Source organism: Salmo salar, chromosome 07 (genome assembly GCF_965601325.2).
Source record: "Salmo salar chromosome 07, fSalSal1, whole genome shotgun sequence".
NCBI classification, from domain to species: Eukaryota; Metazoa; Chordata; class Actinopteri; order Salmoniformes; family Salmonidae; genus Salmo; species Salmo salar.
The window spans coordinates 29,797,282-29,855,000 of record NC_138297.1 but is presented as its reverse complement, the minus strand read 5'-3'; the positions used below and the strand labels follow the sequence as shown (position 1 = coordinate 29,855,000).

General features: G+C 43.3%; 1 protein-coding gene across 2 annotated transcripts; it reads left to right on the top strand.

The window, feature by feature from the left end:
* The first annotated feature begins 19,315 nt into the window (after positions 1-19,315).
* Positions 19,316-56,982, top strand: casq1b (calsequestrin 1b). 2 transcript variants are annotated; one of them, NM_001139682.1, is made up of 12 exons: positions 19,324-19,839; positions 47,946-47,978; positions 49,711-49,804; positions 51,020-51,120; positions 51,496-51,607; positions 51,908-51,981; positions 52,275-52,405; positions 52,668-52,713; positions 52,917-52,971; positions 53,151-53,251; positions 55,747-55,821; positions 56,039-56,982. In NM_001139682.1, exons 1-12 carry the CDS (start codon positions 19,603-19,605, stop codon positions 56,315-56,317), a joined length of 1,338 nt encoding a protein of 445 aa, NP_001133154.1. In that variant the 5' UTR covers positions 19,324-19,602; the 3' UTR covers positions 56,318-56,982. The 2 variants fall into 2 exon arrangements, with proteins under 2 accessions (XP_082833306.1, NP_001133154.1); XM_082977180.1 differs by lacking the exon at positions 47,946-47,978 and having other exon boundaries at positions 19,316-19,839.
* Positions 56,983-57,719: the final 737 nt, after the last annotated feature.

Here is a 57,719-nt window from a genome sequence, read left to right as displayed (position 1 = left end):
GAGGGGCAGAATGACTCTGCATTTTCATTGTTTCTCTTTTCTGTCTACTCTTCCCCCTCCCACTTCTCTTACAACAAGCGTTCCTTTCATCGACAACACAGCCAGTGTCCAGGGATAGAACAGAATAGTTTTTATTTAATAATTTTTTACTTGTACCCCTTTTTCCTGATATCCAATTGGTAGTTACAGTCTTGTCCCATCGCTGCAACTCCCCTACATGACTCGGGAGAGGCGAGAGCAATGCGTCCTCCAAAACCCGACCCTGCCAAGCCGCACTGCTTCTTGACACACTGCTCGCTTAATCCGGAAGCCAGTCGCACTAATGTGTCGGAGGAAACACCGTCCAGCTGGTGACCGAGGTCAGCTTGCAGGGACCCGGCCCACCACAAGGAGTCGCTAGAGTGCGGTGGGACAACGAAATCCCGACCGGCCAAACCCTCCCCTAACCCAGACGATGCTGGGCCAATTGTGCGCCGTCTCATGGGTCTCCCAGTCATGGCCAGCTGTGACACAGCCTGGAATCAAACCCAGGTCTGTAGTGACGCCTCAAGCACTGCAATGCAGTGCCTTACCCCGCTGCGCCACTCGGGAGGCCCTAATAAGAATCTTGAAATAGCACAACAGAGCATGACAAATTAATGAGTGTATGTTGCAGCACCGCAGAGGTTTTGATTTCTGTACAGGCTATTGTTAAAAAAGAGGATAGTCTGGAACAGTGCTGAAGTTGTCTGTCAACTGTAAAAATGTAGAGCAACAGAACCAGTTACAACTGAAGTATCTGATCATCAATGAATTCGAGAAAAATACATTTGTTTTTTTAACACATTAGCCGTATAACATCAGGTAGGCATATGCACTTGTAACTATTTTTAATTCCTGGAAACTATCATTTTCTAATTTATTCTATTTTATTCGATGATATTGTTGTTAGAAAATAGATTTGCGTGTAGGGCATGGAAATATAAGCGCATCTCCTAGGCTAAATGAACAAACTAGGCATGCATAGCTCACCACATGATCTTCAAACCAAAGACTGGACAAACTCGTGTTTCTAAAACGGAATTCTAAGGCACTGTAGAATGACTGTATAGCCTAATAAGGAAGTTTTTGTTTCATTATTATTTAAGTTTCATTTTATACAGCCTAAATGCAAAGTGTATCGGCATGTTGTTGAAGTGCTGGTGTTGATGTGTTGTTGAAAAGTTGAGCGCTCCTGCCTGCCAATAGTGTGTCACAAATGCTTCACAATTAATTTCTTAAATGGCAGGGTATAGCCTGTTCCTGACTGATTTAGAGTTAGTATGTTGTTGAAATGTTGTGCATTTTTTGTCTCCTCGGCTATAGAAGGTTGTAGCGCAGCCTTTGAATGTTATAGCGTCAAACCAAAGATATCCCATACCCATTGGAGTCACGTCTTTCCCCTGCATTTTACAGCTTGTTTCTAGCATTGCAGCCTAAAGCATCGCTATAGATCACTTTATATAATCTTCACCTAACAAGTGGTAGGCCTATGCTTTTACCCATTTTCTTTAACAAAATAAACAATACCCTCACACACCCCCTCAATTCAGAAAACAGTGAGCTGACATTCCCTTTTTATCTACAGTATGTGGGGTATAGAGAGGAGGTAGTCATTCAAAAATCATGTTAAACACTATTATTGCACACAGAGTGAGTCCATGCAACTTATTATGTGACTTGTTAAGCAGATTTTTACTCCTGAACTTATTTAGGCTTGCCATAACAAAGGGGTTGAATACTTATTGACTCAAGACATTTCAGCATTTCATTTTTAATTAATTTGTAAAAATTTCTAAAAACATTCCACTTTGACATTATGGGGTATTGTGTCTAGATTGATGAGGAAAACCCCCAATTTAATACATTTTAAATAAGGCTATAACTTACCAAAATGTGGAAAAAGTCAAGGGGTCAGGAATACTTTCCGAAGGTACTGTATCTATTGTAGGCTAGCCTATATTATTTTAGCCATGCTTTGGAGGTGTATAAAACCCCCTCCATGATGTAGGCTACATGTGTCCATGCCCATCATGAAACGAGAGATGAGAACCTCGGTGAATACTGGTAAACCTCGTATTTAGAAGTTATTTTCCTGTAACAATTGCTTGTTTCCAGTATCACATTTTTAAAACCCAAATGCCGCTTTAGGCTACCCGTATCCTAGGCCTACTATAATGAAGGCTGGTTCAACAGCAATGTGTTATCTTTTTTTTCTTGCCTATTTTATGATGTTATACAATTTTACATATACATTTATTGTTGTTGTTGAAAAAAACTAACAGATTGCTTGTTTTTCATAGAATTTTATTAAAACTAAACTTAGAATGATTCACACTATCCTGGTTTTATGGTGAGAACGTCCTTGGTGCGTATGCAGTGTCACTTCTAGAGAAATGTGAATGTGGTGGTTCTAATATGTACAGTATATAAAACATTGAATTTGGGAGCAGTATAACTGTGAGTGGACATTCTCCCGTTCTCTTTATATTAGATATTATTCCAGCTATTGTGAAAAGTTTGGATGTCCGTAAAACCCTGCATAGTCTATGTTGTTTTAATATTATATGCACATAGGGAGCAATTATGGTGCCTGTAACTGTATTTAGACATAGCCTAGTTGTTGTTTTGTTTAGAAATTGATTCGAATGATCTCTTTTTAGGCCTGAATTTGATCTTGCTTATTGACAATGTTTGGCATGTCCATGCTCAGCCATAATGACATTTACAGTAGGCCTAGCCCCAATATCAGTGTGAATGCTTTGTATATATTTCCACATTAAAGCTATGCAATTAATTAGACCAATTTTAGGTTTGTTAATCGATTACAAATTACATGACCCTCCCCTGGACTAAATAAAAAAATAGTAAACCCTCCCCCTGACTGAAAACATTGACCCTCCACCATTTTCCTCTGGGTAACAATTGTGCACATTTTGACCACTCCCTTATTGCAATTGGTTATTCCCCATCATTTACAACAATAGCTACAGTTGAAGTCGGAAGTTCACATACACCTTAGCCAAATACATTTAAACTCAGTTTTTCACAATTCCTGACAGTTAATCCTAGTAAGAATTCCCTGTCTTAGGTCAGTTAGGATCACCACTTTATTTTATGAATGTGAAATGTCAGAATAATAGTAGAGAGAATTATTTATTTCAGCTTTTATTTCTTTCATCACATTCCCAGTGGGTCAGAAGTTTACATACACTCAATTAGTATTTGGTAGCATTGTCTTTAAATTGTTTAACTTGGGTAAAACGTTTCGAGTAGCCTTCCACAAGCTTCCCACAATAAGTTGGGTGAATTTTGTCCCATTCCTCCTGACAGAGCTGGTGTAACTGAGTCAGGTTTGTAGGCTCGCACACGCTTTTTCAGTTCTGCCCACAAATTTTCTAAAGAATTGAGGTCAGGGCTTTGTGATGGCCACTCCAATAACTTGACTTTGTTGTCCTTAAGCCATTTTCCCACAACTTTGGAAGTATGCTTGGGGTCATTGTCCATTTGGAAGACCCATTTGCGACCAAGCCTTAACTTCCTGACTGATGTCTTGAGATGTTGCTTCAATATATCCACATAATTTTCCTGCCTCATGATGCCATCTATTTTTTGTGAAGTGCACCAGTCCCTCTTGCAGCAAAGTAACGCCACAACATGATGCTGCCACCCCTGTGCTTCACGGTTGGGATGGTGCTCTTCGGCTTGCAAGTGTTGGCTCCACTTTTCTGGGCTCCGTTATTTACTTAACAAATAAGGAATACTTAAAATGTGCATAAATAAAATTAAGATATTTTAATTAGAATACAGCCGTAGACAGAAGTCAAAGATCAACATACAACTGATGTCTCTCCTGAGTTCTGCCCCGAACAAAAGAAAGACAGCATCTTATATCCCCGGGATCACACCTTATCCTATATCAAACCCTGCATGAAGAAGAAGTTGTTCTTAACACAAGGTTTCTGAGAACCTGTCTCAGCAGTATGCAAATCTGCCCTTGTTTCAGAGAAAAACAGACGCTGTCTTTCTGTGTCTCGCTATCACCCTCAGTCCCTTTTCTCACCTTTTCTCACAGACGCGGGGCTGTGGGTTTTGGCAGAGACACAGACAGAGGCCTCAATATTCAGCTATACAGTGAGCATAAGTACAATGGCATGTAAGCAAATTAATAACAACATAATCAATGGTGGGGGTCTTTAGAAGACTTTAACTTTAACTTTAACCCAACACAAGCCTCCCCCTTTTTCCTCCATACATAACAAGTTCATTATGGCCAAACAGTTCTATTTTTGTTTCATCAGACCAGAGGACATTTCTTCAAAAAGTTCGATCTTTGTCCCCATGTGTAGTTGCAAACCGTAGTCTGGCTTTTTTATGGCGGTTTGGAGCAGTGGCTTCTTCCTTGCTGAGCGGCCTTTAAGAATATGTGGATATAGGACTCGTTTTACTGTGGATATAGATACTTTTCCTCCAGGATCTTCACAAGGTCCTTTGCTGTTGTTCTGGGATTGATTTGCACCAAAATACGTTCATCTCTAGGACACAGAACACGTCTCCTTCCTGAGCGGTATGACGGCTGCGTGGTCCCATGGCGTTTATACTTGCATACTATTGTTTGTACAGATGAACATGGTACCTTCAGGCGTTTGGAAATTGCTCCCAAGGATGAACCAGACTTGTGGAGGATTACATTATATTTTCTCAGGTCTTGGCTGATTTTTTGGGATTTTCCCATGATGTCAAGCAAAGAGGCAATGAGTTTGAAGGTAGGCCTTGAAATACATCCACAGGTACACCTCCAATTGACTCAAATGATGTCAATTAGCCTATCAGAAGCTTCTAAAGCCATGACATCATGTTCTGGAATTTTCCAAGCTGTTTAAAGGCGCAGTCAACTTAGTGTATGTAAACTTCTGACCCACTGGAATTGTGAAACAGTGAATTATAAATGAAATAATCTGTCTGTAAACAATTGTCGGAAAAATTACTTGTGTCATGCACAAAGTAGATGGCCTAACCGACTCTTAGTTTGTTAAGAAGAAATTTGTGGAGTGATTGAAAACCGAGTTTTAATGACTCCAACCTAAGTGTATGTAAACTTCCGACTTCAACTGTATGTTTTGGGTCGACATTTAGAAAGTTCACATAGAAAAATAGATGCAACAATTCTATTTAACCATCTTGTGTCGATGAAAACAGCTGGAAATAATGATGTCACATCTATAAAAATAAACAGAATCAGCAAAAACCTAGTGTCGAATAAAATGTTTGTGGTTGAAGTGTTTCGATTACCCATTCAGACTAACTGCTCATTAATAAATTGGCAACAGCCTGTATACCCTCCCACCTGTCTGTTTCATGTCACAGGTAGCCCACGAAAGCCAGCATGGATAGAATGCAATAATTGACTAATATTTGCCATATTCTAATACTTCTCATGTGCCAACATATCGCCAAGGTCCGTGCCATGGTGAAACTTGCACTCCTGAAGGTCTGAAATAATTGGATGGTGAAACTTGCCAGCCAACCAGAAAAGGCGAAGCAATTCAGGCATTCTTGAAAGTCAGGAAACATTCTTTCCTGCAAAAAACCCCCCCAAACAATTATAGTTGAAAAAATGGTAATTTTCAAGACAGTCATTTAGAATGAAATGTGGAGCTTTATAGTTAGGCGGTGACATAACGTGCCCCACGTATCTTCAAAATGATTTGGCAATCATCATTTTTCAAAAAACACTTGTCATCATCATTTGTTGCAGTAAGAAATAAATCCACCCCTGTCGAACGGATAAAAATGTTGGCGATCTTTAGGAAATGTATCCTATATCTGCGGTTCCATTACACATGTCGCAATTTTGCGACATTGCTTTTGTCGAATAAACCTGGGTCAATGGAAACCTGCCTAATGTCACTGAGCGTCATCAATATCTTTCCTTTGCCGTACCTCAAACTGTCATGATGACCTGCTGAGATGAACTTTTATGAGTTGATTTCACTCCTGGCTCAGAGTTTGTCTGGGCAGTGTCTTAACATCATCCTTAAACTTACTCTGAGCTGGGATTTGTTTTCTTAAAACAGATTATATCAGCATTCCTAAGACGTTTTCTGAGATGCTTTGTGGATACGGGCCCTGGTCTAACGTCACTGTCTCAAATGGAACCCTATTCCCTATGTAGGGTACTTCTTTTGACCTGGGGCTCGCAAGGCTTTGGTAAAAAAATATTTCACTTCATAGGAAATAGGGTGCTATTTGGGAGACAACCCAGGTCTAAGGTCTGAGTGTGACACTAATTAGTATCCATTACCAGCAGCTCGTTAATGATGCCCCTCCCCCGGGGTAGTCAATTTTCTTCTACTACTTCTATGAGTTGGTAAACAAACTGAAAGAGTGCATACTGCCACCTGTAATCTGTTTTTTGAACAGGTATAAAGCCAAGGTTGGCGATTTACTGCCACCTGCACTTATGGAATTATGGGATCCTTCCTTAACCCATAGGAAGTCGCACCCAGTTGACTACTTCAAAATGGTGAAAGTCCTCAGTGGAGCTGCCAATGCTAAAACTGGCTTTTGGGCACGTCAGTTCTCTATACATCTCTATGGGTTTACCTCATTAATTTAGATGGGGTTCACGTTAGGGACAGAAGGCAGAAACTGAGGTTTTGTTTGAAACTGCTAGTGAGTCGGGTGAAGCTAATAGCACAGAAAGTGAGAATGAGTCGGTTATAGTGACGAAGAAAAAGGGAAACAACAGAATTAAAGCTATGTTGGAAAATAGGAAAGCACTAGACTCGTTTTTAGTCGAAGTCAGGGTTTTGGATCAATGCCACTTAGGAAATCTGTTTAACGTCTCCCAGAAAATCTGGAATGTGTTGGAGGAAAGTGTGGAGTCGGTGAGAGTCACAAGAAGTGGTCTTATTTGGATTTTTTTGTGCGTCTGCGGAGCAGAAGAAGCGTGTTTTAAGACAAAAAGATATCGGAGTGAAATGTTTCCTGCATGGATTTTCGTAGCAGGGCGCCTATCAAGGTTCTTATTTCTGGGGTGGCGCAAGAAATAAAGGCAAAGGCTATAACTGAAGACATTGATGGAGTGGTTGGTGCTTATTATCTGTGCATAGTCACTTTAACTCTACCTACATGTACATATTACCTCAATTACCTCGACTAACCTGTGCCCCCGCACATTGACTCTGTACCGGTACCCCCTGTATATAGCCTCGCTATTGTAATTTTACTTCTGCTCTTTAATTATTTAAATTTTTTTCACTTAACACTTATTTTTCTTAAAACTGCATTGTTGGTTAAGGGTTTGTAATAAGCATGTCACTGTAAGGTCTACACCTGTTGTATTTGGCACATGTGACAAATAACATTTGATTTGATTGGCACGTCGACTGACTTGTATGGTGGACGGCGAACATGAGCCTGAATTCTTGGAGTGCCCTGTTAGTGTGAGGGAGAATAAGGTGGCAAGGGTAAGTAGTGTCCAGCGTGTCTCCTATCTGGAGGCGGTGAGAAGATTGAAAGGAACGAGTGGTGGGGACGAAAGGGGAAGGGGGATACCTAGTCAGTTGTACAACTGAATGCCTTGAACTGAAATATGTCTTCCGCATTTAACCCTCTGAATCAGAGAGGTGCGGGGGGTTTCCTTAATCGACATCCACGTCTAAGCAATGGTAGTGGAGCCGCCACGACCAGTGAAGGTTTCTCATCAACCGAGAGATAGTGAAATGCTACATGTTAAAAAGGTGGACTTTGTATTATTATTGTAATGGTCATAAACTGTACAGCACAAGCGGAGAACAAGTCTAAGAAAATTGGAATCATTGTGAATGCTGCTGAACGTTTTTTGGGTCTTCGTGATTTCACAGCCGAGGCCGTGCAAGAAATCCTGTCGCTGAATGTACCCCCATCACAGGCCACTAAGACTGTGTAGGGATGTATTTTGGAGTGGACTCCGATTGAAGTGTGATGGGTTTTCTTAGTTGACGTGTTTTATTTTGTATGATGTCATTTTTCCCCTTTCCTGAAATGTTTTCATTTTTTCCCGATATTGCCCCATTAACATTGGATGCCAAACGCCGTTAAACCCCATCAAAGAAGAAAAAGATTAATTTAGATGCCAAAAAGGCTGCCGTGTTTCGTGTTGGTGGAGGGAGAAGATACAAAATAGCTGCAGTTTCAGTTTGGCACAGGCAGAGGGAGAAGATCCAAAATGGCTGCAGTTTCAGTGAGGTGCAGAGAAAAAACTTAATGGTGGGTTGCAAAACTAGAACCAGTTAAATGGATGTTCTGTTTCTTTGTGATTTGTTTTATTGACTTTGTAACAATATACAAAAACAAATGACAATACAAATGCATGTTACAGTATCTTTTGAGTGTGAAATGGCTGCTTTGAGTTCATTCGAGGTTGACTAGAATAGAGGAAAGTATTGACATTTGAGGAACTGAAGTGACTGGCTGATTGGACAAAGATATTTTCCACAGAAAGTGGCCTCTGAACTTCTCTTTGGTTAAAGAACCCTCTGCCTCAAATCTGGCTCTTTAGTGTGTGTGTGTGTGTGTGTGTGTGTGTGTGTGTGTGTGTGTGTGTGTGTGTGTGTGTGTGTGTGTGTGTGTGTGTGTGTGTGTGTGTGTGTCTTTAGTGGGTTTGACATAGTTACATTGACTGAGGCAAATGTATTTCATTCAAGGACGACACACACACACACACCTCCACCAATCATCAACACCAACTGTTCAATTGGAGCCTTGATTTTTTTCATTCTGTCAGGTTCTGCAGTTACCAAGCAACATGTTGTCCCCGAGTCCCAACTGTCAAAGAATCTTTCCATTTTACAGTTACTTTGTTCCAAATGGCAACCTATTCCCTATGGGCCCTGGTCAAACGTAGTGTACACTAGAGTTCCATTTAGGATGCAAACAGTGACTAACACTTCATCCTGAAATATGCAATATAATGTAAATATGTGTCAGACCTGGGTACAAATACTTTTTGAACTCTTTCAAATACTTTGAGCGTTTTGGTTTAGTCTGCCTGGAGTGCCAGATGAGCAGGATTTTCAGTTCGAGGGCTATTGGTCCATTAAAGCTCAGTCAAGCACAGATAAAGTATTTGAAACACTTTCAGATAGTATTAACCCAGGTCTAATAGAAGGCTTCTACAAGGATAGTGATTTTGATAGTAATACAAGGCAGTCAAAATCGTCTGTATTCCATCACACGCACTTCCCTTTTCAAAATCTCTGTAGAATGACAACGTAACTGTCACGTCCTGACCAGTAAAGGGGTCATTTGTCATTGTAGTATGGTCAGGGCGTGGCAGGGGGTGTTGTTTCTGTGTGTTTTGGGGTTTGTTTGTTTCCAGGGGATATGTTCTAGTTTTCTTTTTCTATGTTCATTTTCTATGTGTGGCCGAGTATGGTTTCCAATCAGAGGCAGGTGTCCTTCGTTGTCTCTGATTGGAAGCCATACTTAGGCAGCCTGTTTTTTCCTTTGGGTTTGTGGGTGGTTGTTTCCTGTAAAGTCTGAGAACCTTACGGAACTGTTGATTGTCGGTTTGTTATTTTTGTTTAAGTGTTCACGTTATTACGATAATAAAAGAAGATGAGCACTATACCCGCTGCGCTTTGGTCCCCTTTCATCGACACTTATGACAGTAACGCTCCACAGGCTGTGGTGCGTGCGCATGTGCGTCTGCGTGTGCGTGCGTGTGTGTCTGTGGCTGTCTTACACACTTTTCTGCCCTTTCTGGTTGCCTGGACACCAGTGCAAAAGGCTGGCACAGGTTTCCCGAACCCGTTTGGTGAGCTCAGAGGAGAATGAGACACACAAACACACACACACATACACTGCTTAGCAACGTTTAGGCTAGCATACGGACCGTGGGCGAGCCACGGAGGGGGAGTAGGCACTAAGGCCATTACTGTTCCAGCAGGGTGTTTATTTGTGAGTGCGTGTTTGTGTGCGCGCTTGCGTGTTTGGTATGTTGTAGTCTGTGTTCCTGTTTGCTTTTAGAGCAGGTTATGGAGGTCTGATTAGGGGCTGTGGTGGGATAAGGAGAGGGTATGAGGGTTTAATGATCTGATGGATCTGAGATTCAAGCTGACATCAATACGGACTGTTCTGAAAGGTGTGTGTCTTATTTTGTGTCTATGTGTGTGAGCATGCAGAGCATTTATGAGCTTGCGTGTGTGCAAATGTGTGTGTATGGATATGTGTGTGTGTGTGTGTGTGTGTGTGTGTGCGAATATACAGTATATGTGTGCCCATGCAGAATATGCGTGCGTGTGCACGCACGTGTTTGTGTGCACTATACACAGTCGCAGCGAGTCTTTCAGTGTGTCTCTACTGAGTGCAATTACTGCGATACATAGCAAGCCAGAGAGATGATTTATATTTTCTTCATAATCATTTTTTATTCTCTCATAGAATCAAAACGGCAATGTCTGTCTAAAACACATTTTACGGATTTTCCCTCATTTTCTGTTTCTTACCCTCGCCCTCTTTCTCTCTCTCCCGTTCTCTTTCTCATCATCTCTCTTTCCCTCTTAATCTCCCTGCCTCTCTCTTTGTCTCCCTTTGTCACTCTCTCTCTGTATTCCTGCCTCGCTCTCTTTTTCTCTCATTTTCACCACTTCCCTCCCTCCCTCCGCTAGCACTCATTAGCACTATAAGTCGAAGTGTCACATTCCCAGTTCCCACCATGCATCTGGTCTTAAGGAGGTGACAGGATGTACAGTACACGCATCATACTGTGCATTTCACAAGGCTTGATTTAGAAGAACAGAGTACATGTATTCACTTATTTAAGGATAAATAATTTTAGTTCACCTTGCATTGTTTTGGTATCAGAGGTTATTGCTTTGCTTATATTTTATCTTCCACTTTATTTACCTTGTATACCTCCAAAATTGGTGACATGACTATCACATTTGTGTAAACAGTGCCATCTCCTCTGTCTTCATTTGTTTGACAGCAAACACAATTTACAATGACCACAGCAGCTTACCATGTGACAGACTAGGAGAACCAGACTAGGTGGGAGCGAAGGAAACTGTGTGCTAGCTTAGACAGCTAGCCCTACGGCGTACTCCAGGGCACAGCAGGCTGGTGCGACACCTTGTGCTAATTAGCTAACTAGCAAGCTAGCACACTGTGTCGGTAGCATACAGTGTCGCCCCTGCCTACCGCCTGCTGTATACCAGAGTAGCTAGAGGTAGGTGGAGGCAACACCGGTAGACAGTGTCCCTGGCATTGCCTGTCAGGCACAGTTTTCTCGGGTACACAACAGGCAGGGGCGACACTGTGTGCTAGCTAACTAGCAAGCGGTGTTGCTCCACTAATGGGATGCTCTAGGGAACGCCCCGAATTGCGGGCTGCAGTTGCATACTGTTGGACATTTTGGGCGACTTGACCAAATTAACACAGTCATGCAATCGCCATAGACAAAAATTGGCAGTAGAATGGCCTTACTGAAGAGCTCAGTGACTTTCAACGTGGCACTGTTATAGGATGTCACCTTTCCAACAAGTCAGTTCGTCAAATTTCTGCACCGGTCATCTGTAAGTGCTGTTATTTTGAAGTGGAAACGTTGAGGAGCAACAACGGCTCAGCCGCGAATTGGTAGGCCACACAAGCTCACAGAACGGAAGGCCAAGTGCTGAAGTGCATAGCGTGTAAAAAGCATCTTTCCTCAGTTGCAACACTCAACATTCTCTGGAGTGATGAATCACGCTTTACCATCTGGCATTCTGACGGATGAATCTGAGTTTGGCGGATGCCAGGAGAACGCAACCTGCCCCAATGCATAGTGCCAACTGTAAAGTTTGGTGGGGGAGGAATAATGGTCTGAGGGTTGTTTTCATGGTTTGGGCTAGGCCCCTTAGTTACAGTGAAGGGAAATCTTAACTCTACAGCATACAATGACATTCTAGGGACGATTCTGATTTTCCAACTTTGTGGCAACAGTTTGGGGAAGGCCCTTTTCTGTTTCAGCATGACAATGCCCCCATTCACAAAGCGAGGTCCATACAGAAATGGTTTGTCGAGATCGGTGTGGAAGAACTTGACTGGCCTGCACAGAGCCCTGACCTCAACCCCATCGAACACCTTTGGGATGAATTGGAACGCCGACTGCGAGCCAGGCCTAATCGCCCAACATCAGTGCCCGACCTCACTAATGTTCTTGTGGCTGAATGGAAGCATCTCCCCGCAGAAATATTCCAACATCTAGTAGAAAACCTTCACAGAAGAGTGGACACTGTTATAGCAGCAAAGGGGGGACCAATTCCATATTAATGCCCATGATTTTAGAAAGAGAGGTTCAACGAGCAGGTGTCCACATTATTTCGGTCATGTAGTGTATTTCACAGCAGTTTCGATGGTACAATGATTCTCTACACTATACATTTCTTGTTTTGTCACATAAACTGAAATTCAGTGAATAATTGCAATTTTAGCAACCAGGGAATGGTGGAGTGATTTCTGCATATTGCACCTTCAAGATGCACTGAATGCCATAATATTATGCTATTAAGTGCCTGTATATGCAAAGCAACTGACTTATAATCATAGTGATTGAGATGTTTCAACATGTGTGGTGCCATTACTGCTATGGCCAGAGGAGGGTGCTGTTTTCCACTGAGGTACACTACGGTCGTCATTTCCTAGGGGTGATTGTCCTAGTACACACACACACACACACACACACACACACACACACACACACACACACACACACACCACACACACACACACACACACACACACACACACGCAGGATTGGTTGTTGACCATCAAATATACACACACACACACACACACACACACACACACACACACACACACACACACACACACACACACACACACACACACACACACACACACACCACACACACCCTCTCTCGCTCTCACACACCACTAATAAAATATAAGTTATTCCAATCTTCATTTAACTTCCCCATATACTGTACCTACCAACCCCTCAGCCCCTGTCTGCCTGGCATCTAAATAGGCACAAACTGTATGAGCCAGCATATGACATGGAGGAGGAGAGGATCAGGTTGCAAACTGTTATTAATAACTCTCCTCTCCTTTTCTACTTGGTAAACTAAAATCTGACATGCTCTCTCTCTCTCTTTAGCTCTCTCTCCTCTCTAGCTCTCTCTCTCTCTCTCTCTGGCTCTAGCGCTCTCTCTCTTTAGCTCTCGCTCCTCTCTAGATATCTCTCTCTCTAGCTCTCTCTCCTGTCTATCTCTCTCTCTCTCTCTCTCTCTCTCTCTCTCTCTCTCTCTTGCTCTAACTCTGTCTCTAGCACTCTCTCCTTCTCTCTAGCTCACTCTCCTTCTCTCTAGCTCGCTCTGGCTCTAGTGCTTTCTCTCGCTCTAGCTTCCTCTCTCTATCTCGCTGTCTCCAAGATCCCCTAAATATACACTGCTCAAAAAAATAAAGGGAACACTTAAACAACACAATGTAACTCCAAGTCAATCACACTTCTGTGAAATCAAACTGTCCACTTAGGAAGCAACACTGCTTGACAATAAATTTCACATGCTGTTGTGCAAATGGAATAGACAACAGGTGGAAATTATAGGCAATAAGCAAGACACCCCCAATAAAGGAGTGGTTCGGCAGGTGGTGACCACAGACCACTTCTCAGTTCCTATGCTTCCTGGCTGATGTTTTGGTCACTTTTGAATGCTGGCGGTGCTTTCACTCTAGTGGTAGCATGAGACGGAGTCTACAACCCACACAAGTGGCTCAGGTAGTGCAGCTCATCCAGGATGGCACATCAATGCGAGCTGTGGCAAGAAGGTTTGCTGTGTCTGTCAGCGTAGTGTCCAGAGCATGGAGGCCCTACCAGGAGACAGGCCAGTACATCAGGAGACGTGGAGGAGGCCGTAGGAGGGCAACAACCCAGCAGCAGGACCGCTACCTCCGCCTTTGTGCAAGGAGGAGCAGGAGGAGCACTGCCAGAGCCCTGCAAAATGACCTCTAGCAGGCCACAAATGTGCATGTGTCTGCTCAAACGGTCAGAAACAACATCCTCCAGCATGACCGGTTTGGCGGTGGGTCAGTCATGGTGTGGGGTGGCATTTCTTTGGGGGGCCGCACAGCCCTCCATGTGCTCGCCAGAGGTAGCCTGACTGCCATTAGGTACCGAGATGAGATCCTCTGACCCCTTGTGAGACCATATGCTGGTGCGGTTGGCCCTGGGTTCCTCCTAATGCAAGACAATGCTAGACCTCATGTGGCTGGAGTGTGTCAGCAGTTCCTGCAAGAGGAAGGCATTGATGCTATGGACTGGCCCGCCCGTTCCCCAGACCTGAATCCAATTGAGCACATCTGGGACATCATGTCTCGCTCCATCCACCAACGCCACGTTGCACCACAGACTGTCCAGGAGTTGGCGGATGCTTTAGTCCAGGTCTGGGAGGAGATCCCTCAGGAGACCATCCGCCACCTCATCAGGAGCATGACCAGGCGTTGTAGGGAGGTCATACAGGCACATGGAGGCCACACACACTACTGAGCCTCATTTTGACATGTTTTAAGGACATTACATTAAAGTTGGACCAGCCTGTAGAGTGGTTTTCCACTTTAATTTTGAATGTGACTCCAAATCCAGACCTCCATGGGTTGATAAATTGGATTTCCATTGATTATTTTTGTGTGATTTTGTTGTCAGCACATTCAACTATGTAAAGGAAAAAGTATTTCATAAGATTATTTCATTCATTCAGATCTAGGATGTGTTATTTTAGTGTTCCCTTTATTTTTTTGAGCAGTATATATATACACTCACTCGTGCATATACTGTACCTAGGCTACGTGTACACACACACAATACTAGCTAACATATTACTGAGTGTACAAACATTAGGAACACCCACTCTTTCCATGACATAGACTGAGATCCCTTATTGATGTCACCTGTTAAATCCACTTCAATCAGTGTAGATGAGGGGGGAGAAGAAAGGTTAAAGAAGGATTTTTAAGGCTTGAGACAATTGAGAGATGGAATGTGTGCGTGTGCCATTCAGATGGTGAATGGGCATGACAAAAGATTTAAGTGCCTTTGATCGGAGTATGGTAGTAGGTGCCAGGCGTACCGGTGTAATTGTGTCAAGAACTGCAACGCTGCTGGGGTTTTCACACTCAACAGTTTTCTGTGTGTATCAAGAACGGTCCACCACCCAAAGGACAATTATCAACCAACTTGACAAACTGGAGGGAAGCACTGGAGTCAACATGGGCCCGCATCCCTATGGATGCCTTGACGAATTGAGGCTGTTCTGAGAGTAAAAGGGGGTGCAACTCAATATTAATGTTTTGTACACAGTGTATATCATGAGTAAGTTTCACTAATGCTGTAGTGGTAGAATGGTTTGGTTTAAAGTCAGATTGAAATGGTGAAATTAAATGAAATGTATGTACTAATACATTGGGGAATGTATTCATTTCTCAAGGATTTTTGCTATTGAACAAATTACTGATATAGGTCTATAGTTATTTGGGTCTAAGGAGTTTCTACCTTTATGAAGAGAGGAGTCACTCGGGCACATTTCCAAAACAAAAGGTATTTCACCAGTCGTTAAAGACATGTGGAAAAGATCTGCTAGAGCAGGTATTCCCAAACTGGGTACGTGCAATGCTGTTGGGGGTAAGCCAAATCAAAATGTGATTCACATTTAAATGTTTATTTTTTGGGTAATTTTCTTTCATTTTTTTCTTCTTCACATTTTCAAACAGTCTATTTATATTGTCCAACGGGGCTATACATTTGGGTGATGTTTTTTTTCTCGCCAGAGTATCCTCGTTTCACTGCCAAAAATAAAATGAAACTATCTAGCGTTCAGCGAAATAACAGCACAATGTCAAATACAGGTAGCCCAGTCAAATAATTAACATCCAATCACATTAACTGTTACTCTCTTGCAGGAATTCCACTAACGGTCTGTATGTAGCTAAACGTAGCTGCTGCTCATGTTGGTATCTGTACTGATGGCGCAAAGCCATGGCAGGGAGACATAGTGGAGTGATAATGCGCGTGCAAGCAATTGCTCCCGACATCACTTGGGTACACTGCAGCATCCACCGAGAGGCACTTGCTTCCATGGGAATGCCTGACAGCTTGAAAGACGTTTTGGATACTACAGTGAAAATGGTTAACTTTGTTAAAGCAAGGCCCCTGAACTCTCGTGTATTTTCTGCAGTATGCAATGATATGGGTGGGCAGTGACCATGTAACGCTTTTACAACATACAGAAGTGCGCTGGTTATCAAGGGGCAAAGTATTGACACGCTTGCATGATGACGAGTTTCTCACACGACTGGCCTTTCTGGCTGGTGTTTTTTCTCGCTTGAATGATCTGAATCTAGGATTACAGGGACTCTCCGCAACTATATTCAATGTGCGGGACAAAATTGAGGCTATGCTTATGAAGTTGTAGCTCTTCTCTGTCTGCATTAACAAGGACAACACACAAGTCTTTCCATCATTGTATGATTTTTTGTGTGCAAATGAACTCAAGCTTACGGACAATGTCAAATGTGATATAGCGAAGGACCTGAGTGAGTTGGGTGCGCAATTACGCAGGTACTTTCCCGAAACGGTTGACACAAACAACTGGATTCATTATCCCTTTCATGCCCTGCCTCCAGTCCACTTATCGATATCTGAACAAGAGAGCCTCATTGAAATGGCAACAAGCGGTTCTGTGAAAATTGAATTTATTCAGAAGCCACTGCCAGATTTCTGGATTGGGCTGCGCTCAGAGTATCCTGCCTTGGCAAATCACGATAAGACACTGATGCCCTTTGCAACCATGTACCTTTATTAGAGTGGATTCTCGGCCCTTACTAGCATGACAACTAAATACAGGCACAGACTGTGTGTGGAAAATGATTTAAGACTGAGACTCTCTCCAATACAACCCAACATGGCAGAGTTATGTGCATCCTTTCAAGCACACCCTTCTCATTAACCTGTGGTGAGTTAGTCACAATTTTCGATGAACAAGTAAGGTTTTATATGGAAGATGGTTAAATAAAGAGCAAAATGATTGATTATTTGTCATGAATCCCACCGAAGGTGGCTCCCCTGCCTGTTCGGGCTTCGCTCGGCGGTCATCGTTGCCGGCCTACTAGCCACCGCTGATCCCTTTTTCCTTTTCGGTTTGTATGGTCTTATTGGTTGCACCTGTTCCCTGTTGTGTTTCTTGATTTGTGTTTATTTAAGCCTGTTTAGCCTGCCCAGGTTTGTGCGGGATTATTTTGCTGTCGTGTTATTTTTGGACGTGCTGGCTGACGCCTTATTTCTCTCTCCGGACTGTTTTGCCCTGTGTTTTGGGTTGGTCATTTATTTTACGCGCCCTTCTGTTTTGGTGTGACCGGTTTGTGCCGGAGAAAATAAAGACGTTGTATTTACCCTCTGCTCTCTGCGCCTGACTCCAACCACCACTCCTAGTATCCCGTGACATTATTATAATATTATTATTTGTGCCCTGGTCCTATAAGAGCTCTTTGTCACTTCCCATGAGCCGGGTTGTGACAAAAACTCACATTCATTCTTATGTTTAATAAATGTCTCGTATAGTGTGTGTGTGTGTGTGTGTGTGTCAGGCTTACAATGATGGCAAAAAACAACATTAAGAGTACGCTGACCCTGGTGCTAGAGGGGGTACGCAGCTGGAGGTTGAATGTTTGAAGGGGTACGGGACTATAAAATGTTTGGGAACCACTGTGCTAGAGGATACATTATACTGTAACATTAGTAGACCACTTTATACACGTGGGTTCCAGTCCATCTAGGCCAGCTCCTTTGTTGATATTTATTTCATTGAGGAGATGCAATATAAAAACATCAGCTATATCTTGTTGACTCTTGAATGACATGGTCATTTACAATTATTTGCTGAATAGGTTGATAATTTGACCTATTTAAAAGGGTAATTTGTGTATTTCCAGGCGCTTCTCTGGATTGTTTTAATTCATTGTAAGACTATCCATATAGATGGAGGCTTTTGCCTTTCTAGTTTTAGTTTTACTTGCGTTTCTTCATTTTCTATAGGAAACGTAATAACAGTCACAAAATGCCCAGTAAAGCATTGAAGATTGCTGTTCTTCTAGTCCATCATGGGGAACCTACACTCATGGAAAAAAGGGTTCCAAAAGGGTTCTCTATCTGTCCCCATAGGATAACCCTATTTGGTTCCAGGTAGAACCCTTTTTAGGGTTCCTGAAGATGTTCCAATGTTCATAGATGACCAGCAGGGTCAAACAATAATCAAAGTGTTTATAGAGTTATAGAGTCAGCACCCCAGGAGTAAATGTCAGTTGGCCTTTCATAGCCAAGCATTCAAAGGTTGAGAGAGAGAGAGAAAGAGAGAGAGAGAAAGAGAGAGAGAGAGAGAGAGAGAGAGAGAGAGAGAGAGAGAGAGAGACGAAACATCAGGTCCGGGGAAAAGGTAGCACGTCCAGGGAGAACAAGTCATGGTTCAATAGGCAGAATTGAAGAAACTGGATCAGCAGCACAACCAGGTGGACTGGGAACAGGGGAAGCCAGGAGTCATCACCATAACTCTAAATGTACAGTACTTCAAGGCCTTTATGCTGTGCCAAAGAATCTGTGCCATCCTGTCTGTTTGTCTGTCTAGGCACTCAGCTATGCACTGCACTGGCAGACTACAGTAGGGCCGACCTAGTTCGACATCTATGTGTCTCATGCTCTTTATACTCTGTGCCATCCTGAATATGCCTCTCTCTGTCTGTTTCTCTCTGTCTGCCACCCAGCTAGGCACTGGTAGACAACACTACCTAGTTCAACATAATCACCAATGTGCATCATTCCCTATACTTTGTGCCATAGAATCTATGACGTTCTCAATATGCCCCATTCTCTCTCTCTCTCTCTCTCTCTCTCTCTCTCTCTCTCTCTCTCTCTCTCTTTCTTTGAACTTGCAAGCTACAGTACACCTCCATCAAACCAAGCTCATCGACCCTCAGGATTCCATGGCGGCCATTTTGCTCCCACCGTTTGTGTCAGTATTTTTAGCCGTGGTCAGGCTCCTCTACAAAACTTAATATGGGAATGGAATCTCTCTCTCTCTCTCTCGCTCTCTCTCTCTCTCTCTCATCCAACAGGTGGCCATGCGATCCAAAGATAGCCCCTCCCACGTTTCCATCCATTTGCTATTTTCTAACCCCCCCCAAACCCATCGTCATCAAGCCCCCCCATCCCCCTCCCACTTTCTCTCCCTACTTTTTGGTTGCCCACTCTCCCCGGGTTGCAGTCTGCTTCTCTCTCCCTCCAACTCGCCCGCGTCGTTGGAACCCCACCCCTCACTCACCCCCTTGGACAGTAGTGTTTGAGCCCGCGTGTAAAAGGGGGGGTTCAACATTCCGACCTGCTCTTCTCTGGCCGGCGTCGAAACGAAGTGGACCTTGTTCCTAAGTGGCGTTTTTTATTTTTTATTTTAGGAACAACGCAAAATATATTTTTCCGCAACATTAAACAATTCAGCAATTGACGTCCAAGTCGTGGGAGACCTGAGTGGGGGGAACCAACAATAACCTGGAACAATGAAGTGGGGTTGGGTGTTTCTGGGGGCCCTGCTCTCTTTGGGGAACATGTCCTGGGGAGAGAAGGGTCTGGAGATCCCTGAGTATGATGGGAAAGACCGCGTCCATGATCTCAATGCTAAGAACTACAAGTCTGTGATGAAGAAGTACGATGTCATGGTGATCTACTACCATGCACATGTGGAGAACAACAAAAACGCCCAGAAAGCATTCGAGATGGAGGAGCTCGCCCTGGAGGTGGGTTCTTTGGAGGGAATGGATGGAGGAATGGAGGGGAAGAGGGAGAGAGGATGAGTGAGATGGAGGAGTTGACCCTGGACGTGGGTGTTGGGACAGCATGACGAAACTGAGGGATAAGGGGAAAAGGGGATGAAGGGTTGAGGGAGGACTTATGAGGGAGATGGAGGAGAAGGTGCCTGAGGCTAGATAACATGACCCCTGATGTGGGGCAAAAGGATGATGAGAAAGAGGGGGAGAGTGGATAGAGGGAAACTGAGGGATGAGAGAATGGAGGGAGGGGCAACAATGAGGGAGAGAGACATAGCATAATTTGCGCTGCAGGTACATTCCAGGAAGCCAGCAGCATCATCAACCCAGGGGGAAAAGGAGGGAAGAGGGGATGAGGGAGAGAGAGAGAAAGAGAGAGACAAGGTGGCAGGGGTAAACACTACACGCTGAGAGATGCTAAAAAAGCACCTTAATAGAAAATATAGTCTGTCTTTCCTAAGAATATTAGGAGCCTGATTAGTTAGACTGAACCAGGATGTGGAGCACTCCAAATGGTTGGGCCTTGGACACGTCATGTTATTGGTTGTTGGAAAACAAGAGTTGAAGCTGGTCTGGTCTGGTCTGCGTAGCTGAGTCCTAAATCCATAGGTTTTTGCTTCGGGGTTCTCTGGGCTATTTAGTTCAGCTTGAGGGTCTCCAAGCGGCTTGTGGGTATATGGGTATGTGTGCGTGCATACAGGTGCAGTATGTGGGTGTAGTGGATGAACTATCAACCTGCTGAATTCAGAGAGGATCAAAATTAGACTATGACATCATAACAACAACCGATATCTACCCCTGCAGTTCTTCTGCACACTGCATTGCACGCCCACAGCAGATCAGGGTAAGTCTGGCTCTGTATGTATCAAGCGTCTCAAAGAAGGAGTGCTGATCTAGTATCAGTTTGATCATAGTCTATAAGATAAACATGGACAGGAGGGACCTGGGGCTGTTTGTATCAAGAGTATCGAAGTAAGAGTACTGATCTAGGATCAGGTCCCCCCTATCCATGTCATCTTATTCATTGTGATCAAAAAGGGAAAATGTATCCAATATCAGCACTCATACTTTGAGATGCTTGATACATACAGTGTCTTCTTACAGGTCTAGAGTAGCGCTAGCTGTCACAACTGTAAATAGCTCTGGACAGGGATGGCGTAGTTACCAAGAAGGCGAAGAGCCTTCCTGGGAGAGACAGAGAGACGTATATCACAGCTCTAACTTCTATCAGTGCTTTCAATGCTCTCCCTGCACCATAATACACAACGCTAGGCCGCAGGTGAACATCTTAACCTTTTACCACGGTGGGTTAAATCAGGGTCACACAGAGTGTTTTTTGGTAGTCTTAAACAAATCTACTTTGAGACAAAAGTATGCAGCTCACACATATGGTTATGAGCTTAAAAATAGAAGTTACCTGTACCATGTCAGATAGCTTGACCCCTCACTGTCTTACTGCTGACTACTGGTCAATGTGGAGCGTTAGTTAGCCAATCAGAAACAAGCTTTCAGGGGTCTAAAATACATACTGAAAATAGCATTTCCACCAAACAGGATTTATTAATTATTAAATGATGCACCCTGACAAAATCAGATGTAATTGGATTTTTAAGAGTACAAAACTCAATATCTCCCAGTATATAAAAATATGTGTCGTGGAAAATTGCAAGATTATGTTATAATGCTTGTATTGCATTATAATGGTTGTTTTATTCGACAGAATAGAGTATTCTGTTAACTATTTTGTGTGTGTGTTCTACTGAGGATGGGCCTCTGGGAGATAACACTGACAGAGGAGATTTACAATGCCTTTGGGTGATAAAACCTAAAGAGCATTCCAGATAACACAAGGTAATGTTTTTGTGCTATACCGTACCAGGGTGAGACGGTTCCAGTTTGGAGTAGGAGGACCAGACAATGGTCTTTACAATGAAAACTGATGACACAGCAGTTGCTGTCTGCTATGTATTATAGATACCTTTCATAAAAATCTTAACCTTGTGACCATTCTATGTATCTGTTGATTGTCATGTAGGTTGAGAGGGGTGTATCTTGGCTGTAAAAGATCTCAGTAGCCATTGTTTTATCACTTTCAATGGTTCATTAGAAATGGGGCATCATTGAAAGTCAGTGCTATTGCAAATCTCTTATAATTAAAGATGTAGTTTAAGTATAACTCTGACTGGTGTGTGAAGTTTGGTTCTCCTCATTTGGTAATACAGAAATTAGCCACCTCATATGTGAATGGTTTTACTGCAGGAAAGACCCCAATATCTCAAGATACTTATCAGAGGATTGGTCTAGCATGACTGTTTATGTTGTGTGACTTGCTCTGATGCATTTCACAGATGAAAAATATCATATGATTTCACTTCAACCCTGTAATGTTCAGTAATGCTATTGGACAGATGAGTAGCACAAGGTGTGTAATCCAATGTACTCTATCCGTACTGGTGAGGCTTCTGAGCTGCTGTCGCCTCATGGATGTCTCAACCCATAAATAGTGTGGACGACAATGATTCAGCCGTATACAAATTACAGCAGTGCCACAATTTCTAGATTCATCTTGTTTCTTTAGACTGAGCGTTGTTGAGGTTGTGGTGGTGTCTGCATTCAAAAGCAGTGCTTATGTGAACAATTTAATGAAATGGTAATCTAGAGGATTTGAGTGACATACAGTAATTGTTACAAGTGTTGAGGGAGAGGGATAGAAAGTTAAAATGCAGATGCACCAGAAACACTGACAGTTAAGGAGATTGAACGGAATCTTACACTTAGAAATTCATAATGTATTATACAAATTGGAATTTGTAACATATCATACGAATTTCAGAATTAAAAAACGTGTTATTGATTTTTCTTGTTAAAGCTTGTGAGTGCTACTTTCAAAACTACTGGCTGAAATTATACAAAAACTCTGCTGCGTCACTTTAAGACAGATAGCCTGAGCAAGATCACAAAAACAACCTCCGGTTACCATCTTCTTGCCTGCGACTTCCCTACTCCACCTAGCATGGCGAGAAAGTAATCCTCCTCGGCATCTTCTTCTCTGAGCGGTCAAAGGTCAGAACGCTAGCCAGTGTATCCCCGGCCAGTCACACCTGAAATGTCACCCCTCTAAGAGTCAGATTACTGGAGTCAGATTATCTCTCTCTCGGTCAAAAACAAGATAATGGAGATGAAGATGCTATATCTATATGCGGTTGGGCGTTGATTTTGGAGCTGTATCGATTTTGGGGTTTGCTTGAGGCTTGGGGCGGCAGGTAGCCTAGTGGTTAGAGCGTTGGACTTCTAACCGAAAGGTCGCAAGGTTGAATCCTTGAGCTGACAATGTACAAATATGTTGTTCTGCCCCTGAACAAGGCAGTTAACCCACTGTTCCTAGGCCGCCATTGAAAATAAGAATTTGTTCTTAACTGACTTGCTTAGCTAAATAAAGGTAAAAAGAAATGTATGAGGTGACTTGGGTGTGAGAGAGTATTCATGCTTGTGTTTCTTCACTCTCTCTTACTATATGTGGTCATGCCCTGATATTGGAGCTGTGTTGGTTTTTGGGTTTATGTGACGTTAAGGAGTGGATGAGGCTACTTGAGGATGATTTGGGTGTAGGAGAGTATCAGTGTTCATGCGGGTGAAGTTTGTGTTTATGAGGTGTAATAATAACAATCCTGATTGAATGATTTGTGTTTTTGCAAGGAGGAGATGAGAGAGAGAGAGAGAGAGAGACAGACAGAGGAGGAGAGAGGGGGAGAGAGAAAGAGAGAGTTCTTTGTTCTCAATGAAAGTCTCATGTCATGTAGCCTACTGTAATTTGGTCCAGATCGCAGCTGTTTGGTCACTATGGAGATTTCTATTAATTTGAGTCAGTCAGTGACTCATGCTAGCTAAGCTAGCATCGCTGCACTAGGCCTAATAACAGTGACTCATGCTAGCTGCCATTGCTGTACTGTACTAGGCTCAATCAACAGACCCCAACTAACAACAAACGTTCTCACAACTTTAAGGAATGTTCCCTTAAGACTCACATTAGGTTATTACCTTACGTTTTCATAGGAATGTTCCAGTGATGTGCAAGAACTGTTTCCAAGAGACCATTTTCTCAAAGTTAACCGGAACCCAGAACATGGTTACCATGTTCTCAGAATATTTAATATTAATGTTCTAGACACGTTTCATTGGAAAGTTGCAAGAATATTGCAGTGTCCAGTTTTCTGAAGGTAAGGAGAATGTTCCATCAACGTCACACCAAACACACACAGACCATGGTTACCATGTTCTTAGAAAATAAGATATTAATATTCTAGACAAGTTTCATGGGAATGTTGCAAGAAGATTCCTGTGTCCAATGTCGTTTAAAACATAGGACATTCTGTTGTGGTCCCCTGGAGGTTTTTGTCTTGTTCCCAGCTTGTTTCAGGTACGTCCCTAAGTACGTTTTTAAGATGTCGCCTGATGGTCCCTTAGAAACGTAAAAAGAAAAAAACCTGTTTCTTTACAGACCACCCCTTGTTACTTTTGCAGAGCCTATCAAGGCCCTGATTGGTGAACCACTGATCCATTCACAGATGTTTGTTGGCAAGGATAGGGACACCCAAACAGTGCTTTCAACATGCAGCGTTTTCAACTTACATATTTGACATATTGTACCTTCAGAAAGTATTCACACCACTTGACCTTTTCCACATTGTGTTGTGTTACCGCCTGAATTCAAATGTATTACATTTAGATTTTGTGTCACTGGGCTACACACAATGCCCCGTAATGTCAAAGTGGAATTATGTTTTTAGAAAGTTTTACAAATTAATAAAAAATGTAAAGCTGAAATGTTTTGAGTCAATAAGTATTCAACCGCTCTGTTATGGCAAGCCTAAATAAATTCAGGAGTAAATATTTGCTTAACAAGTCACATAATAAGTTGCATGAACTCACTCTGTGTGCAATAATAGTGCTTAACATGATTTTTGAATGACACCATTGGCCTCATGGTGAAATCCCTGAGTGGTTCCCTTCCTCATCACTGTACCCCACACACACAATTATCTGTAAGGTCCCTCAATCGAGCAGTGAATTTATTGGTAGATGGGTAAAAAAAAAGCAGCCATTGAATATCCCTTTGAGCATGGTGAAGTTATTAATTACACTTTAGATGGTGTATCAATACACCCAGTCACTACAAAGCTATAGGCATCCTTCCTAACTCTGTTGCCGGAGAGGAAGAGAACCACTCAGGGATTTCACCATGAGGCCAATGGTGGCTTGAAAACAGTTACAGAATTTCATGGCTGTGATAGGAGAAAACGGAGGATCGTTCAACAACATTGTAGTTACTCCACAATACTAACCTAAATGACAGAGTGAAAAGAAGGAAGCCTGTATAGAATACAAATATTCCAAAACATGCATCCTGTTTGCAATAAGGCACTATATTAAAATTGTAAAGAATGAGTCAAAGAAATTAACTTTATGTCCTGAATACAAAGCGTTATGTTTGGGGCAAATCCAACACAATACATTACTGAGTACCACTCTTCATATTTTCAAGCATAGTGGTGGTGGCAGCATCATGTTATGGGTATGCTTGTCATTGGCAAGGACTAGGGAGTTTTTTTGTGTCTATAAAAATAAATGGAATAGAGCTAAGTACAGGCAAAATCCTAGAGGACAACCTGGTTCAGTCTGCTTTCCAACAGACAATGGGAGACAAATTCCCCCTTCAGCAGGAGGATAATAACCTAAAACACAATCTCAAATATACGTACACTGGAGTTGCTTACATGTTCTCACCTGGGATTTAAACTCATAACCTCTTGGTTCACGTCATTCATTTTTTCCTGCTATGCCACCATGTCAGTTATCAGTTCATCTGACTATTCTCTCATCAATGATTTAATTGACTTATTTCAGAAATGTTATGGTTTTCTGTATAGTGGTCTAATATTGGTGTGACATATTACTCTCTTTTCATGTTACTCCTTTATCACTATGATACATAAAATCGTTTTTCTTGAGTGTACTTTTAACCAAGCTGAGATTAAATTAAAAGTGCAAAGTGTAGCAATACAGGTGAATCCAGTCACTGACACAGACATGGTGGCGTAGCAGGAAGATGGGAATGCCATGAACCCAGAGGTTGTGAGTTCAAATCCCAGGTGAATTCCATGTTAAATAATAGTTACTGTAAAAATGAACATGCACAATGTAATTGAGCCGACAAGGTGAAAAATCTGTTGATGTGCCCTTGAGCAAGGCGCTTAATCCTAATTTCCTCCTGGGGCACCATACTTCTATGGTTGACCCTGTATAACAGCACATTTCACTGCACCTATCTGGTGTATGTGACAATAAAACATATATTATATTTGTTATTTACATGCTAGCATTAGTACACGGTGGATTCTGTGTAGATTTCAGGGTATGAGTCACATCTAGAGTGTGTGTAGCATTGCTGTACTTGAATGTGTGTAACATTTTATGAAAATATATATATTCCTGCCTGGCTGGCTGGGCATTTCATTGTTGCAGCATCTACTGCGTAAACACGTCAACGTCCCACAGGATTGCATTAAAAGTATGCTGAATCCTCTCTATGTCTTTGAAGGGGGGCAGCAGGCAGTTAAGCTTTTATGGCTCACTGGCTTTGAACAGGGGAATAGTGAAAAATAGATGCATCCATCAGTAGCGAAGTCCAAATTATACGTTTTCTTTGGTCAAAGTGGGGTGTAGTTTGTACTCTTCTTTGGGATAGGTATGGAGCTAGCCTGACATGAAATGGGATATGGGGCAGCGGGCTTAATTCAATCATATTTTGACCAACAGGTCAAATACTATGTTAATTGTGTAGATAATCCTCCAAGAAAATCAATGGTTCAACCCTCATGTCTCTATCACAATCTGTTCAAAGGTTGGTTTTTACCCTTGTAGGATGGCCAGAATTAGGGTGACTAAATCAATGGAGGCCAGAGAAAAACAGTGGTACAAAAATCATAAAGCATCGTGTCGTCTAGGCTGGACGCTGTGCGAGAATAATTGCTACCTGACAGTCTCACTTTCCCGTTGAACTCATCATCTTTCTTTTCGCATGTACAGGACATAAAAACAATATAGAGGCAGGATAGATATTGATTTTGAGTCATGACATATTTTAGTATAAGCTTTTCATATTAATACAAGATTCCTGTTCTTTTTTAGAAGATTTCTCTCAAAAACAAACGTTTCTCTGTGAAATGTCACTGGAGCACTGAGTGAGCATACTGCAAGCTTTTTTATTTTCAAAGCCTTTTACATTTATTTCAGCTCAAAAACCGTTACACACTGTGTCCCTCAATGGCTGAGATTGATTGGCCACTCCTGAAGCTACCTGTGGATCATACTACATTAGCTAGTTCCTCTACATATTTCTTGCATGAATAGCTGCATCTTCTACAGTACCATGTGGAATAGACATTCTCTGTAGTATTGAGCTGAACGTTCAGACCATCGTCATGGCAACCGTGTCACTCTTCTGGCACCATGCTGTTGATGCGAAATAACATCATCACTGCTCATTAGGCAGCAACACCAACAACAATACTTGTATTACTGCCAGTTCTCATGAGAGTAGTGATGTAATGCAAGCACAAAGCTACTAACTAACAAATTAAAAAGGTTTTAGAAGTGGTTGAGTACAACATTTGGGGATGATTACAATGTTACAAAGGATAAAGTATCCTATGGTTAAGTTTGGAAATTGTGAAGGTCAATAAACTGTGCGTCTTGGGCTTCATAGTTTGCGATTTATTTTTAGTTATTTCTTACATTATTAGGCCAGACATTTTTTTGTGTTATTACATACAGCCGGCATTTCTTTGGGGATATCAGAGCAGCGGTAACTCACCAGCATTAAAACCAGGAATACGACTTTCCCGAATTGGATCCTTTGTTCGTACCCCCCAGGGCAATTTAACCTCTTACATCTAGACGTTCCGCTAGCGGAACACCTGCTCCAATATCCAATGATAGGCGTGGCGCGAATTACAAATTCCTCAAAAATACAAAAACTTCCATTTTTCAAACATATGACTATTTCACAGCATTTTAAAGACAAGACTCTCCTTTATCTAACCACACTGTCCGATTTCAAAAATGCTTTACAGCGAAAGCAAAACATTAGATTATGTCAGCAGAGTACCAAGCCAGAAATAATCAGACACCCATTTTTCAAGCTAGCATATAATGTCACAAAAACCCAGAAGACAGCTAAATGCAGCACTAACCTTTGATGATCTTCATCAGATGACACACCTAGGACATTATGTTATACAATACATGCATGTTTTGTTCAATCAAGTTCATATTTATATCAAAAAACAGCTTTTTACATTAGCATGTGACGTTCAGAACTAGCATACCCCCCGCAAACTTCCGGAGGAATTTGCTAACAATTTACTAAATTACTCACGATAAACGTTCACAAAAAGCATAACAATTATTTTATGAATTATAGATACAGAACTCCTCTATGCACTCGATATGTCCGATTTTAAAATAGCTTTTTGGTGAAAGCACATTTTGCAATATTCTAAGTACATAGCCCAGGCATCACGGGTTAGCTATTTAGACACCCGGCAGGTTTAGCCTTCACCAAAATCAGATTTACTATTATAAAAGTTTGATTACCTTTTGTTGTCTTCGTCAGAATGCACTCCCAGGACTGCTACTTCAATAACAAATGTTGGTTTGGTCCAAAATAATCCATCGTTATATCCAAATTGCGGCGTTTTGTTCGTGCGTTCCAGACACTATCTGAAAGGGTAAATAAGGGTCATGCGCATGGCGCAATACGTGACAAAAAAAATCTAAATTGTCACGTCCTGACCAGTATAAGGTTAATTGGTATTGTAGTTTGGTCAGGACGTGGCAGAGGGTATTGGTTTTATGTGGTTCGGGGTGGTGTGTTTTGTTGAAGGGGCATTTGGTTTAAGTATTCCGGGGTTTTTGGGCACTGTTGGGTTTTCAGGTATTCTATGATTTGTCTAGTATGTCTGTTTCTATGTTTGGTTAATTGGGGTTGGGACTCTCAGTTGAAGGCAGGTGTTGTCTATCTGCCTTTGATTGAGAGTCCCATATATGAGGGTGTGTTTGTGTTTGTTATTTTGTGGGTGATTATTCTGTGTTTAGCCTTGTGCCTTACCAGACTGTTTTTGTTGATCGTTCGTTCTTTGTTATTTTGGTGTTCATTTTGTATTTATTAAAAAGCAAGATGAGCATACACATACCTGCTGCGTTTTGGTCCTCCATTTCCAACGACAAGCGTGACAGAATCACCCACCAACTATGGACCAAGCAGCAGAAGAAGGAGCAGAGGGACTTCGAGTTGGACTGGCGGGAGAAGTGGACCTGGGAGGAAGTACTGGACGGGGCCGGACCTTGGCACCAGGCTGGGGATTATCGCCGCCCGCAGTGGGAAATTGAGGCAGCCAAGGCAGAGAGGCGGAGGTACGAGGCCATGTACGCGCTGAGGGTGAAGCACGAGAGGCACCCCCATTAATCTTTTTGGGGGGGGCACACGGGTAGTTTGGCTAGGCGTAGGAAGAGCCGGAAGCCAGCTACCCGTGGTTATATGGAGGAGCGTATGGGGTGGAGAGCGCTATGTTTCGCTGAGGAGCGCACTATCTCACCCATACGCACGCACAGTCCGGTGCGCGTTATTCCAGCCCCTCGCAGGTGCCGTGCTAGAGCAGGCATCCAGCCTGGTAGGAGGATGCCTGCGCAGCGCATCTGGTCGCCGGTACGCCTCCGAGGACCAGGCTACCCAACTCCCGCTCTACGCACGGCTACCATCAGGCCCCTGCACAGCCCAGTCTGCCCTGTACCAGCACCCCGCTCGTACAGGGCTACTAGTTCCATCCAGCCAAGACGGGTTGTGCAGGAGGTAAGATCAAGACCGACTGTGCGCCTCCATAGCCCTGGGTTTCCAGCTCCTGTCTCTCGTGCGGACCCGGAAGTGCGTCAACCCAGTGCGACTCGTCCTGTTCCCGCTCCCCGCACTAGCCTTCAAGTGCGTAAACCCAGCCACGCCAGTCAACAGTCGTCATCAGAGCTGCCCGCCAGTCAACAGTCGTCATCAGAGCTGCCCGCCAGTCAACAGTCGTCATAAGAGCTGCCCGCCAGTCAACAGTCGTCATCAGAGCTGCCCGCCAGTCAACAGTCGTCATCAGAGCTGCCCGCCAGTCAACAGTCGTCATCAGAGCTGCCCGCCAGTCAACAGTCGTCATCAGAGCTGCCCGCCAGTCAACAGTCGTCATCAGAGCTGCCCGCCAGTCAACAGTCGTCATCAGAGCTGCCCGCCAGTCAACAGTCGTCATCAGAGCTGCCCGCCAGTAAACAGTCATCAGAGCTGCCCGCCAGTAAACAGTCATCAGAGCTGCCCGCCAGTAAACAGTCGTCATCAGAGCTGCCCGCCAGTCAACAGTCGTCATCAGAGCTGCCTGCCAGTCAACAGTCGTCGGAGCGGCCAGACTGCGCTGAACTACCGGAGCGGCCAGACTGCGCTGAACTGCCGGAGCGGCCAGACTGCGCTGAACTGCCGGAGCGGCCAGACTGCGCTGAACTGCCGGAGCGGCCAGACTGCGCTGAACTGCCGGAGCGGCCAGACTGACCTGAACTGCCGGAGTGGCCAGACTGCCCTGAAGTGCCCTGAACTGCCGGAGTGGCCAGACTGCCCTGAACTGCCGGAGTGGCCAGACTGCCTCGACTGTCCCGAGTGGCCAGACTGCCCCGACTGTCCCGAGTTGCCAGACTGCCCCGACTGTCCCGAGTTGCCAGACTGCCCCGACTGTCCCGAGTTGCCAGACTGCCCCGACTGTCCCGAGTTGCCAGACTGCCCCGACTGTCCCGAGTTGCCAGACTGCCCCGACTGTCCCGAGTTGCCAGACTGCCCCGACTGTCCCGAGTTGCCAGACTGCCCCGACTGTCCCGAGTTGCCAGACTGCCCCGACAGCCTGGAACGGCCTGAGCCGGAGCCACCTCCAGAGATAGGTGGGTTGGGGAGGGGGGGTGTAGCACAGTGCCGTTGTTGACGGCAGCCACCCTCCCTTCCCTCCCTTTAGTAAGGGGGAATTTTTCTTTTTGGTGTTGCTTGGGGTTATTTTTGTTAAGGTGCTTCCGGGGTTAGCACCTTTAAGGGGGGGGGGGGTACTGTCACGTCCTGACCAGTATAAGGTTAATTGGTATTGTAGTTTGGTCAGGACGTGGCAGAGGGTATTCGTTTTATGTGGCTCGGGGTGGTGTGTTTTGTTGAAGGGGCATTTGGTTGAAGTATTCCGGGGTTTTTGGGCACTGTTGGGTTTTCAGGTATTCTATGATTTTGTCTAGTATGTCTGTTTCTATGTTTGGTTAATTGGGGTTGGGACTCTCAGTTGAGGCAGGTGTTGTCTATCTGCCTTTGATTGAGAGTCCCATATATGAGGGTGTGTTTGTGTTTGTTATTTTGTGGGTGATTATTCTGTGTTTAGCCTTGTACCTTACCAGACTGTTTTTGTTGATCGTTCGTTCTTTGTTATTTTGGTGTTCATTTTGTATTTATTAAAAAGCAAGATGAGCATACACATACCTGCTGCGTTTTGGTCCTCCATTTCCAACGACAAGCGTGACATAAATATTCCATTACCGTACTTCGAAGCATGTCAACCGCTGTTTAAAATCCATTTTTATGCCATTTTTCTCGTAAAAAAGCGATAATATTCCGACCGGGAATGTCCATTTAGCTAAACAGAGGAAAGTAAACAAAGCTTTCGGTCGACGCGGGCACGAGCCTGAGTCTCACAGTACTGTAACCAGCCACTACCCAAATGCGCTACTTTTTTTCAGCCAGAGCCTGCAAAGCCACGATTCAGCTTTTTACCGCCTTCTGAGACCCTATGGCAGCCGTAGGAAGTGTCACGGGACAGCTAAGATCCTCACTCTTCAATAAACAGAGACAAGAAGAACGACACCTTGTCAGACAGGCCACTTCCTGCATGAAACCATCTCAGTTTTTTGCCTGCCAAATGAGTTCTGTTATACTCACAGACACCATTCAAACAGTTTTAGAAACTTTAGGGTGTTTTCTATCCATATGTAATAAGTATATGCATATTCTAGTTACTGGGTAGGAGTGGTAACCAGATTAAATCGGGTATGTTTTTTATCCAGCCATGAAAATACTGCCCCCTAGCCATAACAAGTTAACTTATTCCAGAGGCTGCTCCAAAACACCACCGGCGGAGAAGAGGTATTCGGAGTGGACTTCTAGTCCAACTCAGGAGGCGTGCACACCATCCACCGCTTCCGAGTATATTACTCGCTAATATTCAGTCTCTGGATGATGAAGTAGATGAGTTCAGGGCGAGGATCTCCTTCCAGAGAGACATCATGGATTGTAACATACTCTGTTTTACGGAAACATGGCTCTCTCGGGATATACTGTCCCCGTCCATTCAGCCATCTGTGTTCTCAGTACATCGCACAGTCAGGAATAAAGAACTCTCCGGGAAGAAGAAAGGCGGGGGTGTATGTTTCATGATTAACCACTCATGATGTGATTGTGATAACATACAGAAACTCAAGTCCTTTTGTTCACCCTACCTAGAATATCTCACAATCAAATGCAGACCATATTACTGCCCAAGAGAATTATCTATGGTTATAGTCACAGCTGTGTATATTCCCCCTCAAGCCGGTACCATGACAGCCCTCAAAGAACTACACTGGACACCACATATCCACATATCCATTTATTGTGGATGGGGATTTTGAGGAAAACACTACCGAAGTTCTACCAACACATTGACTGTAGTACTTGTGCTGGTAAAACATTGGACCACTGCAACTCAACTTTTCTAAATGCCTACAGGGCCCTCCCCCGCCCTCCCTCTTCGACAAATCTGATCACGACTACATTTTGCTCCTCCCTTCCTATAGGCAGAAAGTAAAGCAGGAAGTACCCGTGCTAAGGTCTATTCAACGCTGGTCTGACCAATCGGAATCCATGCTTCAAGATTGTTTTGATCACGCGGACTGGGATAAGTTATTCCCTCTAAGGCAATCAAACAGGCAAAACGTCAGTACAGAGACAAAGTGGAGTCACAATTCAACGGCTCAGACACGAGACAATCACGGACTACAAAGGGAAAACCAGCCACGTCACGGACCCCGACGTCTTGCTTCCAGACAAGCTAAACACCTTCTTCGCCTGCTTTGAGGATAATACAGTGCCACCGACACAACCCGCGACCCGCTACCAAGGACTGTGGGCTCTCCTTCTCCGTGGCCGATGTGAGTAAGACATTTAAGCATGTTAACCCTCGCAAGGCTGTCGGCCCAGACGACATCCCTAACCTCGTCCTCAGAGCATGCGCAGACCAGCTGGCTGGAGTGTTTACGGATATATTCAATCTCTCCCTATCCCAGTCTGCTGTCCCCACTTGCTTCAATATGTCCACCATTGATCCTGTACCCAAGAAAGCAAAGGTAACTGAACTAAATGACTATCGCCCCGTAGCACTCACTTCTGTCATCATGCTTTGAGAGGCTCGTTAAGGATCATATCACCTCTACCTTACCTGACACTCTAGACCCACTTCAGTTTGCTTACCGCCCAAATAGAACCACAGACGATGCAATCACCATTTCACTGCACACTACCCTATCCCATCTGGACAAGAGGAATACCTATCTAAGAATGCTGTTCATTCAGCTCAGCATTCAACACCATAGTACCCTCCAAGCTCATCATTTAGTTTGTGCCCTGGGTCTGAACCCCACCCTGTGCAACTGGGTCCTGGACTTCCTGACGGGCCGCCCCCAGATGGTGAAGATATGAAACAACACCTCCACTTCCCTGATCCTCAACACAAGGGTGCATGCTCAGCCCCCTCCTGTACTCCCTTTTCACCCATGACTGCGTGGCCATGCATGCCTCCAACTCAATCATCAAGTTTGCAGATGACACAACAGTAGTAGGCCTGATTACCAACAATGACAAGCCTACAGGGAGGAGGTGAGGGCCCTGGGAGAGTGGTGCCAGGAAAATAACCTCTCACTCAACATCAACAAAATAAAGGAGCTGATCGTGGACTTCAGGAAACAGCAGAGGGAGCGCGCCCCTATCGACATAGACGGGACCACAGTGGAGAAGGTGGAAATCTTCAAATTCCCCGACGTACACATCACTGATGATCTGAAATGGTCCATCCACACAGACAGTGTGGTTATTAAGGCGCAACAGCGCCTCTTCAATCTTAGGAGGCTGAAGACATTTGGCTTGGCCCATAAAACCCTCACAAACATTTACAGATACACAATTGAGAGCATCCTGTCAGGCTGTATCACCGCCTGGTACGGCAACTGCACTGCCCGCAGCCGCAGGGCTCTCCAGAGGGTGGTGCGGTCTGCCCGAAGCATCACCTGGGGGAAAACTACCCGATGTCTCAGGAAGGCCAAAAAGATCCTCAAGGACATCCACCACCAGAGCCAAGGCCTGTTAACCCCGCTATCATCCAGAAGGCGAGGTTAGTACAGGTGCATCAAAGCTGGGACCAAGAGACTGAAAAACAGCTTCTATCTTAAAGGCCATCTGACTGTTAAATAGCCATCACTAGCTGGCATCCACCCTGTTACGCAACCCTGCACCTTAGAGGCTGCTGCCCTATATACATAGACTTGGAATCACTGGCCACTTTAAAAATGAACACTAGTTACTTTAATAATGTTTAAATAATGTTTACACATGGCTTTACTCATCTCATATTTGTATACTGTATTATATTCTACTGTATTTTAGTCAATGCCACTCCGACATTGCTCGATCTAATAATTATATATTTCTTTATTCCATTCTTTTACTTTTAGATTTGTGTGTATTGTTCGGAATCGTTTTTAGACACTACTGCACTGTTAAATACTACTGCACTGTTGGAGCTAGGAACACAAGCATTTTTCTACACCCGCAATAACATTTGCTAAATATGTGTATGTAAGGCCAATACAATTTGATTTGATAAATGCCTTTCCTCTGATTGCACTTTGGAATTAACAGATCTACAGGACAGCATGGACCAAGTCCAGACCATGAGTTTAGTCAATCTGTTGAAAGGATCTACCAAAGCATGGCAAGTCTGTGCCAACCAGCCAGCCTGGAGACCACAGCCAGCCAGCCAGTCAGCCAGGAGACCATAGCCTCATTGGTTCTGACTCTGACCATGACCGCAACCTACTCTCATCAGTCATGAACTGACTGACACAGACTTCTCCCACTCTGAGAGAAAATGTAACATGGATTCTAGGACATCTAATTATCTTAGTAGTGAAGAGAACAAAGACGGTGTTCCTCAATGTAAAATGGTTTCGTTCCCTTGTCTCCTCTATGGCTCATAACTAGGAATAGGAGCTTTACTGATCATGTGACCTGACCACGAACAATTCTGGAAATAACTATGGAAAAAAACTCTGGGAAACACTCCCTAATTATAGGGAGAACTGTCGGCTAGGGCTCTAAGATTTATAGTGGTCAGGTGACATGGCCATGAAAAACTGGTCCTACAGATATCTGCTTCCAACTGTCGTGTCTTGCCAGGCCCTGGTCTTCAAGGAAAGGGCACGAGGAGAGGAAGATAGTTAAAGTTATTGAGACACACCCCAAGTAAGGAGGACACATTCATTCATCACAGCCACAGTGGCAATGGTGGGGCTATGATACCTCGGACACACACACACACACACACACACACACATACACACACACACACACACACACACACACACACACACACACACACACACACACACACACACACACACACACACACAGATAATTACAGCGCATTTGAAAAGTATTTAGACCCCTCGACATTTTCCACATTTTGTTACGTTACAACCTTATTCTAAAATGTATACAAAAATATATAATTCTCATCAATCTACAATACCTCATAATGACAAAGCGAAAACAGGATTTTAGAGATTTTAGCAAATGTACAGTACCAGTCAAAAGTTTGGACACACCTACTCATTCAAGGGTTCTTCTATATTTGTACTATTTTCTACATTGTAGAATAATAGTGAATACTTCAAAACTATGAAAAAACACATATGGAATCATGTAGTAACCAAAAAAGTAGCCGCCCTTTGCCTTGATGACAGCTTTGCACACTCTTGTCATTCTCTCAACCAGCTTTACCTGGAATGCTTTTCCAACAGTCGTGAAGGAGTTCCCACATATGCTGAGTACTTGTTTGCTGCTTTTCCTTCACTCTGCGGTCCACCGCATCCCAAACCATCTCAATTAGGTTGAGGTTGGGTGATTGTGGAGGCCAGGTCATCTGATGCAGCACTCCATCACTCTCCGTCAAATAGCCCTTGCACAGCCTGGAGGTGTGTTGGGTCATTGTCCTGTTGAAAAACAAATGATAGTCCCACTAAGCGCAAACCAGATGGGATGGCGTATCGCTGCAAGATGCTGTGGTAGCCATGCTGGTTAAGTGTGCCTTGAATTCCAAATAGATCACTGACAGTAAAACACCCCCACACCATCACACCTCCTCCTCCATGCTTCACAGTGGGAACCACACATGAGGAGATCATCCGTTCACCTACTCTCCTTCTCACAAAGACACGGCGGTTAGAAGCAAAAATCTCAAATTTGGACTCATTTGGACTCAGACCAAAGGACAGATTTCCACCGGTCTAATTTCCATTGCTTGTGTTTCTTAGCCCAAGCAAATCTCTTCTTATTTATCTCCTTTAGTAGTGGTTTCTTTGCAGCAATTCGACCATGAAGGCCTGATTCACGCAGTCTCCTCTGAACAGTAAATGTTGAGATGTGTCTGTTACTTAAATTCTGTGAAGCTCTGCAATTTCTGAGGCTGGTAAATCTAATGAACTTGTCCTCTGCAGCAAAGGTAACTCTGGATCTTTCTTTCCTGTGGCGGTCCTCATGAAAGCCAGTTTCATCAGAACACTCAAAGTTTTTTGCGACAGCACTTGAAGAAACTTTCAAAGTTCTTAAAATGTTCCGCATTGACTGACCTTCATGTCTTAAAGTAATGATTGGCTGTCATTTCTCTTTGCTTATTTTTGAGCTGTTCTTGCCATAATATGGACTTGGTCTTTTACCAAATAGGACTATCTTCTGTATACCACACCTACCTTGTCACAACGCAACTGATTGGCTCAAACGCATTAAGAAGGAAAGAAATTCCACAAATGTACTTTTAACAAGGCACACCTGTTAATTGAAATGCATTCCAGGTGACTATCTCATGAAGCTGGTTGAGAGAATGCCAAGAGTGTGCAAAGCTGTCATCAAGGCAAAGGGTGGCTACTTTGAAGAATATAAAATATAAAATATATTTGATATGTTTAACACTTTTTTGGTTACTACATGATTCCATATGTGTTATTTGATAGTTTTGATGTCTTCACTATTATTCTACAATGTAGAAAATAGTAAACATAAAGAAAAACCCTTGAATGAGTAGGTGTGTCCAAACGTTTGACTGGTACTGTATTAAAAATGTAAAACAGAAATACCTTATTTACATAAGTATTCAGACCCTTTACTATGAGACTCGAAATTGATTTATGGTCAATTCAATTGATTGGATATGATTTGGAAAGGCACACACCTGTATATATAAGGTCCCACAGTTGACAGTGCATGTCAGAGCAAACACCAAGCCATGAGGTTAAAGGAATTGTCGGTAGAGCGCCGAGACAGGATTGTGTCGAGGCACAGATCTGGGGAAGAGTACCATAAAATGTATGTAGCATTGAAAGTCCCTAGGAACAGTGTCCTCCATCATTCTTAAATGAAAGAAATTTGGAACCACCAAGACTCTTCCTAGAGCTGGCTGCCTGGCCAAACCGTGCAGTCGGGGAGAAGGGCCTTGGTCAGGGAGGTGACCAAGAACCCAATGGTCACTTTGACAGAGCTCCAGCGTTCTTCTGTGGAGATGGGAGAACCTTCCAGAAGGTCAACCATCTCTGCGGCGCTCTACCAATCAGGCCTTTATGGTAGAGTGGCCAGACGGAAGCCACTCCTCAGTAAGTGTCACATGACAGCCCGCTTGGAGTTTGCCAAAAGGCACCTAAAGAACTCTCAGACCTTGAGAAACAAGATTCTCTGGTCTTATGACACCAAGATTGAACTCTTTGGCCTGAATGCCAAGCTTTACGTCAGGAGGAATCCTGGCACCACCCCTATGGTGAAGCATAGTGGTGGCAGCATCATGCTCTCGGGATGTTTTTCAGTGGCAGGGACTGGGAGACTAGTCAGGGTTGAGGGAAAGATGAACAGAGCAAAGTACAGAGGACCTCAGACTTGGGTGAAGGTTCACCTTCCATCAGGACAATTACCCTAAGCACACAGCCAAGACAACTCAGGCGTGGCTTCGGGACAAGTCTCTGAATGTCCTTGAGTGGCCTAGCCAGAGCCCAGACTTGAACCCAATTTAGCATCTCTGGAGAGACTTGAAAATAGCTGTGCAGCGACGCTCCCCATCCAATCTGATAGAGGTTGAGAGGATCTGCAGAGAAGAGTGGGAGAAACTCCCCAAATACAGGTGTGCTAAGCTTGTAGCATCATGCCCAAGACGACTCGAGGCTGAAGGTCGCTTCCAAAGGTTCATCAACCAAGTACTGAGTAAAGGTTCTGGAAACTTATGTAAATGTGATATTTGCAAACATTTCTAAAAACCTGTTTTTGCTTTGTCAATATGGGGTATTGTGTGTAGATTGATGGTGGGGGGGGGGGGGACAATTGAATCTATTTTAGAATAAAGCTGTAACGTAACAAAATGTGGAAAAAGTCTAAATACTTTCCGAATGCACTGTATTTATTTATGTGTGTGTATGTATTTGTAGTTGTTTTTGCTTCATCCCATGTGACAACATGTGACCGGACAACAACAACTTTATTAATATATTGTTATTTAGTATAATCATTTTAGAACTTCTAGAACTATAGTTCCTCCCTGTGTTTTTATACGCAAGCATGTGTAATGTGTACGCAAGTACAGGGAGTGAAAATGTAATAATAAATAAAACATGTAACGAAATACGAATAGTGTACATACATGAAACAGGAACAGAATCAATAACGCCTAAGGAAAGAACCAAGGGGAGTGACAGATATAGGGGAGGTAATCAGGAAGGTGATGGAGTCCAGGTGAGTGTCATGAGGCGCAGGTGTGTGTAATGATGGTGGCAGGTGTGCGTAATGATAAGACAACTAGCAACGTTGAGTGCCGGAGAGGGTGTAAACATAACTGTACCCCCTCCCTGATGCGCGGCTCCAGCCGCCAGACGACACCGACCAGAGGGACAGTCCCGAGGACCAGGAGCGGGCCGGTCGCTTCTGCTGAGGCACGGGAACATGTAGAGCCGGCTGAGGAGCGGGATCCTGACAAGCCGGGTGAGGCGCGGGAGCCTGATGAGCCGGCTGAGGCATCCCCGGTTGCTTCGGCAGTGGCATTTGGACCCAACTTCACCAGTAAAAAAAAAAGAAAAGATCTGTGATACTTCCCCTTGGTGAGGCGTTATTCAGTAACATGTACGCTGGGAGTCAGGAAGCAAGTAATGGAGTGAATTTCATGCCATAGCTATGTTACTGTCAGTCATAGAAAGTTTACTGTGTTTATTCTAACACTTAACCTAACCCTAAATGTAACCCTTCTAAGCGGTTACATATAAACAGATATGCAGTTTGTGTTCATAGTTTGGGCATGTAGACCTCATTCCATGGAGGGCCGAGTGTCTGCAGGTTTTTGGTTTCTCCTTTCAATTAAGCCCTATACAACAAGGTGTGGTGAGTTCCTTAATAATTAGCTACCTTAATTCATCAATCAAGTACAACGGAGGCGCGAAAACCCGCAGACACTCAGCCCTCCATGGAATGAGTTTGACACCTGTGATCTATAGGGTACTACTCAAGTAAAGTGTGACCTAAATAGGTAACACAGCATTGTAGGTTACACACTATCTAGAACCTAAAAGGGTTCTTCGAACTCTTTGAATAACCCTTTTTTGATCCAGGTAGAACCCTTTTGGTTCCAGGTAGAAACCTCTTGGGTTCTATGTAGAACCCTTTCCACAGAGGGTTCTATATGGAACCCAAAAGTGTTCTACCAGAAACCAAAATGGGTTATCCTATAGGGACAGCCAAAGAACCCTTTTGGAACCCTTTTTTATGTGTACTATCAGTCATAGAAAGATGTGTGTGTTCATGCAATGTGGTCTTTCTTTATTGGGGTCCTCATTAGCTGACAACATGATGACAGCAAGTCTACCTGGAGTTACTATCAGTCATAGTTAGTCAGTCATAGTCATCATTACTGTGTTTACGTAATGCCAAGTGACCCTTTGACTATCCTCACACCAACCAACCAATAAAGACACTATAGATGCATCTCAAATGGCACTATATAAAGGTACTACTTAATCATTATACTTATGTAACTGATGTGAAATGGCTAGCTAGTTAGCGGTGCGTGCTAGTAGCAGCATTCAATCATTGACGTCATTTGCTCGGAGACCTTGAAGTAGTTGTTTCCCTGGAAGCCAGCGGCACCTATGTGTTTGGAGGAAACACCTTTCAACTGACGACCGAAGTCAGCCTGCAGACGCCCAGCCCGCCATAAGGAGTCGCTAGAGCACAATAAGCCAAGTAAAGCCCCCCTGGCCAAACCCTCCCCTAACCTGGGCCAATTGTGCGCCGCACTACGGGACTCCCGGTCATGGCCGGTTTTGACACCGTCCGGGTTCGAACCCGGGTCTGTAGTGATGCATCAAGCTCTGCGATGCAGTGACTTAGACTGGTGCGCCACTCAGGAAGCCCCACACCCCAGTTTTGTAACCTAGCAGATAATCAGACTCCTATCCCCAGATTCTGGACACACATGCACACAAATTCTGCAGCGTTGGCTGTAGCAAACAGCTATGGGGGTTCTGTACTATACTCGTCAGCAGGTCTCCGAAGCCTTGCCAAGATAGTCTCCGATGAAGCCAGAGAACCGGTCGTCCGGCTGCTCTCTCTCTGTCTGTGTGGAGCTACGTTTAACCTACCTACCATGCCATCTCCAATAACACATGGTGCAGTTGATGGTGGCGACTACATTGCTGAGCTCTGGTTGATTTCTACTGTCTGCTCTGGAATAGCTTTTTATTTATTTTTTAAACATGTTTTTATTTTAGGACCATTCAGTGAATGTCTGGGTGAATATCATCTGCTGTCTGAATAGCATTTGTATAGTCTGAGGTGGAATTCAGAAGAATGTTGGACATTCAGAGCCTACGATGTCTTTAATGTCTCAAAGGGAATACATTTTCATTGTTGTGCTTCCATGAGGTGAATTTGACCTCAGTGCAGGTTCCTTGAGGTTGTGGTTCCCAGATTTAGTCACAAGTGACAGGCAACGTGACACACTGTTGATCCATTGTATTTGTACTGTAAGGCCTAGACTCTAGAGGACACACACACACACACACACACACACACACACACACACACACACACACACACACACACACACACACACACACACACACACACACACACACACACACACACAACGTTGCTGTTGTGTTATAATAGCCTGTACTTCATGTTGTGCCGAATGATTAATAGATGACCCTCTGCTCTCTCCGTAGGCCTCCTGAATGATGGAATGTATTTTCATATCTTATTCATAGGAGAGGTAATGTCAGGGAAAGCGGTGCAAACACGCACGCAGAGAGGGGCAGTATTTCTGATACCTCAACATAACTGTAATTTTATGTAATTTGTATTTTAGTTTGATACACTAGTCTTTAAAGTATCTTGTATTTCTAACAAGATATATGTTTATGTATATTTTGCCCATCTCTGCATGCACGCATGCACACACACACGAAAAGGAAAACGGGCAAAAAAGTGCCCGGTTAAAGTTTAAACGTTAAAACGCACATCTTTGAATTTTGTTGAGCACACGGTTTACATTTCCTGTTTTATCCCCTCGAGCTAGAACTAGAGAGAGAGCCAAAGTAGGAAAGGCTGTAAGGGTTGTCACTTGTTGGTGTCATGGTTACTTTGGAGTATAAACATTATAAACACCTGTTCTTTGGCGTATCATGTGGTAACGTCTTGGGCTTAATATGTCAACTATCTTGAGCACCAGTGGAGGCTGCTGAGGGGAGGACGGCTCATGATAACGGCTGGAACGAAGTGAATGGAGTGACAGCCAACACATGGGAACCCTGTGTGTTGATGTATTTGACAGTATTCCGTCTACTCCACTCCAGTCATTACCACGAGCCCATCCTCCCCAATTAAGGTGCCACCAACCTCCTGTGTCGATCACGTTTGGAGTGATACACAATATACAGTACAGGTTGGTGAATAAAGGAGCTGTAGTTCTAAGTAGTATTGTAGGTCCTGGAGTTTTGGCAGTTCAAGTCATGTGGTCTGGAAAAACTCCTGGTCCCAGCTATATGTAGTAAAGTTGACCCCAGTTCTGTGCATTATTTGACTTTGTCGTCCAGGTAAAACAGCCAGAATGATGTACTCCAGGAGAATAGACCGTTTCTGATAAAGCTTTGCCACAAAGCCTCACTGTTCTCTCCAATTGATTTATCCTGCTTGGCTAAACAGCAGCTGACGCCTGCAGAGTGATGTGTGATGCGATGAGAACATTGGCTGGTTTCTTGTGTGACATATTTGCAATGGAGCTCATACTGTATAGGGAGCATGAGTCACTCACAGTCGGTGACAGACAGACCTGCTTAACTCCTTCACACTCCTCCAGACTCAGATCCGCACTCCTCAGCTATCTACCAGCAGATAGTGTAGCATGTGCTGGTGGGAAGTCCGATATGACTTGGAATGGACATTCAATATCATGCAAAACTGGTGTGATAGGCTATTAAAGGTGCATTTGTAACTTTCAATTCCACAATTCCACAGTTTGAATTCCACAGTGGAATGAGATAGGACTAATACAAAAATAGCCTAATTAGGCCAAGATTGCTACAATCATCAAGACCCACTACCTACTTCAAAGAACAGGGGCAACACTTTTGACCAGAAATAAAAGTTTCAGAAATCACATATTTCATACCAGGACAGCTTTTTTATTACATCTATGTCTATTTTAGGGCATTTATTTTAGCTACGCCTACAGTATGCGACTGTAGCAACGTGTATACATCTGTTGTTTAACTCTTTAATGCCCACCCTGCTCAGTGTTGTTGTAACATGTCGGTGTAGGCTGTAGGGATGTCCTGGTGTGTTAAAGCTACATCGTCACACACAAACACAGGCACACACACACAGGCACACACACAGGCACACACACACACACACACACACACACACACACACACACACACACACACACACACACACACACACACACACACACACACACACACACAGAGGTGTTTTACAGTTACATCCATGAATTATTGACACTATAGTTGGAAGCGAATGCAATAGAACTGGAAGGCTACAGGCCATCTTTTTAGTATATCCCCCCCCCCCCCACCCCACACACCAGGATCAGAAAGAGAGGGTCTTTCACCCCCACGGTGTCATGAGAAATCCACCATCTCCCCTGCTAGTATTAGTTCCTGCTGGTGCTGTGATACATTCTGTACACACATCACTTTTGTTTCCTGGTCTGGAAATGGGGAGAAGAGCTCTCGGAGTTTCTTTGTGTCTCAGGGTACAAAGATTGAACTGTGAAAAGCCTTTGTGATATTTGGGGTGTGAAGTTGAACTGAGGCTGAGTAGAGAGGCTCTGACATATGGCCGGTTGAGATGGAGTGAGAAAACAGACATGGTGACCAAATGGGAGACTCTACATCTTGGTAAAATCATTGGATGTTAAAGCTGTGGAGATGGTTCTGCGTTTGAATGATGGGGATGGTTTGTATTTGAATAAAGCTGCGAAACGTTGCAACAGTAGTCATAGAAACAGGGAAGGATGCACATGCAGCCATTCCCACACACAACCTACAACCCTCCTCCCAACACACACACATTCCTTTCTCACTCTCCTTTCTCACTCTATATACTGGCGCAGTCAATAAATAACAACAATATTGTAACAGCATCATCATACAGACTATCCCCGTGAGTGGCTCATAGGTGACGCACACACAGATGTGTGGTGACTCATCGAACAACACGCACTTACAACCACATTGGCAGCGTAAAGATACTATACAGCTCCCAGAACAGTTTTACTGCACTGCCACACAACAGGGTTGAGGTGACCTGATAGAGCTACAGTTGTACTGTAACCATGAGTTATTTTAGTTTATGGACATGACATGAATGCATGATTTACAGGAAATTACGGATCTACTATACTAGCTGTGTTTTCCATGCACTTAGTCCGTCCCTCATTCAACCATAGAATATGAATGAGGTTGCCTCTAAACATTGATACAGAGGCTGACACTTCTTCAACCCTCTTGGTATGATTGAAAGTTGGGTAATCTGATCCAAGATCTGTGGTTAGGAGGAACTTCTACCACGTCATCATCAGATCCACCCTCTTTTCCCTTTAGTCCCCTCAGCCAACACCTCTCACCTGTGGCTGGACAATGAGAGAGGGAACCAAGAAGTCACACCTTCTCTTGGCACATACATTAGCAGAGCATGGTGGAGAGAAAATAGAGAGATTGTGTGAGAGAGAGACAGACAGAGAGAAATATTGAGAGAGAAAGAGAGAGTGCTAAAGAGAGAGGTCACAATAAGTTAGATAGAAGCTGCAGTCAGAGAGAAACAGAAAGTGAGACTAATCGCTCTGTGAGGAGATGATTGATAGTCTGACAGACTAGAGTGAATGTTAGACATGTATTAGCTATCCTTCTCCCTCCCTTCTCCTCCCTCCTGTCCCTCCCCCTCCCATATGTATCGAAGCTTCACATCTTCTCCGGTCTCCTTCCCCTCCCTCCCTCTTTCTCTCCCTTCTCCTCCCTCCTTCCCTCCCTCCCCCTTCACGTTTTTCCCGGTCTCTCTCTGCTCTCCCCAGAAGGCCTTATATAGCTGTAGGACTGTCTTGCCCAGCTCCTCACCGCAACGCCAGTTCAGTTCAGTCTCAGTCTCTCTTATAAATACCCCTGCTCAGACTAATATGGAAGTGCCTTGGCGGTATCGGATAGATAGCCTGTGATGAAGGAGGAGAAATTGGAGGGGGCTGTGTGTGTGGGGGGGGGGGGGGGGATTCTGGGGGGAACGCAACCTGCCCCAATGCATAGTGCCAACTGTAAAGTTTGGTAGAGGAGGAATAATGGTCTGGGGCTGTTTTTCATGGTAGGGCTAGGCCCCTTAGTTCCAATGAAGGGAAATCTTAACGCTACAGCATACAATGACCTTCTAGATGATTCTGTGCTTCCAACTTTGAGGCAACAGTTTGGGGAAGGCCCTTTCCTGTTTCAGCATGACAATGCCCTGTGCATAAAGCAAGGTCCATACAGAAATGGTTTGTCGAAATCGGTGTGGAAGAACTTGACTGGCCTGCACAGAGCCCTGACCTCAACCCCATCGAACACCTTTGGGATGAATTGGAATGCCGACTGCGAGCCAGGCCTAATCGCCCAATATGGGTGCCCAACCTCACTAATGCTCTTGTGGCTGAATGGAAGCAAATCCCCACACCAAAGTTCCAACATAGTGGAAAGTCTTCCCAGAAGAGTGGAGGCTGTTACAGCAGCAAAGGGGGGACCAACTCCATATTAATGCCCATAATTTTGAAATTTGATGTGTGATGAGCAGGTGTCCACATGCTTTTGGTCATGTAGTGTATCTTGAACCACTACTGGAGTGGGCTATATCAGCTAATCATCGCTAATGTGGGCTAGACAAATCAGCTAGTTAGCACGGCTATGCTGTCAATACAAGCTAGTCTTCACTTGATTTAAATTTGTCCTGCTACTGACAAGCAGTAGAACTGCAGTTGCCCCTTTCCCTCACTGTGAGTCCACACATGCTAGCAACTCCAAAGTAACTTACTACTGGCGGTATTTATTTCAAACTCACTGCTGTGAGCCAGTGGGTAGCTCATGCATGCTACTAGGACGCAATGCACTGGCACGTTCGCAGTGGCAGAACGGTGGGGGATGGGACTTTTTTCAAGATTCATGAGTTTATGAGAACTGATCTACTTTACCTCTACAGGATCGGTGGGTCCCCCGTGGGACGGTTGAGCTAACGTAGGCTAATGTGATTAGCATGAGGTTGTAAGTAACAAGAACATTTCCCAGGACATAGACATATCTGATATTGGCAGAAAGCTTAAATTCTTGTTAATCTAACTGCATTGTCCAATTTACAGAAGCTATTATTGTGAAAGAATACCATGCTATTGTTTGAGGAGAGTGCACAAAATATATTAATAAACCAATTAGGCACATTTGGGCAGTCTTGATACAACATTTTTGAACAGAAGTAAAATTGTTCATTGGATCAGTCTAAAACTTTGCACATACACTGCTGCCATCTAGTGGCCAAAATCTAAATTGCGCCTGGACTGGAATAATACATTATGGCCTCTCTCTTGCATTTCAAAGATGATGGTACAAAAAAATACAAAAAAATGCATGTTTTTTGCTTTGGATTATTTTTTACAAGATCTAATGTGATATATTCTTCTACATTAATTTAACATTTCCACAAACTTCAAAGTGTTTCCTTTCAAATGGTATCAAGAATATGCATATCTTTGCTTCAGGTCCTGAGCTACAGGCAGTTAGATTTGGCTATGTCATTTTAGGCGAAAATGGAAAAAAATGGGTCAATCCTGAAGCGGTTTTAAGCAATTTGTTGCATTTAAAGTTACAAGGGATAAGAGACTAAACATTTTATAAAAAGTAATTCCTTTTTTAAAACGCCACCAATCAAAAGTGCACTTTGTCCTTAGGAGGGCAAATACTTTGTGAATACGGGCCCTGAACTATAATCTTTCAGTATGTTGTTGAAAGAGCAGTTGCTCTTATTCCGAATCTGTTGTCTGTAGAAGTTGGATTATTCTTTACTCTGCGTCTTGACCTGTCAGCATATCTGTGTTCTATTGACTGTCCTGTATGGTGGAAGTATTCTGCAATCTATACATCGTCCTGTTATGTCATGACCAAATGTCCTAATATACACTGAGCGTACAAAACATTAGGGACACTTGCTCTTTCCATGACATAGATTGACTAGTTGAATCCATGTGAAAGCTATTATCCCTTATTGATGTCACTTGTTAAATCCACTTCAATCAGGGTAGATGAAGGGGAGGAGACAGATTAAAGAATTATTTTTAAGCCTTTCAGAGGGTGTGCCATTCAGAGGGTGTGCCATTCAGACGGTGAATGAGCAAGATGTAAGTGCCTTTGAACGGGGTATGGTAGTATGTGCCAGGCCCTCCGGTTTGAGTGTGTCAAGAACTGCAACACTGCTGGGTTTTCATGCTCAACAGTTTCCCGTGTGTATCAAGAATGGTCCAACACCCAAAGGACATCCAGCCAACTTGACCCAATTGTTGGAAGCTATGAAGTCATCATGGGACAGCATCCCTGTGGAACGCTTTCGACACCTTGTAGAGTCCATGCCTTGACGAAATGAGGCTATTCTGACGGCAAAAGGGGGTGCAACTAACATACTAACATACAAAAATGAATGACGACGTAATAAAATTGACAAGCATAGTAGTGGATTAGTATCCAGATTAGATCACACTATTAAAAGTAATATTGTGACTAGGCACAATATGTTAGTCTGGATATTGGGACACATACACTCTGTGCTATGCTTTGTTTAAGGTCATTTTTTTACAGTCCCGTTGAATGACGGTCTTGATATAGTCTTGTAATAGTCTCTGAAGGTGAATTACTATGGCCGGGATTCAATCAAAAACACATTGCTTCTAAAGGCAACTTCCAGACATCGTGGAGATCGCATTCCCGGTAATTCTGCGGCTCAAGGGTAAATTACCTTTAAAGTCAAGTGCAGTGTGCTTGTCAAGGATGCACCTTTGATTGAATCGCAGCCTATATGTGAATGTCCTGTGCTAAAGCAAGACTTCTCTCTACAGTTACTCACCAGTCCAGCCGCCCTGACGTACCAGGTATGTTCAGGCCCTCAAAACACCCCTCTAGAAAGCTGCCGCCCTACAGCAACCCCTCAGCAGCTTTCTTTCAATGCTCTGTGACTGTGTGTGTGTCTCAAATGGCACCCTATTCTCTAATTATTGCTCTACATTTTACCAGAGGCGTAGGGCCCAGGTCAAAAGTAGTGCACAATATAGGGAATAGGTTGCCATTTGGGAGGCAGACTATGATTGTGCAAAAATGGACTGCAGTAATGAATGTAATGTCGCAAGTAAAGATGTCCTATACTCACCACAGCTGAGAACGAAATAAGCAAAACAAATTAAATGGGTTATAGCTGGTCTAACCCCTTCATCCCTTCATTCATTCGTTCTTTCATTTGTTTGTTCATCCATCCATCCATCCATCCATCCATCCACCCACCCACTCACCCAATCCTTTAACAAATGTTGGCAAAACAGAGATGCTGGCCGCAAGGTGTTGCTTGACACGAGAGCAGAACTTGTATCATTGGCTTTACTGTAAACCAAAGCCACATGATAGTGGCCATCTTGGTTTAGCAGCCATCTTGCTGCCAAATTCAGGGTTGCTGTGGGAGGCTGGTTTGGCTGAGGTGGAGTAGAGGCTTGGGCCGAACCATGATCTTGCTCGAAAGGGTGTAAATATTGCCCAGCTGACCGTTTCCCTGAGTTGGTGTTATCTGAGCTGAACATATTAACAAAACATTTTTTATGGATGGATATTGGCTGTTTTTAAATTATACATATTCTGCAATGAAAGAGTACAATGTTTTTTCTACTGATGAAATGTTTCACATATTGCCATAGATTGGTGGCGTCTAGCGGATAAGAAGAGAACAAAATGTGCGTGCATGCGTGTGTGTGCAAGTGTGTGTGTTTGCGAGTGTGTGTTAATGAGTTTGCGTATGTAGGCAATAACCACACAGTATGTGAGTTTACTTTCCCATAGCCTGAGCCCTTTTCCTTTCCGCTGCCCACTGCACCTGTCGTGACCACGTCTTTTCCCGTCGACACACTCACAGTATGTCCCATACCACTGCCCCCCCTTTTCATTACTCTGCCCTCTCATTGGCCAGGCTAGCTGTCCGTCAATGGGTCCAGTTTCACACAGATTTAGAAAGTGCAAGGCAGTGCTCTAAAGCTGTTGCTTTTAAGGCCTTGAAAGTAGGAAGAAATACCATGGATGGGGGGTGGGAGTGGGGGTCCTTACACAGAGTATGTGGGAAATATATTTTTCATTCAGGCAAGCGGAGTGCAGTGTGGTCATATGTGTCTCGGGCTGGACTGGAGTGCTGAGCACCTCATTCTTAAGTGAGGGACGGCACAGCGTTAAACATAGACTACAGGTATAAGTTTAGCCAATAGGAACCTCTTTCAAGCTGAACAGGCGGGTTGGGGGGGGGGGGGGGGGGGTTGTGTTGGCTCACACACATATCTACACAGTTCTAAATCAACCCCATGTCCCTATAGGCACTTGTGTAGATCTGAAAAGATATGATAGGCATAAGCAATATGGCGAAGATTCCACTTTGCCTATCAGAGGGCAAGGTTGAGCTACTAAGATATTGCTAATAACTATCCGATCTATTCAGGATCGTTCAGTGCGCAAACAGGGCTAGTGATCTATTTGAAATGGAGCAATAAACAGACGTTAGGAGGTGGGCCCTGATACTGCTCCAACTCTTACTCTCTCTTTCTTTCTTTCTTTCTTTCTCTCTCTTCTCTGCAGCTTGCAGCCCAGGTTCTGGATGACCTCGACGATGAAGACATTGGATTCGGCCTTGTGGATGAGAAGAAGGACCTCTCTGTTGCCAAGAAGCTGGGTAAGACCGCACTCATCTCTTGACCCCTTTTCATCATCATTAAAATGCCAGCTCTTCGGTCTGACTTCGCATGGAATCCTGATCTTTCCTGCCCTCTTCTGCCTGAGGAGTGGTATCACTCCTGTTGGAATAGACTGAAGTAAAGACAGGCATGGCATTTACAGTAACTTGGGACCCAAAATACTGTCAATGTTTTAACGTATATTTGCAGCTTAAACTTTAATACGGAACATATTATATGGGCCTTGAGTTTTTCCTGACAAGGAATGTTCTTGGCCCTAGTTGAGGGCCATAGCTATAGTCATGAAAAATGATGTTCATGATACGTGGTTAGGAAATACTCAGGGCCCTAGAGACCAGACACATACAGTAAACACCTCAGTATCACCCACAGGACATTATTCAGCCACCAGAGAGCTGTAGTAGTCTAAAAACATCCCTAGCAGAGATCTAAGGCTCTAACGTTACGTTTCTAACTAACTTGCTGCTTCTCTACACAACCTATGTCTCTTTGTCATATAAATATTTTCCTTTTCTCATACTGTCACGGCCCTGGGCGAATAAAAGTCGAAGAGGGTCAGTCACCGGTATGCAATAAAACAATAAAAGCATTCTACTTCAAGAGGGAGGCATTCACATGATGATTATACTGTGTATAAAAAAATACATTGTTTTACAAGCGAGGTCAAAGTCTCCTTTTTGACATACTTATAGTATGAGTCATGCAACTGTAAATGGTAAAGCCTACTGGGGAAGAACTTGGTTCAGGCAATAAACAACATTGTCTGGATGGAATTAATTCAATCACAGATAACGTCCTTAACCACATTGCAGGTTTACTCAGAATTTTTGCACTCTATTTTATTAAGGCCAAGTGTGGTTTGAAGCCCATATTCAAAATCCAATGAAAAAAATCCTCTGCAAGAAGAATGGCTTGCAGTTAGCAACTAACTTGCCCGATCGCTTCACTAGCCCCTATTTCTGACCTCCTAGCTAGAAATCCTTACCTGTCCCCTCTAAACTTCAGCCCCTAACCAGAGTTCCTTACCTGTCCGCTAAACCCTAGCCCCTAAGTAGAGTTTCCTAACCTGTCCACTAACACCTAGCCCCTACCCAGAGTTTCTAACCTGCCCCATTCCTCTCCGAGCCCCCATCCCTTTCTTAGTTCCTTGCCCCTAAAGAAAGTATCTAACCTGTCCTTCTCTTATACCCCAGGTCTGGATGAGGTGGAGAGCATCTATATCTTTGTCGATAATGAGATAATTGAGTACGATGGTGAGCTGGCTGCTGACACCCTGGTGGAGTTTCTCTATGATGTGAGTAACTATAATAACATTATATAGTTATTTGGTTGTCGTCACTTTACTTTATTTTGGTTGCAGTCATTTTGTAAAGTGCTCTTACTCTGTGTAAACCCAAAATTGTAATTACAATGCTGAATATGAGGTATTGTTACAATCTATTTACTAATGTAATTTCATAATAATATCAATACTTAGAAATATTGTTTGAAAAAGAGTTTAATTTGTCAAAGAAGGCAAAGACAGCAATGATTGCCTAATACTATATGCCTTGTCAGTGTCAGATCTCTTCTAATCTGCTCCTCACATAAATTTTCTCTTTCCACCTCTTCTCTCCCTCTTCCTTTACCTCTCTTCTCTCTCTCTCCCCATGTCTCTTCCACTCTGCAGGTGATTGAGGACCCAGTGGAGATCATTGATAATGAGCGTGAGCTCAAGGGCTTCCACAACATTGATGAGGACATCAAGCTGGTCGGCTACTTCAAGAGTGAGAAATCCCCTCGTAAGTACAGCCAATCAACTCTGCAGGAAAGACCCGAGAAATCATGACTAAAGTTGCTTAGATATGGAAAGCTAGCCTGGTACCAGAACTGTTTGTGCTGTCATGCTAACTCCTGTGGTCATTGTCACACAATTGTCACAAACAGATCTGGGATCAGTCTAATGGGATGCTAGTCACAACACCTACAGTATATTTGTGAACCATATACAGGTACTCGATGCTGTATTCTGACAATTTCCTCTTATCAAGTCTGTCAAGGGGAATCTCATATTAGGTTAATGTTATTTTTCTCTTTTACAGACTTCATTGAGTATGACGATGCTGCCGAGGAGTTCCACCCCTTCATCAAATTCTTTGCCACCTTTGATGCCAAGGTATGGAACCACAGAGGGCTGAATTAGATTCAGCTATATTCTAAACTCCATTCTGGAAAATTGTCATTGTTCCCATTGCAAACTGACCCTTCTTATGCTGTATCATTTTTTGTTTTTTCAAATTGAAGACATAAGTTACCAAAATGCCTTCACGTTTTAAGTTAAGTCAACGCAATAAATTAAGTGGAGTTACATTACAATTTAAGTTACATTACAAGAAACAACTTTTGTCTGTGAGGTAACTCAAACACAAATTATTTACAGCCTAACTGATGGTCTTTGTCCCCATCCAGATTGCCAAGAAGCTAAAGATGAAACTGAACGAGGTTGACTTCTATGAGCCCTTCATGGAGGAGCCAGTGACCATCCCAGGACAGCCCTACTCTGAGGCTGAGCTTGTAGACTACATCGAGGAGCATGACAGGTGAGTGTGGCCCTACAGTACAGCTGACCTACAATGCAAAGCCGGAAGTCCTATGGTAGGTTATGAGGTGATTTACTTCACACATGTAGACAAAATGCGGTTCAAACTACATTACTTGTTTTTCCTGCCCGCTGTGCTCTTGCTTCTGCCTTTGCTCTTTAGGGTCTAGGCCGGGTTACTGTAAAAGTACTTTGTGAAAACTGATGTAAAAAGGGCTTTATAAATAAATGTGATTGATTAACTGATGTCATTCTCATTCCAGGCCCACTCTGAGGAAGCTTGAGCCCCACAGCATGTACGAGACCTGGGTGAGATTTCTTCACTCACTATTGAACTGGAACTATACAGTAAGCCTACTTTTCATGGAGATGTACAGTAGGCCAGAGTCTCATCTCTTTCTTTCTTTCTTTCTTTCTTTCTTTCTTTCTTTCTTCTCTCTTCTTTCTTTCTTTCTTTCTTTCTTTCTTTCTTTCTTTCTTTCTTTCTTTCTTTCTTTCTTTCTTTCTTTCAGGAGGATGACATAGATGGAGAGCACATTGTTGCCTTTGCTGAGGAGGATGACCCTGGTAATGTACATTGCACTAGTTGAAAGTAAAGCTGAAAAAAAAACGGAAGTGGGAACTTCTGTTTTTCAGGCGCCATTCTACGGCTGCTACATGTTAGTTTAGGTCATAAAAGGATTGCTCGAAAATTGTTTGAAAGGTTGAAAAAAAACAGCAGTACCTGACCTTTGACCTTTTCCCAGATGGTTATGAGTTCCTGGAGATCCTAAAGGAGGTGGCCCGTGAGAACACTGACAACGCTGACCTCAGCATCATCTGGATTGACCCCGACGATTTCCCCCTGGTAAGACCTGAATAAATCGGATGCATATGTGCCTGAGCAATGGAGTAAACAGAGTAGCTGCAGACCCCCTAGCCATCAGTCAATGGGATTGCATGGCGCAAAATACAAAAACCTCAAAAATCCAATAATTTCAATTTTTCAAACATACGACTATTTTGCACCATTTGAAAGATAAACCTCTCCTGAATCCAACCACGTTGTCCGATTTCAAAAAGGCTTTACAGTGAAAGCAAAACATTAGATTATGTTAGGAGAGTACATAGACCAAAATAACCACACAGCCATTTTCCAAGCAAGCATATATGTCAATAAAATCCAAAACACAGCTAAATGAAGCACTAACCTTTGATGAAGTTTCCCTGTGGCTCAGTTGGTAGAGCATGGTGTGTGCAACGCCAGGGTTGTGGGTTTGATTCCCACAGGGGGCCAGTACAATTTTTTTTAAAATTAAATGCATGAAATGAAATGTATGCATTCACTATTGTAAGTCGCTCTGGATAAGAGCGTCTGCTAAATGACTAAAAATGTAGAATGTAAATGATCTTCATCAGATGACACTCCTAGGACATTATGTTATACAATACATGTATGTTTTGTTCAATCAAGTTCATATTTATATCCAAAAACAGCTTTTACATTGGCGCGTGATGTTCAGAAAATGTATTCCCACCAAAAACTTCAGATGAATCTACAAAAATACTCATCTTAAACGTTGACAAAATACATAACAATTATTTTAAGAATTATAGATACAGAACTCCTTTATGCAATCACTGTGTCAGATTTTAAAATAGCTTTTCGGCGAAAGCACATTTTTCAATATTCTGAGTATATAGCTCGCCATTATTGGATCATCAAGAACTTCAAGGAGAGCGGTTCAATTGTTGTGAAGAAGGCTTCAGGGCGCCCAAGAAAGTCCAGCAAGCGCCAGGATCGTCTCCTATAGTTGATTCAGCTGCGGGATCGGGGCACCACCAGTACAGAGCTTGCTCAGGAATGGCAGCAGGCAGGTGTGAGTGCATCTGCACGCACAGTGAGGCAAAGATTTTTGGAGGATGGCCTGGTGTCAAGAAGGGCAGCAAAGAAGCCACTTCTCTCCAGGAAAAACATCAGGGACAGACTGATATTCTGCAAAAGGGATTGGACTGCTGAGGACTGGGGTAAAGTCATTTTCTCTGATGAATCCCCTTTCCGATTGTTTGGGGCATCTGGAAAAAAATTTGTACGGAGAAGACAAGGTGAGCGCTACCATCAGTCCTGTGTCATGCCAACAGTAAAGCATCCTGAGACCATTCATGTGTGGGGTTGCTTCTCAGCCAAGGGAGTGGGCTCACTCACAATTTTGCCTAAGAACACAGCCATGAATAAAGAATGGTACCAACACATCCTCCGAGAGCATCTTCTCCCAACCATTCAGGAACAGTTTGGTGACGACCAATGCCTTTTCCAGCACGATGGAGCACCTTGCCATAAGGTAAAAGTGATAACTAAGTGGCTCGGGGAACAAAACATTGATATTTTGGGTCCATGGCCAGGAAACTCTCCAGACTTTAATCCCATTGAGAACTTGTGGTCAATCCTCAAGAGGCGGGTGGACAATCAAAAACCCCTCAAATTCGGACAAACTCCAAGCATTGATTATGCAAGAATGGGCTGCCATCAGTCAGGATGTGGCCCAGAAGTTAATTGACAGGGCAGATTGAAGAGATCTTGAAAAAGAAGGGTCAACACTGCAAATGTTGACTCTTTGCATCAACTTCATGTAATTGTCAATAAAAGCCTTTGACACTTATGAAATGCTTGTAAATTACACTTCAGTATTCCATAGTAACATCTGACAAAGATATCTAAAGACACTGAAGCAGCAAACTTTGTGGAAATTAATATTTGTGTCATTCTCAAAACTTTTGGCCACGACCGTACACAATAACGGAATATGAGTAGCTCTCAAAAAATGTATTGGGTATGAAATAACTCTTATGAAAGAAAATATTGGAGACCCCTGCTCTTGCCCAAACCGTTCAAAATATGTATTTTTCTATCGTGGATTCTGGGCAAATAAATTAATAATTAGTTTGCAATATTATTTTTATGTGAACATAATCTATATTTTTGTCCAATTCCCTACCAGATAACTGTACAAAATAAAGTGCAAAGTTCTAATTCAAATCCTTATTGGATAAAACAATATTATTCCTTCCATTTTGATTTCCTTTGCACATTGTCATGCGTTATCCTGGCCACATTCTTAATAGTTTGGCCTGTCAATCAGTAACTGTGGGTGGGATTGCCAAGGGAGGAACTGGATATTGAGAGTCACAGGATTGGTAGGGTTTCAAACCTGTCAATAAATTATTGGGGGTAGAATTTTTAGGGAAGGGGGTAGATTAGAATATAATTTATTGTGGCAAAACCTACGAAACATAGCAGAAAAATAATTATCAAAATGCTGCATTTCCTTAGCTTTTTTCTCTTTATTTCCTTCTCTCCTTTAGCTTGTGCCCTACTGGGAGAAGACATTCGGCATTGACCTTGGTTCTCCTCAGATCGGTGTCGTGGATGTAGAAGATGTAAGTCTGATCTTCTCATCCTTCCTGGGCTCTCTGCTGTCTTTAGTACAGTAATCTCATTATGCTGTTTCATCAGGCTCTACTGTACCTTTTCCTCCTTGCTCCCTGGGGATTGTTGCTGGTCTATTTTCAGCCTCTCGTTAGCTTCAATGCCTATCTGCCTTTAGCCTATTTAGTGTCCATCTTGTGTGTGTTCTCACTGTGTATTCCCACTCAGGCTGATAGTGTGTGGATGGAGATGGATGATGATGAGGACATGCCCACTGCTGATGAGCTTGAGGACTGGATCGAGGACGTGCTGTCTGGAAAGATCGACCCAGATGATGATGATGACGATGATGACGATGATGACGATGACGACGATGACGATGATGATGACGACGACGACGATGACGATGACGATGATGATGACGAAGATGAGGACGACGAAGATGATGACGATGATGACGACGATGATGATGACGATGATGATGACGATGATGATGACGATGAATAAATGATCGCTTGCCATCTTTGGGTTTACTCGGCTTTAACCAACAGTGGCCAAAAGCCGTCACCAATATTCAGTTTCCTAACATCTCGTCGTAAACACATGCTGTGTCCCTTCCTGTTTGCTTTCTGTATCTCTTTCTCAAAGCCCTGGTCAGATAGTCCAGTAACACGCCCAAAGGGCAACACCTAAATATATTTCACTGGGTGAGAAAAGACAGGAAAGCAGGGGGAAGTTTTTGTCTGTGAAAAAAAGAATGAGTTGCGGTTGAAATGTAAGTTCAGTGTTCTTTGTTCAGTATGAAATGTTTGTCTCTCTCGAGGTTATCACTGTCTGTGTGTATGTGACAACTAAGCTGAGGAAAACTAGCATGTTTGACCTGGTTTTGTTTATCTCGTTTAGCACTAGTCAGGGATGCCCCCTTTCCCCTCCCTCCTTTATCCAATTTTTCTGTATTCTGGAACAACTACTTGTTTTCTACTGGTAAAGAGAAGCAACAACCAACTTATTGTACAATTTTTTAAAGAAAAGGAAACTTAACCTCTCTGAAACGTCTTAAGTATAACACAGTTTGAAAAAGTGATAAAGATCTTGGAATTCACAAAAAATACAAAATAATTTGATTGTTTCTGGTCCGATATTGGGAAAAAAATAAAATATTTAAAAATCCATTCTTGTTGTTTGTCATAATTTCTTAATGAATGTGAATGTGTTTGTGTGTGTGACACACAATCAAACAAATACATTTCATAACAATTTCTAAACTACATAAGTGTGAACCTATAAAAAACAAAATTCATATTGATGATGGTGAAGCTTTACAAATCCAAAACAACCTAATTCAAACATTTGAGAATGTCAGAGAGACAAGACTACAGTGGGTGAAAAAAGTATTCGATCCCCTGCTGATTTTGTACGTTTGCCCACTGACAAAGAAAGGATCAGTCTATAATTTTAATGGTAGGTTTATTTGAACAGTGAGAGACAGAATAACAACAAAAATATCCAGAAAAACGCATGTCAAAAATGTTAGAAATTGATTTGCATTTTAATGAGGGAAATAAGTATTTGACCCTCTCTCAATCAGAAAGATTTCTGGCTCCCAGGTGTCTTTTATACAGGTAACGAGCTGAGATTAGGAACACACTGTTAAAGGGAGTGCTCCTAACCGCAGCTTGTTACCTGTAAAAAAAGACACCTGTCCACAGAAGCAATCAATCAATCAGATTCCAAACTCTCCACCATGGCCAAGACCAAAGAGCTCTCCAAGGATGTCAGGGACAAGATTGTAGACCTACACAAGGCTGGAATGGGCTACAAGACCATCGCCAAGCAGCTTGGTGAGAAGGTGACAACATTTAGTGTGATTATTTGCAAATGGAAGAAACACAACTTTCAATATCCCTTG

Excerpts from the sequence above, each read along its gene's own strand:
- casq1b (NM_001139682.1), top strand. The coding sequence starts at position 19,603 with ATGAAGTGGGGTTGGGTGTTTCTGGGGGCCCTGCTCTCTTTGGGGAAC. Across the intron at positions 49,805-51,019 it reads CTCTGTTGCCAAGAAGCTGG|GTCTGGATGAGGTGGAGAGC; the intron begins GTAAGACCGCAC and ends CTTATACCCCAG. Across the intron at positions 51,121-51,495 it reads TGGTGGAGTTTCTCTATGAT|GTGATTGAGGACCCAGTGGA; the intron begins GTGAGTAACTAT and ends TCCACTCTGCAG.